General features: G+C 38.3%; 4 protein-coding genes across 4 annotated transcripts in view; all 4 read left to right on the top strand.

Annotated features, from left to right (window-relative positions):
* The first annotated feature begins 4332 nt into the window (after nt 1-4332).
* Nucleotides 4333-8082, top strand: LOC139469267 (hemolymph lipopolysaccharide-binding protein-like). Its single transcript, XM_071251780.1, has 3 exons — nt 4333-4576; nt 5242-5436; nt 7880-8082. Exons 1-3 carry the CDS (start codon nt 4333-4335, stop codon nt 8080-8082), a joined length of 642 nt encoding a protein of 213 aa, XP_071107881.1.
* Nucleotides 8083-26517: 18435 nt separating this feature from the next.
* LOC139466754 (uncharacterized) lies at nt 26518-33650 on the top strand. The gene is made up of 3 exons (XM_071248422.1): nt 26518-26761; nt 30450-30644; nt 33451-33650. The coding sequence occupies exons 1-3, from the start codon at nt 26518-26520 to the stop codon at nt 33648-33650; spliced, it is 639 nt and encodes a 212-aa protein (XP_071104523.1).
* A 16023-nt stretch (nt 33651-49673) lies between these two features.
* LOC139466744 (regenerating islet-derived protein 3-beta-like) lies at nt 49674-61517 on the top strand. The gene is made up of 3 exons (XM_071248410.1): nt 49674-49917; nt 58668-58859; nt 61315-61517. Exons 1-3 carry the CDS (start codon nt 49674-49676, stop codon nt 61515-61517), a joined length of 639 nt encoding a protein of 212 aa, XP_071104511.1.
* Nucleotides 61518-70697: 9180 nt separating this feature from the next.
* Nucleotides 70698-72089, top strand: part of LOC139466736 (uncharacterized) — a 5808-nt gene continuing 4416 nt past the window's right edge. Inside the window, exons 1-2 of the mRNA XM_071248399.1 lie at nt 70698-70763; nt 70990-71044. Coding sequence (XP_071104500.1) covers nt 70737-70763; nt 70990-71044 — 82 coding nt within the window. The 5' untranslated portion in view covers nt 70698-70736. The remainder of the gene's footprint in view (nt 70764-70989; nt 71045-72089) is intronic.

Genomic DNA, 72089 nt, shown 5'->3' with positions numbered 1-72089 from the left:
TATTTATTTATTTATTTACTGTCACGAGTGTGTACTTAACAATCTTTGACAATTACGAATCGTTTCTCTGTGGGTGAGGCACAATCGTTTGTTCAGCACCGCGACAACTCTAAGTTAATGATCGGTTATTGATGAATCCACTCTAATATATCATTAGCAATGGTGGTTTGCCGACTTTTTTTTAACAACTTGTTTTATTGTTGCCATACATGAGGCAGGAGGAATGTAATGAACAATTACGGTCTTGTGGTTAATGAAGGCCTGATACATCCATTTCCAGGTTTTGAACCAAGCATTATAAACCTATTCATTGATCTCTATTAAGTAAGAGCGTTCTTTCTATAGGCATTAAAACCTATTGTGAGGTTTTACTTTCAAAGTAAAACCTATTATGAGGTTTAATTTTCGTTCTGGAGGTTTTACTTTGAATGTAAAACCTCAAATCCCAGGTTTAACCAAGTAACTGAAAAAATGACTACAAGTAGCAATTCATAATTTTAATTCAATTAAAATTGAATGTCATGTGTACAGTGAATGAAGACTGGGTAACAAAATGAAAGTCGTCGGCGCTCATCTTTCCACTTCAGAGTCTCTGTTGAAAGGACAGCGAGGTTTCAAAACATGTGCTTTTAAACAAGTGGTTATCAATGTTACACAATTTGCACGTGAAGTAACTGCTAGCCGTTACGTCACAACTACCTCTGTGTAACAGTTGGATTGTTTAAAGTCGTAAATCTTGTAAAGCAAAAGACACCTTTTAAATTTGCGAATTTTCGTTTTGAAAAGTTTAAAAGAAGTGGAATATTGCAACACAAACATTTAGAGACCGAAGATTTCACTTTCATTTAAAAGTAATTTTAGTTGTGTTTTTGTTGTTGACACATCCAAGTGCTCTTGACCGCCTGGCAAGTCAGCGAATTTCACGTGCATGTTATGATATCACGTCTTCAAGGAAGCGCTATAATGAAGCGCCTCATTTATAGATGCTCGTTATAACATTTAATCAATTCAAACGGTTTATAAGTATGGAAAAACACTTTCCCTCGGTTTTGGTAGACTGAGCATGCCTTGAGCATCCCTCTCCCCAGAGCATGCTCTGTCTACCAAAACCGAGGGAAAGTGTTTTCTTCAATCCTTAATATTTTAACATGCCTTACAGTATTTAATTCTTGTAGAACATATGTTACTGTTCAGCCACTCCTTGGTTCTTACCAAATCATTTCAGTGCTAAACAAGTGCGTTGGAATTGACTATTGATCATTCTGAGAGAAGGTTATATGTATAACCAATTAAATTCTAAAAAAACGTGGAAAACATTGTAATCATTAAAATTAGACACATCATTATTGGCCCGAAGTTACCTGCAAACTAATTAGCATTGACCCGACAATGAAGGTCTATACTATGACTTAACAAACCCATGACGGTTTAATTGCTTTATAAAATTTAAGTGTGATGGATGAACACAACAAAAGAGAGTCTTTCTTATACCTAAACCTGCTTCACCACACATCTGCCGTATCCGAACAGCTACTCTCCGGTTTGTAAGTAATATTATAGATATACACATGGACGTACTTGTACATGACTGACACTTGAACCAGAGTGTACATAACACACTAACTGCAATATGTGTTTACTCATGTAGAGATAGGTATTTGAATTATACAGAGGTTGAACAGAGGTAGTAATCAAACTGTGCATGTTCTACTGTATTTACTATACCCTTCTTGGTAGAAACAGGTAACATGATCAGTTGTACGTACAGAACGTGTCTGTTTCAAGGACTTACGCGTATCTGAATACCATAGACGAGTTCAGCACGAAACATGTCATAGAGCAAGGGTAATATGAAATCTGCTGATTGCTTTTGTTTATGTTATTGAGTTGGAAACATGGATGCATAGAGACTCGATATTTAAATATGGAACTACTTCAATTGTCTATTTTCCGTCTAGGCTACATGAAGCAATGATAGGTTTGCTCTTTCCCGCGCGGACGTTCTTCTTAAAACCTAACCTTTATCATGTCACTGACAGAATATTTAAAAACAGTATATGCTTATGCTTACTACATTTTCATCGCGTTCGTTGGATTCCGGGTGCATTCTGACATATAAAAGAAACAGAACCCATACAAAGTGAAATATAATATAATGTCAGGTGTGGGATTCGTATGACCTATTGAGACCATAACTAAAATGTGGTGAAAAGCAAATAACATATTTTTACTTCTGTTAATAACATGTTGACCAACATGAATACACTCCACATATATAGGATTGTGTTGGTTAGTATGAACGTTAATATGCTAAATCGATTAGAATTATATGTCAACATAATCGGTTCGAAATTGCTAAATTTTTCCAACATGGTTTATTGAGTCTAGCCTTTAGTGTATGATGGAAGAACACTGCTTATATCAACAGCAGGCTGACGTCAGATATCCACAAACAGTTACCCTCAATTTAGTATCTCGTTTTGTATTTACGCATGATAGGCGGTTCAGTATAAAAAGAAATTGAATCCAAATTTTTTGTATGGTAGAGATAATTATACAAAAGATCATCACTTTAATATATTAAATGATCAGCGAAGCTCCAACCTATAGTATGCAGTATTCGAGAAAATAACGTTTCTGAAAACGATATATATTGATATATTGATAACAGCCCAACATATGTCATCTAAAACTCATAATCTGTCACTTTTCTCAATACAGCCTGAGATTTTGAAAATATACTGAACAACAAAAGTTCCTGTAACATTGAATAAGATTTAATGCAAAGTTATGTTTTTTTACCAAACCTGAAACAATTTCGGTTTGCAACAGATGAAAGACACCTGTAAGTGTTCAAATGGTTTAATTTGCCATACTGACTTCAGAAAATGCCCCATTTCATAAAAAAACCATGAACATGCCAAAATGTCAATTTACAAATAAATAGAGGATGTGACCACCTCTGGTTGCGATGCAAGCAACACATCTTCGTCTCATGGAATGGACCAGGCGTCGCACAATGTCCTGTGGGATATCTGTCCATATCTGCTGGGGCATGTTTCGAAGTTCCTGGAGTGTCTGTGGAACACGTGGTTGACGTCGAAAGCGCCGATCCATCTCATCCCACATGTGCTCGAGTGGTGAGAGATCAGGGGAGCGAGCCGGCCAGGGGATGACATTCACGTTGTTTTGTTGAAGAGAATCCTGAACAAGTCGAGCAATATGAGGTCGGGCGTTGTCATGTTGAAAGGTAATGTCTGGGCAATGACGACGCAAAAACGGTAAAACAAAAGGGCCGATGATCTCGTCGCGGTAGCGCTGTCCATTGAGATTTTCCTCTACCACTATCAAACGGGTCCCCTGTCCTGCTGTAATCCCACCCCATACCATAAGGCTGCCGCCCCCCGAACCGATCTTCTTCCATGACACAATGATTGACGCAACGTTCACCTCGACGTCGGTACACTCGAATACGTCCATCGCTGTTGCTGAGGTGAAAACGAGACGTCAGTGAATAGAACCTTCCCCCACTGAATGGCCGTCCAGCGTAGACGCTGTCTGCACCACTGTAGACGTGCTTGACGGTGGTTTCCTGTCAAAATTGGGCGTCTGGTGGGTCTTCTGGCGACAATCCCTGCACATCTGAGGCGACGACGTACGGGTTGTGAAGTTATTCGTAGAAGGCCAGGACTGCTTCTTGCAGTCACTGTTGCTGGCTGGAATCTATTTCGTAGGTGTGTAGTTCGAATTCAGTTGTCTTGTCGATTATTGGTTACACGTGGCCTACCACTCCGAGGATGGTCTCTGACTGCATTCGTCTGTTGCCAACGTTGCCATAAACACCAAATGGTGTTTCTGTGGACGTTAAATTGTCTCCCATTATCACGTTGACTCGATCCTGCTTCAAGCATACCAATGGCTCGCAGACGCTCATTTTCGGACAGGCGTGGCATTTCGTAATGTTGAATAATTGCGTAATTTCGTTGTTTTTCTGAGTGGTTATTGTCAGCACGATGCTAAACAATGCATATGGAATCCCGTAAACGCACATGTCTTTATACCCTATCTTGGGTAGTGAAATGCATGGGGCTTGCATAAAAGTGAACTTTTGCATGGAATGCATGCTTTTCTGTAGCAGTTGCGTTTTTGTGACTTGATTCCATACATGTACTACAATATTGAAAACCAAACTTTACTTGTTTGAAAAATACACTAAAATAGTGGTGTCACAGGAACTGTTGTTGTTGAGTATATAAATACTGTTGTGAGCTAACATATTTCCTCTGAAACTCAAAGCCTGCCACCTTTATCCAAACAGCCTGATATTGCTTCATGGCGCTCGTGAGACTTCAGATACACCTCTCTCTGCTGCACTTCCTCCCCTCGGACATAGACCCGCCAGGAAGTGACGAGAATGTGCTTGACTGCTTCAACTCCTGTCTGAAAAACCAGGAGTGTGTCTCGCTGATTTACGACAGGTACAACAAACAGTGCTACACCTACCCAGGCAGGCTTGAGGTTCCCTTCTGGGGAAGTGACACCAATGCCGACCTCGACATCTACAACACCGACAGAGGTAAGTTGGAAATTGTTTTGTCTTAGAAATTATAAGGTCAAGGACAATCTTACGCTTGACCATCTCATGTTTAAGTAACACACATCCACATGTTAAGATTAACACCACCTAATGGATGGGTTATATCTAATTCTACTATGCCACTAAAGAATGCTCAATAAATAATCAGGTCTCTCATTCCATTAGATATATCAAAATTAACAAGACATTTCACACGAACATTTGTGTGCGGATAGCAGGTTATAACATTATTTTGACCAACCAGCATCGATATCGATAATGTAATGGTAGACTTTTGATTAATCCGGACATTCGATCCTGGAATCGATTTCACTGGAATAGGTATAGGTACTGCCTGGATTAAAAGCCATTCGCACAAAGTGTGTCATTTCCTTTAGTGAAATAAATTTGTTTCGGAAGGTTGTGGCCACTCAATGTTTCCTTATGAAAAAAGATGAGAGTACGATTGGAGAGTCACCATACATGTGACATCTCGCTTATGTAAATATTGTTTCGGAAGATTGTGACACTTAATGTTTCCTTGTGGAAAAAAGATGAGAGTATGACTGGTACATGATATGTTATCACATGTTTCGTTTGAGCAACATTTCCAGTTTGACGTTACCATTTCGAGTTGCCATAGCTGTAGAGAATTTATATTTCAGATGGATATGGCTGTCCAAGTCATCTTGGATATGATTATAATTCCACGGTGAATGTGTGTTTCAAAATACACGGTGACACCTACACGTCTCACAATGAAGCTGCAAGCACCTGTGTCTCCGAGGGAGGTCATCTTATCAGAATCACTTCAAGTGCAAAGGACGAATTTGTGTCTGTCATTTGGCCAAAGTATTCCAGTAAGTAGTCTCACGAAAAGTCTCGCATAAGAAGTTGTCCTTTGCCTTTGTTTTCCTTCTTTGAATGTATAAATCATCACCAATATATTATTATGTCTACACATTTGTCACTGTTGCGAGTGACTGAGCCTGTTTTATCTGTATTACCACATGCTGCATGTGATGAATAATTACCAATTAACTAACTACATTAGATAACATACAATTCAAAAAATGAAACACATGGCCAGATTTGTGTGAGGTAGGAAAATACAAGGTATTGAGCCAAAATGTTATGGAGAGAACACTTAGTTATTATAGTCATCTCAGTTATCGGTACAAAGGAAAAGTCTAAGATGAAGGTCAGCTACCATCAATAACGCGTATGTCCCCCGTTGGAATCGATAGCGGCTTGACATCTTCTGCCCATGGAAGAGACGAGTATGCGAATCACATCCTGGGGAACGGTAGCCCACTCGACCTGCAACGCAAAAGCCAACTGCTGTAACGTCTTCGGTTGTGGTTGACCTCGGCGTAGCCGTCTATCCAATTCATCCCACAGGTGTTCTATCGGGTTTAAATCCGGGGAGCTTGAGGGCCAGGGGAGAACATCAGCGTTGTCGTTGTCTAGACAGGCTATACTGTAGACCATGGTAGACCAGCTCCATGGCCTTTTTGTTAATGCAATGGGTGCGTTTTTCCGAATGGTGCCTGTTTCCCAACTAATGGTCCTTGTTGTGATCATTTTGATGCGGGAAATTTGTCGCTGACACTACAACACATTAATCCTCTTCATTCTGCACCTCTTGGTCAGCTAATTTTGATTTTATGGCCAAAAATATCCGTATTGCGTTTCTTTTCTTGAAGAGAATATTTAATCGAATCCACTCGGCAACACATCCAGCCATGATCTTCTAGCAGCAAGTTATAACCTGACAGCAGATTAGGGCAGATATTATAGTATCAATACGATACAACAAGAAGTGTACATATTGTAGTAATCCTCTCTTTTCCATCTTTCTCTATGACAACTTTCAGATGTTACATTCATTAAACGCGACAAAACACATTTCCATAATCGTAAGAAGTCTTTACTTGAAGCCGAGTCCATTGCACGATTCCGACTATATAATACGCAAGTGTTTATAAATCACGACCCAATAATGGTGGTGCCAGGTGTTCGCGAAGAGATCAGCATATCCTGTCCCGCCAGTAACACCCGTCACAAACAGTTGTTCACCTTACTAGAAAATGTTCAAAATTTTGTCACAGTTGAATGTTTGGAACTAAATCTGTCAACCTTCTTGAATCCAGAATTGTGCAGGAAGCTCAAGTCTGTTTCCAAATAGATTATCAAAACCGAACTCGGCAAGTAGATCAGAAGCAAGTCATGTCGAAAAGGGCCCCGAATTGCCATCTTGGCCTGTCAGCCTTATAGAAACTGTCCAATCCCGACAACGTGTAGAAGCTCCATTCGTTTCTGTTAACTGCTGTTGACTGCTGCTCTAATCTGGTCATGAAAGCACATACCCAAGTAGTTCAATCACCTTTTGTCACTGACGATTACAATGAATATATTTACAACAGTTTCTTCTGCCACTACACATACTTACACATACCAATGTAGAGAATAATTATCAATATAAAATCGCTATTGAGGCATATGGGGCTGATGTAAATATGAAACGCCAACGAATGTAACAGTATCTATCCTCACTTTGTCATCTGTCCCTTTAATACAGTTTCGTATTACTCAATCCTATGATAGAAATACAAAGCGACAAAAACATTTCCATAAAAATAAGAAATCTTTACTAAAAGCAAGGTCAATTTTTGACCTGGGACCTGGGACGCCCTGAACGGGGGAAGATCGTTAACGTTTTGGTTTGTTGGCACCTTTTCGATAGTCTGCTAATAACAGACTGTGAAGCATTCGACGTTTTGGCCATTCCATACCTCCTTCCAGCATGCTAAGAGCAGGTAGTGGCTCAGCGCGTTGCAGACGCAGCATTGCTAGTTCACACACAAACAATGAAGAAAATGAAGTAAATCTCAACTGTATCATAAGCAGAAACAGTAGTATTGACAGAAATAATGGTCAACAGAGACTAATCGACCTTCCTTGAAAGTGTTCAAAATCATGAATGACACCCTACAGACAGCGTTCTTGAGAAGGAGGTTTCTGTGTTCTCATACATAGTCTTAACATTTATATTACATTATCCCCTATTTGTGTAAATATATTCCGTATAGCCTTTTTAGAGTATTATTTTCAGATTCATAACTGTACGGGTACAGCACTACAATGTACGATGGTAAATAATAATTGGAAATGTTTTTTGAGGAAATGTTTTCTTTTTTTTTGCAGAACCCGAAATCTTATAAAAGTAGATGTAAAAATGATATATGTCATATTATATTGGAGAAAGCTAAACTAGATGACCTAACCGACTCATAATTTCAGGTCGCCTCGATGGCGCGTGTAATGTGGAAGGCGGCTGGAAGTACTCGAATGGAGACAATGTAACCTTCTTCAGATGGAGGCCGAATCAACCTAACAGCAACTGTGGGAAACAATGGGGGAAGTGTCTCGCCACAGATGTGTCTGGGATTAACGACATCTCCTGCTGGTATCCCTTTCCCTTCATATGTGAATTCGATATATAAAGGGGCGGTCGGATAGCCTAGTGGTTAAAGCGTTCTCTCGTCACGCCGAAGACCCGGGTTCGATTCCCGACATGGGTACAATGTGTGAAGCCCATTTCTGGTGTCCCCCGCCGTGATATTGCTGGAATATTGCTAAAAGCGGAGTAAAACCATACTGACTATACAAAACGATTTTGTTCATAGTAACTGTTCATACCCAGAAGATGAAAACGTATGTGTTGGAGATCGGAAATCCCATGACACCGTTATAAATAAATTTGGTCAGATACTGCTAGATATGTTGTATACATTTCAGTTGTTCATTGTCAATGGGAGAGTGTATGGGGATACCCTTGGAGAATTTACCTATTGTGGAAACCAAGGTGCGAGCGTTAATGATTATTTTATATGTTCCCCCGATTTCTTCGATTATATTAAGATGTTGAATATTGGCGATCGTCTAGAATCTGATCATTTACCTTTGGAATTGACCTGTAAGTTCCCTCATATGAATCAAACACATACCAAATTAATATATGAGGGTGTCACTAAGAAGAAACTAATATGGAATGAAGAACTTTCGAACAACTTTCTAAGCAAACTACAAGAAAGTATAACATATTCTAAACAGTTACTTCTAGATAAACTTGATAACAATATTGAGGGGGCAATTGATGACTTTGTTGAAATTATGCTAACTTCAGCAGCTTGTATGAGAAAAGAATTAAAACTGAACATGGATAAAACTAAAACTTTTAATACTGGATGTAGAATCGCAAGGCGTAACGCCCGCAAAGCGCTGCGAAGATTTAGAACAACCCGTACTAGTCTTGACAGAAAAAAATATTGCGAAAGCAGGAATAAATATAAAGGTTGTTGTCGGAAATACAAATTCGATATGCGTAGACATAGACAAGACAAACTGAAAAAGTCTATTAACGACCCTTCAGCGTTCTGGAAACAAGTACGATCTATTAAGAATAGATCTTCTGCTACAGATGACATAACAAAGTCGCAGTGGCTTAGTCATTTTAAGAAGGTTTTTTCAAATGATGCAATATTCACTATGGCAACTGATGATATGCAAAATGATTTTAGTGAAAGCTACACGGATGTTGATGAAGTTCTGCTAGATTCACCCATTGTTGAAAACGAAATATTAGATGCGATAAATCACCTCAAGAAGGGAAAAGCAGCTGGTCCTGATGATGTAGTTATCGAAATGTTGAAGTGTTCTAAGTTTGAAGTTATGCCTTTTCTTTGCAAATGTTTTAATAAGCTATTTGAAAATGGTGTTTTCCCAAGCAATTGGTCATGTTCTATAATAATCCCCCTGCATAAAAAAGGAGACAGGAGTGACCCAGATAACTATAGAGGCATTTCATTAATGAGCATTTTAGGAAAAGTATTTACTACAATATTAAACAATAGAATTTCAAAATGGGCGACCATGCGTGATAAGATTCCTGAATTTCAAGCTGGCTTCAGAAAAAGTTATTCCACCGTAGATCATGTATTTACACTATATGCACTTATTCAAAAAAGCTTGTCACGGCGTAAGCATAAACTGTATGTAGCATTTGTAGATTTTAAAAAGGCTTTTGATTCTGTCAATCGCTTTAAGCTATGGACATGTCTACGAAAAACTGGTTTACGTGGGAAAATGTTTACTATTCTAAAATCAATGTATTCTAATGTGAGATCATGTGTTCGTTGTGGGGATAGTTTAACAGATTTCTTTGATTGTCCTTTGGGCCTAAGACAAGGCTGTATTTTGAGTCCGATCTTATTTTCATTTTTCATTAATGAATTATATTACGAAATAGCTGCCAGTGGTAAACATGGTATCCAAATGTTCCCAGATTGGATAGAAATACTAATGCTACTTTTCGCAGATGATGTCATTTTAGTGTCAGATACTGTTGTCGGCCTTCAAAGGCAATTAAATATTTTAAGTACGTACACCAAAGAATGGAAATTATCCGTAAACTTGGAAAAAACTAAAATTGTGATCTTCAGAAAAGGTGGTCCAATAGCGTCGAAAGAGAGATGGTCATTCGATGGTCAGTTAGTCAATATAGTAGATCACTACACTTATTTAGGAATCTGGTTCTCACACACAATGAATTGGAAAAAATGTGCCCTTGACTTGTCCTTGCGTGCAAAGAAAGCTTTAATAAGTGTAATGTCTATTTCTCATAAAGTGGGATCGATGTCACCTAATATCTTCTTTAAGCTTTTCGATACCCAGATACAACCAATTTTATTGTATGGTTCTGAAGTATGGGGATTTCAACGTTATGACTGTTTAGAGAAGGTTCATTTATTAGCATGTAAAAAGTTTCTTTGTGTCGGATCTTCTACACCAAATTGCATGGTTTATGGTGAATGTGGTAGATACCCATTATATATTAATTCTCAGATCAGATGTTTAAAATACTGGTTTAAAATTCTTCATATGCATGAACAACGTCTCCCCAAATTAGCCTATAACATGCTTCTACATTTAGATAACATGGGAAAGAATACTTGGACATCGCATATAAGAAATCTTTTATTTTCGCATGGTTTTGGTTTTATATGGCTATGTCAGTCAGTTGGAAATGTAAATATGTTTCTTAATGAATTTCGGAATCGGTCTATAAATATGTTCTACCAAGAATGGCACTCCACTTTAGAGGATAGTTCGCGTTATGAATATTACAAAACTTTCAAGACTTTACTTCAACCAGAAATATATTTATCAGTACTCACTACGGAAAACTTAAGAAAACAGTTAATTAAATATCGACTTGGTTTGCTAGACCTATTTGTAAATGAAGGAAGAAAACTGTCCATTGAAAAAGTGAAAAGAATTTGTCCATTGTGTAAGCTAGAGATAGAAAATGAAATTCATTTTGTGTTTGTCTGTCCATTTTACAATGATCTCCGAAAGAAATATATAAAAGATTATTTAATAGCAATGTCACCGATAAACGCCTTTGTAGTTATGCTGACGACAAAGAACGAATCAAATATATTAAATCTTTCTCTTTATATTAAGCATGCATTAGCCAAAAGAAATGAATTAATCAAACAACGTGTATATCCCAATGTGTAACAAATGTAATTGTATCTATATGCGTAACTCTTTCTTGTATATGGGCCGGTGGCCTTTTGTACAATAAACTTCTTTGACTTTGACTTGACTTGACTTGACTAACTCGATATATAAAGCCGCCCAAAGTAAAAAATAAAGAACGTTTCTTGGGAGTGGTAAATACCCTGTTTTAGGAATAAACATTGTTTTTCTTATGTTCATTCCTAATACAGGATATTTACCATCCTACATCACACAAGAGTGATGACGTCTTTATGATATAATGTCATTCGTAAATCTGCCGTCGTAAAACCTGTTCTTACAAACAATACCTTAACATTGCAGGTTTTCCTGGAATGTGCGCATTATTATATACTCACTCGCAAAAGAAACGCAAGTGGTTTTAAGCAAATAGGTAACAAACACGGAACCATTAATTGATACGAGTTTTAGCATGTAGTGAAGCCTGATGGTGTTATCAATATTTTTGGTTGCATTTTGGAAGCCCCGAGTTAAAACGCAGCATAAAAAACGAATCGCTAAAACGCACCATTTCAATGAGTATGTGGGTATCATGCACCCATTTCTCGCGAAATCGAAAATGCACGAACTGTCACGAACTGTAGTAGGTATAAAACTGTGGCCGATTCTTGGACCTACCACTCCTTGGTCAGAGAAATCAGGCTATCATGGCTATCGGACGTTTGGAAGCTGGAGAGTCTGTCTAAGATGTTGCCCGTCATTTCAACGTTAACAATTTACCGTCTCCAGCATCGATACAATGCTACACAGACCACAGATGACCTTCCTCGGAGCTGTCGTCCTAGGGTCACCACACCTCAAAAAGATCGGCAGATTACCCGTCAACACCAGCGACATCCCTTCCTAACTGCAAGTAAAAGTGCTCGACAGACCATAGCACACATAATCGACACATTAGCCTGGACATTGGGATCCGACGTCTCCGTTCCAACAACCTCAGATGTCGCCGACCAGGACATCGTCCTGTTCTCCAACCAAGGCATCGACAAGCACGACTTCAGTGGGCACAGGGTCATCACAATTGACGTCATCGTGAGTGGAGGCGTGTCATCTTCTCTGATGAAAGTCGCTTTTGTGTCTCCCATGCAGACGGAAGAAGTCAGAATTTGGCGGTGATCGTTTCGCTGACAGAATCGTTGTGGAAAGGGATCCATGGGGTGGACCAAGCGTCATCATATGGGCAGGGATTGGACTTAATGCGAGACTTGGACCCATGTGCTTTCTGAATTTTGGTCAAGGTCGGGGACACAGCGTCACTGCTCAGGGTATATCGACCAAGTGATCAGACCCCACGTTGTTCCATTTTTTGCACAACATCAACAACACATTTTCCAGCAGGACAACGCTCGTCCCCCATGTTGCCAGAGCTACCATGGCCTTTCTGCAACAACACAACATCCGTGTTCTACCGTGGCCAGCCCTCAGCCCCGATCTGAACCCCATCGAACACAGCTGCTCTGGATGTGTGCAGGAGGATCCCTAGGGCCTTCACAAATCGTCTGATCCACTCAATGTACAGGAGATGTGTGGCAGTGATCAATGCTAATGGTGGTCACACCAGGTATTGTCTGACATTTTGGGTATTGACCAGACACTGTGTAAGCCCTTAACATTTGGAAAAAACAATCATGTCATCTGCCTTTTAATCCATTAAACTGTCTTCAGTCAATTCTTTGTCAATGTTGCCCTATTAGTATTTCTTGTCTTTAGTGTTGAAAATAAATAACATGTATACTGCATACTCGACTTGCATTTCTTTTGTGTGTGAGTATATATTACGTCAGACGATAGGCTATTTGTCAGATGGACACTGACAACAGTCAATATAGTTCTAACTGAAACCTGTTTCCTAGACAGGGGCGCAACTACATATAGGCAAAATAACAATTACCTTCACATTTTGTTTCTACTTGCCTTTCACAACCATCCATCGTTCCTCCCGTTAGAGTAACTGCACTTTATTAAAGTGAAGCTCCTCTAACACAAGTCTATGAAACGTCAAGTTTGCTGAGTGTCTGCCTAATAGTGTTATACCGTTAGGAGTGAGTGAGTGAGTGAGTGAGTGAGTGAGTGAGTTAAGAGTTAACGTCACATCGGCAGTATTTCAGCCATATCGTGACGAGAAGTATATACATTAATAATACATAGATTTAGACTTAATAAAAAGCTGTCAACGAAGGACGGTACAATAACTAGGATATCACAGACTCGATTTAAAACTAGTTGAGAATATATAAAAGCCATAAGTAGCAGTGAACAACACAATATAAAAATAGGCTAGGTATCGTCAGTAACTAAAAGGAGGTCACCATACTAGGGACCATGGGGACTTACAGTGCCTTTGCTTCCTGCATGGACCCCGGCAGGATTTATATCATCCCTTCAGTCACTGGCGATAGTTTACCAGTTAAGCCGAAGATTAAAATGACAAAAATGCTACGTTTTAAAAGTCTGGTATGCAGAAAAATACTTCGAATGATTTGGGACTTACATACTATAACGTTAGGAAGTAAAGAGTACACACAATTCGGCCAAATCCAACTGCTTAAAATAACGGTAAGGGCCCCAAGCCGCAAAAGTGGAACAGATATGGAAACTGATCCCGCTAGGCTGGTGTGTTCACTAAATTGTTTCGCAATTTATATTTCCAAAGTTGTCATAACTTGTAAAATACCTAAGCTTTGTCCCAGTAGAAACAGTTTTTCAGTACCTGAGACTATTGTTTTGATGATAACAATGATCCCAGTAGCTTCTCCATCTCCCCGATGGTTAATTCTGACTCGATCGTCGATTGACAACAACAACACCATGTTTGTTTGTAAACACTGAAAGTAGTATCTACCTGACCTTTCACATTTGCATCTTTATCTATATAGGACCCAAACGCACATCGTTTAAATCCTTTGGCTTTATCATGCCAGGAAAGCTTTACATTATATGATAAGTATATGTTTCTTAATTGTGTGTTATTTACATCATTATGAGCATCGAATATATCACCTTCTGTCATCTGATACAAATGTAATCATACTAGTAAATTCAATGAAACCCACAATAGATTACAAATGCATTTGTTATTTCAAAGAGCAATGAAGTTAGTTGTCCGGATGTTCTCGTCAATAGATTTAAATTGCTTTGGTGTATTTTTCCCATGTCAGATTTTCTTGTACGCAAAGTTTTCTTTAGATTCAATAAAGAATAAAACAAACTGCTCCTTACTTATTTGCAATTCTTCAGGTCGAAGATATCGCATGGTATAAAAAGCCCGGTAAGTGCACTGTGAAATCGAGCTGTAAATGTGTGCCGTAATAGTATACTTTATATTTTTATATAACTTCTTCATGGGTATATATATTAACAGATTCTTATACTAACTCTCATTTATAAACTGTTTACATAATTCCTTTACAGTCCCTTTCTGCATAAAGTGAATATTTCTTACACTAAAATTGTTATATTTGTATTACACATTAATTAAGTGGATCATTTACGTGACGACAAACGTGACGGCGGTGTTGTAGCACTAACCTACCTGCCACGTGGACTACGAACACGATGTGCTATATACAATAATGGTAAAACAAAGGCATTCTCCCCCATATTCAACCCTAACACGTGCACACAGTAGAAAAACATGCTGAAGCTAGGGTCTAAACACACGGAACTGGTATAAGATGAAATAGTACAGGACGTTTGCGACAGAAACAGTTGTCATCAAAGTCCGATTATCATTATCCTTACTAACTTACTTTTAGACATATCCTTTTAGGTGTATACAGGCAGGTATTTACCCAATTCACATGTGGTTATCACGCTGTCAACTTGATGATTAATGTTGGTCGCATAATAGGCATTGATCATGAATGTCCATTACACAGTTGTTTCACTCGATTCACTATTGATTATAATGACAATGAACAATCAACGGAAACATACATTCGAAATAATATTCTATGCTAGCACTGGAATCATTTGTAAGACAGTTGCCAATGTTTTTCGATATTTAATATTTGCATTTAAATAACAGAGACACAAACCATTTCGTTAACTACACAATTACACCCGTCAATGATAATTTCCATAGTTACATAGTGAGAGTCACCAATGATAATGTCCATATGTATGCACAAACTGTAACACATTCAATAGAGTCTTTTTATCATATGTGTCCTTGGCATATTTTACTTAATAAACTATGTATCTAATTAAGTACCTATTTTCCATATCCATATTGAGATTTGCTTTGATAACAATTGAGGCTCAGGGACTATTTTTCTACTCATACAATGTTCAAAGTGGTCAGTGGTCAAAGTTCTTAGTGACCACATATTTGTATTTTTATTACATTTTTCAGTATAATTAAGTTCTGCCATTGTTTCCATATCCACAAATTCTATTTAAAATAAATCAATTTTGCTTGTGAAAATTTAGTTTCACGACTCCGTGGTCTAGTGGTAGAACATCCGCGCGGAGAGCGGAAGGTCCGGGGTTCGATCCCCGGCCGCGTCAAACCAAAAGACGTTAAAACATGGTACTTGTTGTTACCCTGCCTGGCGGTCGACATTAAGGGGCTAAAACAAGGACTGGTCTGCTCTGAGTGGGGAATTCATATTAAACTGCGACATGGTATCAGTCCGGACTAGTACAAGCACACACACATGCATGCAGTAGGAGTTGTAAGTAGTTCACAGGACTTCGCGAGACCTTACGTTATTTAGTACTTTCGGTGACAAACAACGTCTCGCGGCAAACGCGCCAGCTAATTTATTTATTTATTGTCTGGGGTAATGCCATGATAACATGATAACAGATTTTCAGTTTATGGGTCAAAAGTTTCCTAGAAAATAAAACAGATGCTTACCGATGAGAACTTAACTTAACCAATGGCATAGCAGTTGTAGCTTTATGAAATTAATTCTTTGTTGAAATATCAACATGTCTTGCTTTTGCATCCCTGTCTTAGGGTTCAGCATGCAAATACACTGATTCAAAGGACAATAACCAATAAACATATACAACATATATTCATTGGTTTGGAAGATCCGTGGTAGAATAGATCTTCAGCAACCCATGCATGCCGTAAATGGCGTCCATGCTTGTCCTAAGAGGTGACTTCAGGCTCGCTGACTTGGTTGATACAAGTCGTATCCCAAATGCGTGGGTCGATGGGCAAGATATCAGTCACTCGATTGTCTGGTCCAGACTCGATTATTTACAGACTTCCGTCATATAGCTGGAGTGCGGCGTTAAATAACAAATAAACAAACACAATTTTCTTGGAGGCAACATTTCGTGAAATATCTCTTAATCGCTATTGTTAAACCTTTTACCACGCCCGACTGAATAAATATACACACACACATGTTTATACGTAAATACGTAAATCTTGTTTGTAGTATTGTTTCAAATCGTATTAATTTAACTGTTTGCGCACATAAAATTTAACGCCGTTTCATATGTTGACAAATAGCATTGTGACATGCAGTTCATTCCGAAATAATTTTGCAGAAATTATTGTAAATACTTCCTACACGAAGATGTAGTGGAAGAAACATCTGTACACAAGTTGCTCTTCGAGGATATCAGTTTCATTCTTTACAGTGATAGCTGGTGTTACACTACAACCTGATATTGTCTTGGTGTGTATGGTCTTCATTGTCAACATATGTGATGTATCTGCTAGGGCCTGTGTCACCGGGTCCTCAAACTAGTCTAGTGACAACCTGATGACCGTACCGGTCCCCCGCTTTAACTTTCTTGCGATCGTCTTGTACGGTGTCTTTGCACTCTTTGTTAAAGAATCAGTGACCCAACTGTTTCATTTTCTTGTGATTTAATAGCACACTCTTACCATGTATGGGCTTGATGTATATTATCTCATTTATGTTTTCTACCTTAATCATGTATTGAAAATGTTTTTATGATTTTCATTAGACGCCAAAGAGCGAAATTACCAAGTACGTTCAGATATTTGTGATGTATTTTCTATGGCTTTTCCCTCGTCCATAACTGGACATTTAGCTTGTTTTAAATCGTTATTGATACGATTTATTGCTCCTTACTTATTTGCAATTCTTCAGGTCGAAGATATCGCATGGTATAAAAAGCCCGGTAAGTGCACTGTGAAATCGAGCTGTAAATGTGTGCCGTAATAGTATACTTTATATTTTTATATAACTTCTTCATGGGTATATATATTAACAGATTCTTATACTAACTCTCATTTATAAACTGTTTACATAATTCCTTTACAGTCCCTTTCTGCATAAAGTGAATATTTCTTACACTAAAATTGTTATATTTGTATTACACATTAATTAAGTGGATCATTTACGTGACGACAAACGTGACGGCGGTGTTGTAGCACTAACCTACCTGCCACGTGGACTACGAACACGATGTGCTATATACAATAATGGTAAAACAAAGGCATTCTCCCCCATATTCAACCCTAACACGTGCACACAGTAGAAAAACATGCTGAAGCTAGGGTCTAAACACACGGAACTGGTATAAGATGAAATAGTACAGGACGTTTGCGACAGAAACAGTTGTCATCAAAGTCCGATTATCATTATCCTTACTAACTTACTTTTAGACATATCCTTTTAGGTGTATACAGGCAGGTATTTACCCAATTCACATGTGGTTATCACGCTGTCAACTTGATGATTAATGTTGGTCGCATAATAGGCATTGATCATGAATGTCCATTACACAGTTGTTTCACTCGATTCACTATTGATTATAATGACAATGAACAATCAACGGAAACATACATTCGAAATAATATTCTATGCTAGCACTGGAATCATTTGTAAGACAGTTGCCAATGTTTTTCGATATTTAATATTTGCATTTAAATAACAGAGACACAAACCATTTCGTTAACTACACAATTACACCCGTCAATGATAATTTCCATAGTTACATAGTGAGAGTCACCAATGATAATGTCCATATGTATGCACAAACTGTAACACATTCAATAGAGTCTTTTTATCATATGTGTCCTTGGCATATTTTACTTAATAAACTATGTATCTAATTAAGTACCTATTTTCCATATCCATATTGAGATTTGCTTTGATAACAATTGAGGCTCAGGGACTATTTTTCTACTCATACAATGTTCAAAGTGGTCAGTGGTCAAAGTTCTTAGTGACCACATATTTGTATTTTTATTACATTTTTCAGTATAATTAAGTTCTGCCATTGTTTCCATATCCACAAATTCTATTTAAAATAAATCAATTTTGCTTGTGAAAATTTAGTTTCACGACTCCGTGGTCTAGTGGTAGAACATCCGCGCGGAGAGCGGAAGGTCCGGGGTTCGATCCCCGGCCGCGTCAAACCAAAAGACGTTAAAACATGGTACTTGTTGTTACCCTGCCTGGCGGTCGACATTAAGGGGCTAAAACAAGGACTGGTCTGCTCTGAGTGGGGAATTCATATTAAACTGCGACATGGTATCAGTCCGGACTAGTACAAGCACACACACATGCATGCAGTAGGAGTTGTAAGTAGTTCACAGGACTTCGCGAGACCTTACGTTATTTAGTACTTTCGGTGACAAACAACGTCTCGCGGCAAACGCGCCAGCTAATTTATTTATTTATTGTCTGGGGTAATGCCATGATAACATGATAACAGATTTTCAGTTTATGGGTCAAAAGTTTCCTAGAAAATAAAACAGATGCTTACCGATGAGAACTTAACTTAACCAATGGCATAGCAGTTGTAGCTTTATGAAATTAATTCTTTGTTGAAATATCAACATGTCTTGCTTTTGCATCCCTGTCTTAGGGTTCAGCATGCAAATACACTGATTCAAAGGACAATAACCAATAAACATATACAACATATATTCATTGGTTTGGAAGATCCGTGGTAGAATAGATCTTCAGCAACCCATGCATGCCGTAAATGGCGTCCATGCTTGTCCTAAGAGGTGACTTCAGGCTCGCTGACTTGGTTGATACAAGTCGTATCCCAAATGCGTGGGTCGATGGGCAAGATATCAGTCACTCGATTGTCTGGTCCAGACTCGATTATTTACAGACTTCCGTCATATAGCTGGAGTGCGGCGTTAAATAACAAATAAACAAACACAATTTTCTTGGAGGCAACATTTCGTGAAATATCTCTTAATCGCTATTGTGAAACCTTTTACCACGCCCGACTGAATAAATATACACACACACATGTTTATACGTAAATACGTAAATCTTGTTTGTAGTATTGTTTCAAATCGTATTAATTTAACTGTTTGCGCACATAAAATTTAACGCCGTTTCATATGTTGACAAATAGCATTGTGACATGCAGTTCATTCCGAAATAATTTTGCAGAAATTATTGTAAATACTTCCTACACGAAGATGTAGTGGAAGAAACATCTGTACACAAGTTGCTCTTCGAGGATATCAGTTTCATTCTTTACAGTGATAGCTGGTGTTACACTACAACCTGATATTGTCTTGGTGTGTATGGTCTTCATTGTCAACATATGTGATGTATCTGCTAGGGCCTGTGTCACCGGGTCCTCAAACTAGTCTAGTGACAACCTGATGACCGTACCGGTCCCCCGCTTTAACTTTCTTGCGATCGTCTTGTACGGTGTCTTTGCACTCTTTGTTAAAGAATCAGTGACCCAACTGTTTCATTTTCTTGTGATTTAATAGCACACTCTTACCATGTATGGGCTTGATGTATATTATCTCATTTATGTTTTCTACCTTAATCATGTATTGAAAATGTTTTTATGATTTTCATTAGACGCCAAAGAGCGAAATTACCAAGTACGTTCAGATATTTGTGATGTATTTTCTATGGCTTTTCCCTCGTCCATAACTGGACATTTAGCTTGTTTTAAATCGTTATTGATACCGTTGGATAGCTCTGATAGCTCTGATAGCTCTGATTGTATTAAGCTTAACTTAGTAGTTAGGGTTTGCAATCTAGTAATGTTTTCTAGTAATCCGTGGATAACCAACCTTCCCGTGACTGTATAATTTTAGTATTTCATTGCTCAGCCAAAGTGGCTGAGCCTTTATTCTATTAGACTACTTTGATATTCTGACGTTCTTGTCTATTTTACTGTCAAAGGGACTTATTTAAGGTATAGATCCTCTGTGTTTATTTCCCTTTGATGAACCCAGACTGTTTTTTTATCTTTTCTTTCATCTATTGGCACCGTAAACTGCTTGTAATAAACCTGTGAACCTTTTACAACGTTTACGTTATTACTTTATTTTTGTTTAATGACACCCCTGATCATTGGATCACAGTTTCGTGACAGCCTGATTACCTTGTAAATTATAGTGACTTGATCATCCTACTTCATAGGACAAGCATTTAAACAGTACATTCACCGCTAAATGAGATAAAATAGTGACCGATGTTTTTTTCTGGCCATACTGAGGGCAGTGTTTTCACAGCAAGAATATTCCTTCCAGCGCATGTATCACATTGATTTGAAGGTTGTATAATCTACTGACCTCCTTTTGTTGATGTTAGCCTCTCTGCATGACAAAGGCTAATGTTGCAATTTCATCAGAATCAGTGAAACCTGGCCATTAGTGCAACCACAAATAAAGGTCCAACAATATGTCATTATATTTACAATATGTTTTATCAGTTATTCCCAGAACTTAGAGTACATAAAACAACCTTGATAGACCATGTTTTCACAGGAGACACCTAGTGGAACCAGGCTGTTTGTACAAACTTACACAGAAGGAATGAACGATCGCTTTAGTGGCCGTGATAATTTTCTTTTACTTTGAATAGACAATGTTGAGACGAAAACTGTTTGAGCACATACACGATTATCAATATGAAGAACGTGCCTGTCTATTTGACTTGAAAACAGACAAACGTGTATCCATGGTGGTTCGTACTTTTAAACTCCTGACTATGATAACCTATTCAAATTGTCCTTATCATTGCCACTGACAACCTCTACATCAACAATATTTTGAATCAGTTTGAGTTGAAGAAAACCTTGATAAAATTATACCAGTATTGTCAGTCCGAAATAGTTACCAAACCGAGATTGTGTATTCATCTCCAGTAAACGCTGATGACTGGAACAGGAAAATGATTGAAATATCTTAAATGGCACAAATGCGTGAACGCTTTTTGTGTTTTAAATGTCTCAACAGACTATATCTATCGTAGGCACAGAGGTGATCGGACCGCAATATCCTGACTATGTCGATGATTTGTACAATTATTTTTTTGATCTCAAGAGTTATCACAGCTGTGTTAAACTCAACTGTTGAAAGCACAACTGAATACTTCAATATATTCAGGCTGTTAAAATGACAGCAGACAAAATTGGTTCAGAGCTATCCAGAACGATTCGTTCAAGTATGATCATTGCCATCTGGTGTAGTTGCCACTTCTGTTGGCTTCACGGACTGTCGGCTTGGCAAGATACTATTCTTAATGATTGTTAGTGGATGTTCAGGGTGTAAGGAATGCATTGTTGTTTGCCTTGTACCATCGACTTATGATAGCACATTGAAACTAAATTTGTGAAAGTGTTTGCACAGAATATCTATGAAACAGATGACCCTGCTTTATTCATGTTCTGGGAATCAAAGCATTGTGTGTTACTGCATCATTCACATATAAGCGAGAGACAGTACTTGCAAGGCTCTTGTGCGCCAGGCCTATTTGTAATGCATCAAACACGTCTGCCAAGATGAAAATGCCAGACCACATTGTGCCCTTGCGTCACCGATTATCTCCAATGAAAAGGCATACGGAAATTAGACTGGCTTAGTCCTCTGACATGTCCCCAATAGAGCATCTGCGGGATGTTGTCGGGCGGAGAAAGTTCGTGAAAGGCATTATGACGTATCCCAACATCGTCCTTAAGTTTGGAAATGTACCTCGCCTGCTTGTCCTTGGCCCCGGCGATTGTGGCCTGGACTTCTTTGGCGACCTTGGCCTTGCTGTCTCCCTTGGCTTTGAGATCTGCCTTGACTGATGTTGGTTGTTCTTCGTCCTCGGAAGTTTGTTTTTCTTCTGAATGCGCAGTTCTGTGTTCAAGGACCTCTGCTTCAGTATGAACTTGCGCGTGTTATTTTCACAGAATGCGGTTCCCATCAGTTCTCGGATTTTTATAAGTAGGGATTTTCTACTTTTGAGTTGACTTTTAAGGCAGAGTTTGTATGCCATTTCTTGATTCTCAAATCGCTTGTTAGAGATTTCCTCTTCAATCTGGCATACTCTGTCCCATTCAACAAATCAAGATTTTCTCCCTCTGTAGTTTTCACAAGTACTTCAATGATTTCTGCATCCATTTGTTTGAATTATAGCTAATGGGACTCTGCCAACAGTAGTAAATGTTCAATTTCAGTTTTCATGGAGAATCTGATTATTATTATTATAAATGCAAAATGAACAGGCAAACTTTATTGCACCCTTAGTGAACACACCAACGTGGTAAGCTAAACATTGAAGCCTAAATATTATATGAACGTTATGTAATCAACAAGTTCACAAAAAGATTCAAAGGCAGATATTTGAGTTGTTCGTTAAAGTAAGCCTTAAACACGTTCTTGTTCATTTGCATTTGACGCACAGCGTTTCGTTCATAATATTTCTTCGTCACATGATCCACTATCATAATCTTACAAACAAGCAAAGGCTTTATCTTCCCTTTGGCCACTTGCAATTAAATATTCCTTGCTTATGTACTGAGCATCATTTGTCCAACTTAGCGAGCTGTGACGTTATTTGCATACTCTGCAGGGATACCGAACGCCTGACGAGACGGAATTATTTAATTGCCCTTATATTTCCAATGTATTTAATTAGGTTTGATTGAACATAGATGCCTGTACATATGGTCATGAAAGGAAACAAAATGACACATAAATCATTGATTCGGCTTGTATTTCTATCTAAAAAATTCCAAACGTGTGTACCATCTATGAAATTGTACAATTTCATAACAATTTCCGTACCAGTAAATTTCTAACGTCTGAAAAATATATTTGAAGTTGTAAACTGTCCACACATTCCAAAAGTGGGCATACATGTAAATATAGCCAAATGATTTGGAATCCTTGAAAATGTGTGCATTTACATGAATACCAACGCTATTCCAAATGGGAAATGGGCGTTTTCGTGTCGTGAGCCAGGGTGGGAGAACGTGGCTTTTATAAAAACTGACTTTCATGAGAAAGTATACGGATCAGTTTTTCAAAGTTGCAAAAAAACAAACACAAACCACAAACTTTGATGCAAATTTTGTGTTACGTAAGTATAAATAAACTGAAAAACACACCATTGACCACCAAGTGTCAACATCACAGATCCCACTCCAACACGAGGGGTAAAATGGGCGATTTCACAGGTTACAACCAGGACATATGCGTTACCATGATCATTACTGTCAATAATGTGTGTGTCTCCATCTGCAAATATGCACACGACGTCCGACAGCGATCGTTAGGCCTCTGATGACGTCTTCAGAAATCACCCTCCATTCCTCTCTCAGTGCGTGTACCATCTGATTTCTGTTCATTGGAGGATTGGGATTGCGTCGAATGTTTTGATCAGTATGATCCCAAAGATGTACTGTGGGTGACATGGCAAAACATTGACATTGTTCGTAGCCAGAAACTGTACAACACAAGCTGTGTGAGGTATTGCATTGTCCTGTTGAAACAAGATCCGGTGGTTGCCCTGCAAGAACGGTAACATGACCGAACATGATTGAACACGGGGTCAGGTCACCACAGTGCATTACAATACATCACAGTAAACCATAAAACACCACAATACCCTACAGTTCACCATAGTGCATTACAATACGTCACAGTAAACCATAACACACAACAATACCCTACAGTTCACCACAGTGCATTACATCACACCACAGTAAACCATAACACACCACAGTACACTACAGTTCACCACAGTGCATTACAATACATCACAGTAAACCATAACACCACAGTACACTACAGTTCACCACAGTGCATTACAATACTACATGGTAGACCATAACACAAGTCGGTCAAGTTATTTAAGCTGGCTTTAATACCCTTTGTTTATTTAGCATATTAATTTTTTTCAAAATAATTCGCGGACATTTTTTTTTTCGATAAAATCCCAGGCCTCACCCTTCCACAGAATATCAGGTAGTCAGTCCCTCAGTGTTAATAAATTCTTAAACTTCATTTTGGTGTATCGTTGCCAATACCCATCTACGGTGTGTCTGTTTATATATTTTTTCCCTGACACGAGTGTGTACTTGTGCGTAGGCTATTAATCACCTTAATCACCAATTACGAGTCGTTTCTCTTCGAGTGAAGCGTGGCCCGTTTGTTCCCCACGGCGACAACCCTAAGATAATGATGTGTAAATGACGAATCTGCTGTTAATATATCATTAGGATTGTTGGCTTGGCGTCTTCTTTGTTCTGCTTGTGAGGCAGGATGAATTTAATAAACAACCACGGTCTTGTGGTTCATGAAGGTCTGATACACCCTATTCCAAGTTTCGAACTTATTATTCATATGTATATGTAGAATATGTATATAATATTCATAAGTGTTCAACAACCTTGGTTTTGTATTTCTAAATGAAAAACTTCAGTGCTGAACAAGTGCGTTGGAAATGTCTATTGATCTTTCTGGGAGAAGCGTTTATTTCAAACCATTGTAACTATTGGAATAAATTGTAATCATTAAACGCACCTTAAAAAGGCCAAAGTTACCTACAAAATCATTAGCGTTGACAAGACAACGAAGGTATATTATATGGCTCAACAAATCCACGCCGGATAAATTTCTTGATAAAAGTTAAACGTGACGGATAAACGCAACGACAACGTGTTTCGATTCAAATAGAGCGTATCTTTCATACCACAATCTGCTACACCACCATCTGCCGTATCGGGAATTCATCAGTTTGTAAGTAATATTATAGAGATGCACTTTGTACATGATTGCGCATGACTTTCACTTTAAATACAGTTTTTGTACATAAAGCACCAGATGTAATGTATGCTCAATAATATAGAAATAGGTATTGGAATTATACAGAGATTGAACAGAGGTAATAACATGTTCTGTTGTATTAACTATACCCTCCTTGCTAGAAGTAACGTGAGCAGTTATGTTGTAGTATAGAAAGTGTCTGTTTCAATGACTTATCTGAAAACCATGCACGAGTTGTGTACGAAAAATGTCAGGGAGCAAGGTGGATATGGAATCTGCTGATTGCTTTTGTTAATATTGTTGGGTTGGAAGTATGAATTCCAGTATCTATTTTTTAACATGGACTCACATCAATCGGTCGTTTGTCCGTCCTGGCTACATGAAGCAATGATAGTTTTGCTCCTTCTCGCCTGAACATACTCTCGTGTCACTAGATTTCGTGGTTCATTGATGACTTGATTGTCTGGTTTGTTGTCAGACTAACGTCGCACTTCTGTGCTGCGTCAGGCGAAAACCTGGTGTCATCACTGATTTTCAGTGGTCGATTCCATTCATATAATGTCCACAGCTATTTGCCCTTTGCGCGAAGTGGAATCTGTCTCGAAGAAAATCTAGTCCGGTTATTATCTTGCATTGCCAATTCATATATCTAGAAATGTGTCATTGTCATCGACACCATATGCTAAAGCAGTGTATGCTAAATACGTACTTAATTTTAGGGTTGTCCTTTGGCTTCCAAGTGCATTATGACATATGAAAGAAACTGAGACCAAACACAGTGAAATATAATACAATGTCAGGTGTCAAGTGTGGGCTTCATATGACCTCTGGAGACCATAACTAAAATGTGGGGAAAAGCAAATAACTTTTTTAACTTCTATTAATTACAACGCTCCACATATATGGGATTTGTGTTGGTTAGTATGAACGTTAAGCTGCATAATGGATTAGAATACATGTCAATATAATCAGGTGGAAACTGCTCATGTTTGTCAACATGGTTTATTGAGCCTAGCCTTTAGTATATGGTGGAAGAACAGTGCCAACACGGCACAAGGCTGACTTAAGACATACATAAGCAGGCTACCTTAGTTTAGATTCTCGTTTTGTATTAATGGGTAACAGGAGGTTAAAAGAACAGGAAATAGAACATTGGTAATTGAGTCCATTCTTTTTGCATGGAAGATATAATTATATAAAAAGTCATAATTGCTTTTTATATTGAATGATTCGCGAAACCCTAGCCTATAGCGAGCATTTTTCAGAAAGAATGGAATGTGTTTTAAAAAAATACATATCCTGTTATGAGCTAAGATATTTCCTCTGAAACTCAAAGCCTGCCACCTTTGTCCAAACAGCCTGAGATTGCTTCATGGCGCTCGTGAGACTTCAGCTGCATCTGTCTCTGCTGCACTTCCTCCCTTCGGACATAGCCCCGCCAGGAAGTGTGGAGAATGTGCTTGACTGCTTCAACTCTTGTCTGAAAAACCATGAGTGTGTCTCGCTGATTTACGACAGGTACAACAAACAGTGCTACACCTACCCAGGCAGGCTTGAGGTTCCCTTCTGGGGAAGTGACCTCAATACCGACCTCGACATCTACAATACCAACAGAGGTAAGTGAACCTGTCTGGTCTTAGCAATAATACGTTTAAACAGCTTCGTGGCTTGCGTTTGACCAAATCATGTCTCAAATGCCATCAGAAAGCTCAAAATAAACACGCCTTTCACACGAAAACCGTGTGTGTGAATGCATCGATCTACCGATAACCCACATTTCGACGCATAGCACAATGGCTACCGATAACCTATTAGCGTTGTTGATCTCAGCAATTACTGGTTGATTTCGTCATTCACTGGTATACTGCACATGCACTTGGTCGTACCAGATTATCAAACACGATGGAATCTATTTCAGAACAATTCAGTGAAACAAAGAAATAGTCATTCTGAATATGTGAGACTGTAACTGGGGAGCTGGTGCAAACAAACTGGCATATATAGTTTCATAAACTTTGAAATACATCAGTTCAGAGTATTCTTACTATTTCTACAATGGAATATTTCATTTTGAATTTTATAATAAACGACTTTGTTGAATACAGGCAGAACATATATACAAAAAGATGGGTTGTCGAGCTGAATTAAGGAACATCGATACTAACCATTTATCAAAGGTTGTTTCTGTATATGCTCAAACATTGTCTTTTAACATCATCATTGCTTACTCGCATTCACAACCGGCATCGAAAGTGTGTACCTTAGCAACCTCCTAAGTCAAGGTGAAGTGGACACTCCAAACTAAATTTAGCAAACCTCTCCATATTAAGTTTTACAAAGCACAACACTATTGTGACGTCACGTCTCTCCAAATCGCAACGCGGAATATCTGAAGTCACAGTTAGCTTTTGAAAAATGGAAAATTCCAAATTCTCTATCGTCGTGAAAACAATCTCTCACGTGTATTACGCCCGTAATGTATTGCCACGCATTACTGAACACAAATCCTAAGCGCCTGGCCTGTTTTCTACGTTAGCACGTGTTGTGTATATGTGGTCTTATATCATAGACACGATCTGAAGGTAGCAGTGTACAGTGTTGTTTATGTATAATATACAAGATTTGAAGGTGACAGGAATAATTATACATTGAATTTGAAACTGAATGGTATTGTGTTTAAGCGATATAGTCTGTATATTTATTTGCATGTTGGATCACTTATGCAATGACAAAGAGTATTGATACAGGGAATATGTACCTTTCCCTCATATAATGAACTAAACGTATAAACACACTCGGTGGGATAATGTATATTTTAGAATCATTTCCTTTTAGAAGTTGGAAAACAAAGTCTTATACTATGACTATTGTCATAAAAATAAACTATTGCGTATCATATCTGATATTGGTGTAAAAAACTTTCAGCAGTCTGTCCTTAAACATTCGTAAAATGAAGGTGAGGTGAGGTGAAATGGGCTTTAACGTCACGTCCAAGATTTCTTACATAGCGACGTGCATGCACATGTGCGTGCGTGCGTGCGTGCGTGCGTGCGCGCGTGTGGCTGCTTGAACTAGTTCGGACTGATGCCGATTTATAGTGCTTGCCTACTGAGATACCATGCCGCAGTTTGATAGAGAATACCGCTCTCATTCTCACTATATACCATTTTTATGAAACGAGTGGCCTTTCTATGGTATCTGATCGAACGAAAGGCAAGGCCACCATCGCTCGTTAGATACGTTTTGAATAGACACCTATGTGCCAAACAAGTGCTGGTTCATTAATAAGTCTAACAACTGAGTTTTTCCAACAGAGATTTAGATAGTCATCAGCTGTGATCAGCGCAGCGTGTTTTCGATGAAGGAAATACAGTCTCTGTCTGCACAAATCTTTGTTTAATGAAACACACATTGACCAATGTTCAGTGGGATAACTAATTAAGATGATAAACCTTGTGTTTAAACCGGCATTTGCGGTAAGAACTACCGCACTCTCAATGGGCGGAGCTTATACGAGTCATCTGACAGGTCAATATGACGTCATGATAACGCACATGTGTCATTGGTTAATGCGTAAACGGGTGACGCCATCCACCCACGTGGGTCGTTTGACAAGGGCGTAAGTTTCAATGGCAATATATATCCATCAAACGATTCCAAGACTATTCAACAAACCCGGAGGTCTTCGGTTTCCAAACCTACCTGTCATTTCGTCTTCACATCTTCATAAAATGTTATTGTGGAATGTCCACGATTAATGTTTTCATTCCAGTCTAACACACACACAAATTAGACCTGCGCTTGTATTCTCTGGACGAGAACGAAATGCGTTTGTCGTGATGAATAAGAGCAGTGTTCATGAAACATTCGCCATAATATGTATCACGGCACTAAACGTAATCCTGTGGTGTACGGTCGGCATATTTGCAGTTTATGCATAGCATTTTTTAAAATATCCAAGGCTATCGGTGATTTTTAAAGTTTGTCGTGTTCGTCTTGCCTACTTCTGGAGTCTGGATGACAATGTTCGTGAAAACCCTGGTATTTCCAAAGGATGAAAATAGTTTTTGGGTCGTTTCAGTCACATGTTGTCATTGCCCAGTAGCAATGTGTTTTGGCAGAGTTTACATTTGTCCTGAAGTACCCCGTGCCGAAGTCACTCCTTGAAACTTTGCGGATCCCCGTGACCCAGATTTATATTCCTTGCTGTTTCGTTGTGTGGCATGCCAAATATCATTAACATCAGACCATCCCTATCTTTTGTATATGTGTCACATCTCCGACCTCATCTAAGTAATTTTATTATATGACAATATTTTAAATAATTTTTTAGCGACTAGCTACCACTCTGTATATTAATTTATGACGTGTTTCGAGTCGCTTTGCTTCGGAAACGAATTTTGGATGAACAGCTGAAGAAAGATAAAGTTGACCTGTTATTTTATGATGGTGTAATGAAAATAGTAATTTTATATTTGATCGGTGAACAATTTTTGAGATTATTTATAGCGGAACCCTGTGCGCCCACAGTGATTGAGGCAGACGCTCAAACACGAACGATTCGATTTTTCATGATGTAACTACAGAAAATGTATTGACTTATATCAAGGTATGAAGCCATTTGTGGTATCCGAGGTTTCCCTTTCACGTTCATACGAAGTTTGGGGGTCTTTGGTGATCTTGTTGACGTACGGTATTCAAAAGGCTTCTCTCAACACTCGGTTGTGTTTATGTTGTAAGTGACTGTTGGAAACTGAAATACCTCCACTTTGCGGCCTATTTATAGTCAGGGTGGGGCTTAAACAAATACATATGAAGACATAAGCTGCCTTATCTAGATGCATCTTTACTAATAGACTTCGACAAGCTTGATGTATAACGCGTGATGCTTGAGAAAACAGATGCGTGTTCTTAGAACACTTTCTTATGGAATTCAAATGAACCCTAAACATAATAAATTTGTTTGTTCTAAGTATGTATCAATGTCACACACACTGAGAACGTGTACACGTACTTGAATATTTAGAATAATAGTATTACATGAATGTTAGGCAGGCATTAGGAAGTCGCGTCATATCAATTAAGTTTTACATTTTGCCAATGCTTCATAAAACCATACATGTGACATCTCGCTTATGTAAATATTGTTTCGGAAGATTGTGACACTTAATGTTTCCTTTTGGAAAAAAGATGAGAGCATGACTGGTACATGATATGTTATCACATGTTTCGTTTGAGCAACATTTCCAGTTTGACGTTACCATTTCGAGTTGCCATAGCTGTAATAGAGAATTTATATTTCAGATGGATATGGCTGTCCAAGTCATCGTGGATATGATTATAATTCCACGGTGAATGTGTGTTTCAAAATACATGGTGGAACGGAAGTGAGCCACAATAAAGCTACCAGGATCTGTAACTCCGAGGGAGGCCATCTTATCAGAATCACGTCAAGTGCGAAGGATGAATTTGTGTCTGCCGTTTGGCCACAGAACCCCAGTAAGCAGTCACATGAAACGTCAACAACTGTCTCCCTATTATGTTTTCAGAAATGCTAGTCCAGTGCCTAGATTTTCGAATGTTTTTGCATTCTGCTATTTCACATCATCTGATATTGATATCATAATTTCCGATATTATTAGTATGTCACATTATTATTTGTCACATGCTGCACGTCACTGAATTGATGAGTCAAAGTCGATATTTTCTGTGTTACCATATGCTGAATGTGATGAATAATTGTCAATTAACTAAATGCACAAATAAAAGCTTTTATTGAAGTGCACTTTCAGCTCATTCAGCCATGATAAATCCAATTTGTCCTAACACTATACTTTATATGAATACATTTGTACAAGGGAGATTCGTTATTTGTGTTTATGGAGTAAGATACACAACGGATTTGATTATTGTTTTATCGTCTCCTTTCTCTCTCTCCAACGATTCTGTCTGTATCTTACGCGTGTGTTTTTGAATCACTATCCCAAGTAGAAGAAACCAGATAAAGTCTTGCCCCACCGGTGGCGTTAAAATTCTTGGAAGAAAGCGGATGCTCGATTGTACGTTAAAAGATGTGGAACGTAGACACCAAACACTGAAGCTGACCGAATAGTTTAATATTCTGTCATGAAATATGATTTGATAATTTATAATTTCAATGTGTGTATTTTTGTCACTTACTGACCAAGAAAGTAGATAGTAGCTGTATTATCAAATACTGGCTTTTGTTTTGAAGTTGCGAAACCAAGAAATTGGTATGCTAATAACTAAATTGTGAAATCTGTAAATGAACATATCAAATCAATGAATAATGAATGATTTATATTTAAACACAGTTTTAGGTTTAGAATAAATATGTTATACAATGGGGGAAATAAGTAGCAGCAGCAAAAAGTAACATGCCCTAGAATGAATGCGAGTGCACTTAAGAATTGACCTTCACTTTGTGTGAGTTCATTGGAGTATGAAGCTTCATAGAGTGAGGGCCAAACATTGCATGAACGTCAATTCTTATAATTTTTTATCACAATTTCTTACCTCAAAGGATGTAAGCCAAGATCTAAACACAATTTTATTTAGTATTTTGTGACTTCATGTTTACACTGACAGTCAAACAACAACCAGCTATATCGCGGAATAAAATAGTTCCCCAAAAAGAGAGGTGACATGAGCGTATGGATGCAGAACTTGCTCTTCAGAAACATCTTACGCAACACATGTGTTCATATACTATCCCCATTAGATGAGAAAGGTCTGTAATGAACTACCTCAGTAAGTCAGCCACAATGACTGCGCGTCGTAATACATTTACATCAAGTACAAGACGTCAAAATGGCCGACACGATAAACGTGACCGGAGAGATTTCCGAAGTTGTTAATGAACGTGTGGCGGTTACATGTGTTAGTCATCATTTATCAACTGGCCGATCATTGAAAGGTGAAAAAAGATGCGTCAAACAGACACTGAGGTAAATTCATAGATTGCTGGAGACGGTCAATGTCAGCCGTTTTCATCGTTTGTTCATTAGGATAGGCCGCAGCGAGGATATTCGTGAACAATCATGCAGTCACGCTCTCTGACATTTCTCAATGTATACTGAAACGCAGAGACCAAGAATAAAGGTTCTAAATGATCAGAAAGAACGCTTATGTGTGTTTTCGAGCTAGGAATTCCCAGGGCCGGGGTTTCCCAAGGAATGTGGAAGTAGTCCGTCAGTGTTTACGTCATTTCAAGAACACGGTCTCGTGAAAAACGTATGCACGTCAAATTGTGTCGTTCATACACTTAGGAACGTCAATTTCGCGGTCATGTGACCGCTCTCTCGTCCAATGAAAAAGCCGTATATCGTGTAAACTTCAAATTAAAAAATTATTTATGGATGTTCCGAATATTGTCATGTTGCACACTTGGAATACAGAATAGTGTTGGAAGCTGGCAGGTTCTCAATGTTTCGTAATAGATACACAAACAGCACTCTGCAAATGGATTAGAAGCAAGGCAGGTTAAAGAAAGACTCGAATCGCCTTCTGTTGGATCCGAAATAGCACATATATGGAATATTATCCACATGTCTACTAAGAAACAATTTGAAAGCTTTATCAAGACCTTGAGTGAGTGAGTGAGTGAGTTTAACGCCGCTTTTAACAGTATTCCAGTTATATCACGGCGTGTCAGCTAAATGTGGGAGGAGAGACCGAAGTGGTGCAGGTCTCAGACGTTAACCACTTCGGTGAAACCCACGAGCACGGGTATGGTGCTGACAAACCTAGTTTGGTATCTAAATACAAAAATGTATCCAGTTGGCTAAGGAGGCTTCGAATCTCCACATGTTTCTACTGCTCTCGCTCGTTAGTTGTTTTCTTACCAGTATCATGAGGATTGGATTGAAACTCCTATCGTACTAACTCGTACGTTAACCCGGCAAACGACACACCCAGTAAAAATAAACGTCGTGTAAACATTTACCAGGTAGAGTGAAAGAAGGAAAATAACGTTACAGTCTTTAAATTTTCGTCCCGTGTAAAATGACCTGTGAAATCACGAATGTTCCAACTTTGAATCAAGACGTCTATAGTCTTTCAGCGATATTATATATGGCCTTGTTAGAGTGGATTGCCATATATTTCGGTGTATTCGTACATCAATAAAAAATGGAAGCGTTTTGAGAAAAGGTGGCGCATTTTCTTGCTTTTGTGCATCAGCAGAAAACAGATAAAAGATGATGTAAATTGATTGTTAAGTATAAGATGTCACATTATATTGGAGAAAGCTAAAATAAACGACAAAATTGAATCATAATTTCAGTTCTCATCGATGGCAAGTGCACTGTGGACGACGGCTGGAAGTACTCGACTGGAGACGAGTTTACCTACTTCAGATGGAACATAAATGAACCTAGCACTAACTGTTCTACTTGGGGCGAGTGTCTGGAAACAGCTGTATCTGGGTTCAACGACATCTCCTGTTGGTATGACCATCCCTTCATGTGCGAATTCGATATATAAGCCGCGCAAAGCAAAATATATAGAGTATGTTTTTGGATGCTAAATATCCTGTATTAGGAATAAACATTGTATTTAGGATACAACCTTTCGAGCTGAATACATTGTGTTTATTAGTAATACAGAATATTTACCAATTTACCATCCTACAACACACAAGCGTGATAACCTCTTTATGATAATGTCGTTCTTTAATCTGTCGTCGAAAAACCTGTTCTTATCTCTCACAAACAATACCTAAACATTGCAAGTTTACCTGGAATGTAAGCATTAATATATATTACGTCAAAAGATCTGTTATTTGGCAGTCGGTCAGTGACAACAGTCAATATAGTTCCAACTGAAACCTGTTTTCTAGACAGTGGGTTAACTACATATAGGCAAAATAACAGTTACCTTCACATATTGTTTCTACTAGCCTTTCCCGGCAATCCATCTGTCCTCCCGTTAGACTAACTGCACTTCATCAAAGGGAAGCTTCTCTAACACAAGTCTTTGAGAAGTCAGTTTGTTGAGAGTGTACCTATGACTGTTATTACGTTAGGAAGTGAAGAGCCAGATGTACTCACAGCGATGAAACGGTAACACTTCGTACACATTTCGGCCAAATCCAACTGTATAGAATTGGGGAAAAGGTCCCAAGCCGCAAAAGTGGAACAAATATGGAAACAGATCATAGTGTCTCCACTAAATTGTTTCGCAATTTATATCTCCAAAGTTGTCATAAGTTGTGAAATACCTACGCTTCGTCCCAGTTAGAAACAGATTTTCAGTATCTATTCAGAGACTATTGTTTTGATAATGATAACAATGATCCCAGTAGCTTCTCCATATTTCCGATAGTTAATTCTGACTCGATCGTCGATTGACCACATCGACGCCATGTTTGTTTGTAAACACTGAAAGCAGAACCTAACTGACCTTTCACATTTGAATCTGTATCCGTTTTTTATCCTTTGGTTTTATTCCGCCGGGAAAACTATACATTATATGATAATTTTATTCATCTTTATTGTTAATTATTTAGATCATAATGATTAATATTGATATATGATACTCGTCATTAGCTAACAAAATGTTTTGGTGTATTTTCCCATGTTAGATTTTCACATATCGTGTACTCAAAATTCTCTTCAGATTAATAAAGTATAAAACAATATTCTACTTACTTATTTGTGGGGGGCAAGGTTGGCCTAGTCGTCTAAGGCGCCGCGATTCATTGTGCAGAGTTGCGTCCTTAGACACGCCAGAAAACCAATGATTGTGGGTTCGAATTCCAATGCGCCCCGATTATAATTCTCGGTTTCTCAACACCATACCTGTGCTCGTGGGTTTCACCGAAGTGGTTAACGTCAGAGACCTGCATCACTTCGGGCTTTCCTCCCACATTAAGCTGACACGCCGTGATATAACTGGAATAATGTTAAAAGCGGCGTTTAACCCAACTCTCTCACTACTTGTTTGTAATTCTTCAGGTTGAAGATAATACAAGTGCACTGTGAAATCTGTTTGTGAATGTGTTTAAAGTGTTGCAAACTATATCCTATATAGATAAATATTTAGAGAATACTCATCCTCCTTATCATAAGATTATGTGAGATATGGCTGCACATGGCTGCAGGCTGCACTGACTTTGTTTCTGCAGCCAATAAACTGTTCCATAGCGTAAAGGATTAGAAAACAAGGAAGGAGGAAAGAGCAGCTAAACGGCAACTTTGTCGGATAAGGAGAGTGTCCGAGCACAGCTGTGTCTGGGTTCAAAGCCATCAACTGTGACAATCATACGCGAATTCAATATGAAAAGCCGTCCACAGCAAACTTTTTGTATTGTATGTAATTGTTAATTATCTAGATCAGTCTGGTGAGTGTATGCATTGCTACCCGTCATCCGATACCAATATAATCACACAAGCATGGGTTGCTCAAGACCTGTTCTACCCGGATCTTCATAGGTTGTTACATTTTGATTACTGTCCGAGGGAACATTTCTGTATTGGGGCAAACATGCAATAACAGAAGTCTTTGTCCATTAAAATGTATTTTCTATTTCGTTGAAGGGACAGATGTACTCGTCTTTAGCTAACCCTAATTTTGATGTCCGTTTTTCCATGTTAGAGTTCCACATTTCGTGTATTCTTTTGATTCAATAAAGTTTGATAAACTGTTCTACTTATGTATTTGTAATTCTTCAGGTTGAAGATACTCATGGTATCAACAGCGTGGTATATTCCCTGTGAAACCTAGTTTCTGTGTAAAGATTTTAAACTATGCAGTAACAGTATTCTTCACACCTTGAAATGTGAGTTTAATTTCAGTATCTTTACATAAACTCGTCATAGGTATGTGCTTTTTCAGATTGGAAAAATAAATCATTTATAAACACCCATCCATCAACCCATCCTGCATCAATTTATAGTTCATATGTTGAAAATGAAATATTGTTAATACGCCTATTACATTGGTTCAGTGGATCATGTTTTCCAATTATATTTTGTTTAGATAAAGATACCAGTCACGTATTTTGGCAACACTTAGAGTAATTTTACCAACGACCCATATCCCGTCTTTCATACTATTAGAAAGATTTAAAGAATACAATATCTCGTCGTCCGTTTAAAGTTTTATGCACACGACAGCAGCGTGCATTGAATTCCTGTCATCAACCCACTGATCGTTCCTTGATGAAGGTAAAAGAATAAGTATGATGGCAGAAGTGTGTGGGGATCTTCTCATTCCAAAGATGTTACAAGAATGATGTGACATTTACGTGTTTGTTTGCTGCTTGACAAGTATAACTGAAATGGTATTGGGGTGGGAAACGTTTCTTTCAAAGTACACAACATTTATCTTCAAGCTTCATTTATTATTCTCTTTTTAATATTGAAATTTACTTTAGACTTCCTGTTGTGTGTATAGGCAGATGGTTTTTGGTTGTCACAACAGATTGACGTTGGTCAATAGCTATTGATCAAGAATGTAGATTACACAATCCTGGACTCGGTATTGATTATTATGATTATATCATGAAAAGGAGTTTATAAATATTATTCTACACAAGCACTTAAATCCATGGTAATCCATTTTGTCTACATACATGTATGTAATTTTAGCAGTTTAATAAAAACGTGCATATTCATGATGCTTTGATGTTTTTTTACATCCTATTGCTATGCATATAACATATATTCCACTTACCAATACAAGGGTGTAATGTCGCCATGATACGTTATCCACTTTTGTATTACTTTGTCCAAATCCAAAACAATTAAAAATATAATGTTTAGCCATTGCAATCAGGATTAGTAGTTCTGATATATCATATCTTTCAATGTATTAATCTTTTTACCTCCCGGTGTATCTAATGGTTATGACCCCTTTTGATCTGCATGTATAATATTAGCTCGTGTAGGTTAATTGCGTCAACATAAGTCTGAAGAGTTTATACAATTTACAGTTTGATAATACCTTTTGGAAATTGTCAGAAGCCATTCTCAGCCTTTTTAACGAGTCATTATTTCTAAAACTGTCCAAATGTCTTCATGGACGAGTTAACATTTTTGACCCATCATTCGTTTGTATGTCTCCTCTAATTCTCGTTCAGGTGGGCAGTACAGATCAATATCAAATGTGACGTGGAATTATTATGATTTCGAAGTATGGCACGGGCTGTGGAGTGGCTGTCTGGAAACTTTATCGATGATGCGTCGTTCGAATCCATATGTCGTGTGGATGGGTTGTCCCCCGGGGAGAGGTGGAGAGAGTGTGAGGGGGCCCACTACGGGGACGGTCGCTGACGTAAATGTTCTGTTGATAACGTCCCAATTCATGCCATTGGGTGTTGCTGTGAAGGTTGAATTGAAGTGCGACGTCGTGGTGTGACGTAACGGATTCAAAACTTAATATTGCTGTGGCTCTTCATCTGTCATTTTCACTTCAAGGTAAAATCTCACCAAACAGTCAAGGTGGATATTTGGCCTTTTGTAGGGAACATGAAGCATTTCCTCCCGAATATTCGTTATTTTTTGCAAAAGACATGTATATTATATGGTTTGCTGCGTTTCTTTTAGCTTTTTCAAACTATTTTCTCTGTTTCAAATCCGAGCATTCATTTGAAGGTTCTTCACAAACAGTATCCAGCATGGGGAGTTGAGTATGTGCTGTGTGTACATGTAATACATTATGACAATCGACTGATTGTAAAAAAGTGTTCAAGTATAGGAACATGAAAGAATAGAAAACAAAACAAAGGGCAAATAGTTAATATTGAATTGGGACTATTTACTCCATGTATTCGCTTGGTAGATACACAAACCGAATTGACCAGGACTACTTCATTGCATTTAGAGAAGTTTAAATGTTGATTTTTACACCGTTATCAGGGTGGGCAATGCCATAACCCTTCATGTTGCAGAATTTATTGTAAATGCTTTTTACTCGAAGATGTAGTGGTAGAAACATCTGTACACAAGTTGCTCTTCGAGGATATTAGTTTCATTCTTCACAGAGATATCTGGTGTTTCTCTACAACCAAAGATTGTCTTGGTGTGTATGGTCTTCATTGTCAACATATGTGATGTATCTAATAGGGCCTGTGTCACCGGGTCCTTAAACTAGCCTAGTGACAACCTGGTGACCGCACCGGTCCCCCGCTTCAATTATCCGGCGGTCGTCGTTGTACAGTGTCATTACACTCTTGGTGAGAATTAGTGACCCGACTATTTCATTCTTTCACATCTTACCATGTATTTTATCTCATATATGTTTTCTACCTTATTCATGTATTGATAGTGTTTGTGTGACTTCAATGTTACGCTGTAGAGCGACACTTCCAAGTACGTTTAGACATTTTTAATGTATTTATGATCGTTTCTGCCTCCTTAATAATTGTACATAGCTTCTTGTAGATCTTTAATGATACCATTGGATAGGTTATGTTCAGCGCTCTATTTAGATAAATACATCTCCCGTATGGATATAGTAGTAAGTTTGCTATTCATGTTTTCCCCATGTTAAGAAACACACTTTGGCTAAGCACCGAAACTATTGTATTCTCCGGTTGTCCTCGCGCAGTATATATAAACTGTGTCAGGGTCAGGCCGTTTTACGAGTCGGCTCGCTACTGGGTGGTCGCTTGAAACACAGGTATCGTTAGTCAGTGATTACGGGGCACTGACTTACACTGGTTGTATTGAGCTAAATTTAGTAGTTAGGGTTTGCAATTAATACTCCGTGTTTCGATTAATCCGCGGATAAACAACCTTCCCGTGATTGTCTAGCTTTTTGGAATTTTAGTATTTCCTTGCTCAGTCAATTTGGGGATAGACCCACTGTGTTTATTTCTCGGTATTGAACCCAGGCGAGTTCGAGGTTAATGACACCCCTGATCATTGGAGCCCAGCTCCGTGACAGCCTGATTACCTGATCTGGTAAGGATATTCCTTCCAGCACATGTATCACATTGATTAGAAGGTTTCATAATCTATTGACCTCCTTGTAGTGGTGTTAGTTTCTCTGCGGGACAAAGGCTATTGTTCCCATTTGATCACAATCAATGAAACTTTGCCATAAGCGCAGCAACAAACAAATAATCAGCAATCTGGCATTACATTAACGACATGTTTCATAAGTTATTGCCAGAACTTAGAGTACATAAAACAACCCTGATAAACTAACTTTTCACAGCAGACATTGATAATGACAGCCCCCACATCAACAATGTTGAATCAGTTTGTGTTGAAGAAAACCTTGATTAAATTATACTAGTATTGTCAGTCCCAAATAGTCACACAACTGAGATTGTCAGCTCCTGTAAACTTTAATTGCTGGAACAGGAAAATGATGGAAAAATCTTTAATAGCCCAAATGCGTGAATGCTTTAAGGTTTTCTGATGTCTCAAATGAGACAAATTTGGTTCAGAGATATCCAATATGATTCGTTCAAGTATACGCATGGCAAACTGGTGTGGTATTGCCACTTCTGTTGACTTGACGGACGATCGGCTGAGAAGGCTACTATTCGTAAGTGGACGCACAAGGTGTAAAGAAATCATTGTTGTATGCCCGAGTACTCTGTAACTAGCGACTTATGATACCACTTTTGGAACTAAGTTTGTGAAAGTGTTTGCACAGAATATCTATAAAACAGATGACCCTGCTATATTCTGTTCATGCTATGTCTGTTCAGGGAATTAAACATCGTGTTGCTGCATCATTGACATACAAGCGAGAGCCTTGCAAGGCCTCTCGTGCGCCAGGCCTATTTGTAATGAATCTGACACGTCTGTCAAGGCGACAATGCCAGATCACATCGTGCCCAGGTCGTCACCGATTATATCCAACGAGAAGGCATACGAACATTGGACTGGCCCGCTAAGTCCTCTGAAATGTCCCCAATAGAGGATCTTTGGGATGTTCTCGGGCGCAAAATGTTCTTCAAAGGCATTACGACGTCAAAAACATAACGTTGGCTGTAGCCTGTGACTCCGTGTTGCGTCTCCCTCTATCGTCACTAACTGTTACATCATAGGCATTACGACGACACAAATACTGCTGTCGCCTAGGACGACGTGAAACTTTTCATGACACTTTTGAAAGAGATGTTGTGTGCATAAAGGAGTTTTGACAAGGGCAAATAATTGAACTCTTTTTCTTTGTATATTTTTTAAGATTATAACTTGCAGAAATCCCTTATTTTATGTATATATAACATCAAGTACACTGTAACTGTTCTTAATATTGCAAAATGAACAAACTTTGTTGCATCTTTCAGTGAACATACTTTAATGGTGATAAGCTGAAAATAGAGGCCTAAATATTTTATGATCGTTATAGCACAATCAAAACGTTCACAAAAAATGTTCCTAATCGTGAATTATTGAAAAGTAAATTCATTTTTTATGCATATTTGGTTTATATGGTCCCGTGAAAATGTCTCTTTTCAAGTGTTGATTAAGATGTCAAACGCTGAGTGCGCAAAATAAATATCATAACCATTCTCACCCTTATCATCTCAGATTGAACATCGTGTAACTCATATTTTATACAGTGCTACGGATTGCGAAATATGGTGAGATTAATAAAGTGGTTACCGCGCTTCTCGACCTTTTTCTGCCATGTTGAACTTCATGCGAATGACGGCGAACTTCATGCGAATGACGGCGAACTTCATGCGAATGACAGCGAATTTTCATTATGCACCCATGTTACATACTCGGAACTATTTTAGTATCAGACAGCTAATTTGAAAAGGAAATCTGACCAAACTATTCAGAAAGCTTCACTTTTCCCCACTACACAGTTATTGGCGTATGACTACTAGCATTTATTCCGCAACGGGCGTTTTGTGCTCAAGTATTGCATATGTTTATTGACTGTCACAGCGATTTGGCGAAACGACAGTGCAGAGTGTCGTTCTGTTTATAATGCTGATTTACAGGAAATATTCAAATCTAAGATATCGAAAGATAGCTATGATCGGTAATATAAAGGTGGTATAGTGTATATTTAAGGGCAGGAAGATCATGATCAAAACGTAAGCTGATGTGCTGTAAAGTTCGATTTCGATTTGTTTTTCCTTTCTATTGAAATTGTGATAATGGCGCTATGATTGGTTTGCTGAAATAGTATTTTCCCTGAGTGTAATGTACATGGTGCCTGATGTGACAGTGCACAATAATTAATAAACAATTATGTATGTATATATATCATCAAGTACACATTATAAATGTCCTCAGAAAATGGAATATATTATCATAGCACCACAGCTAGCATTTCCAACAGTCTGCCTTGTATATTAGATCTTATTAACATTAGATTTACAAATCATTGATGTAGACTGTTCTCATGATTAACGTATGATAATCTATTGCAAATCTTCAACTCTTATTTAAAATGTTATCTGAAATTTCAGCAATGAGTAAACGCTTTATTTTATTTTTCCTTCAATGGCGTTACAATCTGATTTCCCGTATCTGTGAATTTCTCGTCTGGACAGTGGCGCGTGATTTGACCTCGCGTGTTGTGACGTGGATGACGTCACGTCCAACGGCTGATCTAATGTTGTGGTAGTAATGGATACACGTGGTTTCAGTTTCTGAAAAATAATATTCTCTTTTACTTAACTAGAAAGTAGATCCATGATTCACGATTGCGAAGATTGCCACGGCGACCGACGAGTGAATAAGACCGTTTATCACTTGACTAACACTGTTAGAATATTTCGCGAAGTTTTCTAATTTTTGTATGTTGACATATATTAATATGTGTTTTTCATATCTGTTTGTATCTGTTTGAAAGCTTGACATTGCAAGAAAATATTGTGCATATGGTTGAGTAAGGGAATGGAAAGCTGTCAAAATGGATCCAATATTAAACCTTTTTCAATATTTTAGCCTCATATATTAGAATGTCACATCGTTCAATTTATAACATAAACAGCAAACATAATGAGAGCTAAACACAACATATAGACACTCGATTTCTGAAAGACAAAATGTTTTCAGTGTAAATGTGATTTCGTTTTGATGTTTTTAATAGTTTAAAATTCATTATGTTTTTTTCAGGGTGCATTATCTTAATTATCAAATACTTCGTTCAGTGACATACGTATTTTATAATAATTACTTACCTACTATACGCTTCTTGAGCTTTCAAATTCAAGTATTAAAATTGTCCAATATTACATCTCAAGTTTTTACGATTTAGATATAAACCATTAACAACACGTCATAACACCCGACGTATGATAAGCGGTCTGTGTGATTGCACAAAGAAACATATGGCGCCCAAGATACGTGATTGAAAATAGGTTTGTTGAATAGATTTGCAGCCCATGAAACCTTTTTAACGATTTTGATTGAATCTACGTGCACTTACTCTTTGATGGCTGTACGTATACTTTAGAATAATCGTGTTTATTATCAAGAAATAATAGTGATGTCCGATATTGAGCGATGTCAATTTCAATGTTGTCAGGGCTGTTTAGCGATCTTTCACATTGTGTCCGTTGAAAATGTCCGATGTCAAATACCCCAAAGTTGTTTTATCGTTATTAAAAGAGCACGGTCACTAAAACATAAAACAATGTAACCGGGATTCCTTCAATTTATACATTCAAAACTGTCATTCGTAGTGTGACACAATCTTTGAAACAGTCTGCGTATGAACTAATCACGACCACTTCCGTAAATTTTGTTTTGACGTAAAAAACAAGGACAATTTTCGGGATTTTTTATCGGTAAATATAACTCACGGAAAATTCTCAGTGAATGTGTACACCGTCAGGGTATGTACTTTCCAATGATATAAATTATTGGACATTCAGATTTCAAACAAGGGCGCCATATAACTTTTCTTGCCATATTGGGTTGCTTCCATATTACAATTAATGTAGAAAGGTAGGAGTGAGTTTATGCTTTACGTCACATCGTAGAAAGGTAGGAAACTTACAGTACCTGACTAGGCAGTGCATAGATCTTTTGGATTTGTTGACTGTAGATACTGTTGGAAAGACAAACAACTCTAGTTGCATGTTATACAATTTGGTTACACTGTGTGACGTCATCAGTGGGGCACAGAGCGGTGTACAAAGCCAGCTGACGACCAGGCACCATGAGGGTTAAGTGAGAAATTTAACTTCCGTCTTTGGCATAGAACATAGAACATAGCTTTCGTTAACATGTTAAACTACCATTACAGGGAACACATGATTTGATATTCTGGTACAATTAATAACGCCAAAACAGTTTCCATATCTGTTATTTGTAATAGTTTTTGCCACAGTTCTGACCGCCAAACTGTATCAAATTCTTTTTGAAAATTTATAAACGCCCAAAATAGTTTCTTTTATCCAGCTTTTAATAATTCCATGAGGTTATATAGAGCAAAAATGTGATCACTGGTAGAATAACCCTTTCCAAACCTGCCTGAGCTTCCGACAGTATGGAGTTCGTTTCGATGAATGTTTTCAAACGATTATTTAAAACTGCTGTAGAACGTTTACCAAAACAGCTCAGCCAAAGAGTTGAAATTAGTTATATTTCCTTATATTTCCAATGTATTTGATTGAACATTGATGCCTGTATATGGTCATGAAAGGGCAATAAGTGACACATAAATAATGAGTCGGCTTGCATTTCCCTAAGTATTTCATATTTCAAAAATGCCAAACGTGCTTAAAACATTTGAAATTGTACAGTTTCCTATTAATTTCTGTAAATTTAAGGGAAATGTTTCATTTCTAACGTTTGAAAAAAGGTTCAAAATCGAAAGGTGACAGACAAACACCTAATAAGTATTGAGGAATTACGCAGTTGCGTGTTTTTGTCGTTATATATATACATATATATTGAACAAGAGATTGACATTTCTGTCGGAGGTATATGACAGACTATCTAAATCGCAAGCAGGATTCCGAAAGGGTCACAGCACCACAGACAATAGTTTTACTTTGCACTCTATTATACAGAGGTACTTGTAAAAACACTTGTGATAAAGCATGAATGCCCAGTGGGTACGTTTTATGCCCACTATTGGCCTCAACATTTATTGATGAACGTGCTGATAAAAAAAATAGAATCCTGATGTTATTCAGTTACTTCTGCTGTTGTTTGCTGACAACGTGGCACTTATTTCATTCACAATTAATGGTTTTCAGAAACAGATTGATAATTTGGATAGTTTTTGTTCTGATTACAATTTGTCTGTTAATTTAGATAGAAACTGAAATTCCTGTATTTAAGAATGCTGGCATTTTGTCAAGATAGGAAAAATGGTTTTATCATGACATGTATGTTTCATTTATTTATATTCGTACCTTGATATATTATTTTCTAAATCTTTGTCATGTTAAAAGCATGTCGCAAACGCCACGTTGCAAGCAAAATAGGTTATGTGTGTTTTTTTAAGGATATTGTCGGTACCCAAAACCTATTATATCAGACATATTTCAAACATTTTGATAATAAACATTTGTCCTATTTTGTTGTACGTGTACGTTTCTGACGCGTAAAAGTATCAACTCGAAGTCATATGGTACGGGGAGAATGTGGCAGATATCCCATTTTTTTAATATATATACAAGTATGCTACAAACGTGCTGTAAAATACTGGAGTTAAATTGTAAATTTTCCTGAAAACTATTATGTAAAAAAAGTTATCATATGTTGCTGTCATCTGCAAATAGTGAACAAACCACATGGGTATGTATGATTAAGCACTTGCTTTACTCCAATGGTTTTGGCTATATTTGGGAACATCAATCTGTCGGTAATATTCTTAAACTTATTTCAGAATTTACATTTTGATTAAAGTCTTCCTACGAACAAAACCGGCATGACGCCCTCCAAAACAATTGAAAAAAGGTATAGTTAATCATTGTATAAAATTTGGTCTAGAAATGTATCTAAATGTAATCAATATCACTAAGAAACTGTCTTGCAAAACTGAGATGCAGTTCCCAATAGTGACCGCACCGCCATGGCTTAATAGTCCGTAGTTGGACAAAGTCCGGCGGTCGTTGTTCACTCCTTCGTTGTGCATTCCTTGTTAGTTAATTAGTGACCAGTTTATTTTATTACCTCAATAACTGTAAATATCTGGTTGTAAATCTTTAGTGGTATCGTTGGATAGCTTATGTTCAGCGCTTTCTTTTGGTAATTACATCTCTCGCATTGGTTTAGTATTTAGCTCGCCACTCGGGTTTTCCCTATGTCAAGAAACACACTTTGTTGAACTCGTCAGGCTATTGCTTTTCCCCTGCTGACCAGGAGAGGTTGGCCTCTCCGACGTCCGCGCACACTTATGAAAAACCTTGTCAAAGCCATGTGTCTTTACCTCCTAGAGTTATTAGACCGTTTATGGGTCGTCATTCGAAAGTTGGGTTTCGTTCGTTAGCGATTTCGGGGCAGTGTTAATGTCGTCTGACTTACTTTGGTTGTATTAATACCCCCATTCCACTGACCATCGGAGCCTGATCTGAAGCCCATCTGATCCCAATTTTGCAAAATTTTCAGGGTTTACAGGTTTATTACTAGCAGCTATTTATATCAATAGGCGACATATAAAGGATCAAAAACCTAAATGAATGATAATGACAACTCAGATTAAATACACAAGCGGTTTAGCCAAGCAACTATATTGCAGGGATAAAATGGGAGTAGCTAAAACAAAACAAGATTTTGACAAGATGCATAGACAGCCAATAAGTCGACTGCGACCAATTAACACCTGACTTAATTAACTCAACACTCTAACGAGTGAATAACCTCATAGACCTGTAAACGTCTTTCCTCCCACATTAAGCTGACACGCCGTGATAAAAACTGGAATAATGTTAAAAGCGGCGTTAAATCCAACTCACTCACTCACTCAAGGACAAGAAAACGCATGGTGACAGAAGAGTATGTTGAATCATCTCATTGTCAAGATGTTAAAATATTTTTTTAACATGTACATGTACATAACACTTAATATAGCAAGGACAGCAACTAGCGTGTACTAATCATTGATATGGCTATATTTACTCCATGCATTTACGTGATCGATACACGTGACGAGTTTGGTAAAGAATCTAATTAAAAACAATACATGGTGGTACACCACAGCACCACAATACACACATGTACAAAGCCAAATTATTGCACATTACCAATACAGGTAAATATAAAACGCCAAAGCCAGAGAATAACCAGTCTCGATTACCCACCAAAACAGATTCCATTGAAAGTGAAAGGCACACTAGCCGTGAAAACTATATGAATGGATCATTCAAAATCAGTGATGGCACCAGGTAGCACCCATATATCTTCCACAACTTGCTTAAAATAGTGACTGTAGCCTTGACACCGCACAACAGCACTCCCGCCACGAGACTGCGGCATGTACACAAGCCAGACAATCAAGTGATGGTCGATGGTCCCAGAAATCAAGTCACAAGAAAGCGCATTTATTGATTTTGTTGAAACTGAAAACAATATGTTAATATTGAATTGTCTTCTGAGATTCTACGACTTTTAGGTAAATGAAAGACGTTTAAGACACTACAGTACACGAAAGATTCACAGTACAACCAATCACACAATGCATGACAGTTCATCCCAGCACCAAGATACGCTCAGGTACAAAGACAAATGTTTCAGCACCACATTACGTCACATTTCACGGTTCAATGTTGTAAGGTTGTTGTAAGGCCATAATATGATAAAACTGTAACTACATCATGGTGCCCTACAATACACCACGGTAAACCATAGCACACCACAATGCACTAAAGTTCACCACAGTGCATTTCAATATACCACATGTATAGAATACCCAAATACACCATAATAGTCACTACAATACACCATGGTAACTATCTTAACTACAGTACACAAAAATGTAACACACTACTTCACTAAAGTATACCATGCTTTTAACAGAGTGGTACAGATAGCACTTTAAGAAACACATGATGGGAGCCTGGGAAAAAGATCGAAACAAACTAATGATGCTTTGTTTGCATAGTGATAATGAAGTGTGTATTGACAGATGAACGGAATGCAGACATTTAAAATAAGCTGTTGTGCAAACACTGGGTATTGATTGATAACTAATCACCACCACACAAAACTATTGGCAGTATTGCATCAACAGTCGGTCGGTTTGTAAGTGTGTCGTGTTCATTCTGAAAGGTATACATGTATATTTAAAAAGATATCGCAGTAAATTAGGGTGTATACAATTGTTAAACGTGTTTCTGATAAATTCAATACTGAGGTCTGGTCTATGATAGCATGTTGTATCATATGGGCTCGCTCTCATCCTAGAAAGGTCATCTTTTGCAGAGCAAGAACGTTTCAAATTTTTCTTGCTTGATAACGGTGTTAGAACCTACACCGAAACGTCGCTCTTAATTGTAATACAGAAATTGTTCATCCATAAATTCTTATCCTTACATAACGTTTTAGATGTATCCTGCTCTGTTCTGATTTGAATAACTTTTCAAAGATATTATTTACTTAAAAAACAACAAAATATATTTAAGCCTACGTGCGCTCCTTAAATGTTCGGTTTTATTGCATTTACAGTATTTGAGACAAAGAATTGTTAAATAAATGCTGTTTGTAAAGGCTTCGATATACATTTCATCTAAAACTCATAACCCGCCACTTTGCTCCATGCAGCCTGAGATTGCTTGCTTCATGGCGCTCGTGAGACTTCAGCTGCACCTGAATGAATTCCAGATTACAGTATTTCTTGGCGTCTCGGTAATAACATACTTTCACATGGCATGTTTAAATTCATCGATTTTATAAGCTAGGATGTGGACATTGCAAGGGTCGTTAGAAAGAGTTGAAAATGTTTATGTTTATGAAAATGTTCCCACGTTTGCAGACGTGAAGACAAAAGTTGGTTACGTGATAGTTGGTTAGAGCTGAAGTCAGTTAAGCTATTTAGGCTTACTTCAATACCCTCTGTGTATTTAGCATAATCGTTTTCCCAACAACAAAATTCTGGTACAGTTTATTTTAAAAAATAAAATCCCAGGCCTCCCCCTCCCCCAGAATATCAAATGATCGGTCCCTTAGTGTAAATAAACTCTTAAACTTCACGTTTAGGTGTATCGATGCCAATGCACCTTAATGCAACCGGTCAAGTTATTTCTTTCTTCATTGTCAAGAGTGTGTACTTGAGGGAGCTCTATAAACCACCTTAATCACCAATTACGAGCTGTTTCGCTACGGGCGAAGCTTTACTCGTTGGTTCAGCACCTCCACAATCCTGAGTTAATGGTGTGTAAATGAAAGAATTTACACTGAATATATCATTAGCAATGTTAGTTTCCCGACTTCTTTGTACAACTTGTATTATTGTTTCCATTGTCAAATGAAGCAGGGGGAATTTGATGAACCATTTGTGATTAATGAAAGTCTGATCACCCAATTCCAAGTTTCGAACCAATCAGTAGTATGGCTATGTATTATTTCATATAATATATCAATAACTGTTCAACCACTCATTGTTTTGTTTTTAAAAAAAATGAAAATCTTCAGTGCTGAACAAGTGCGTTATTGATCTTTCTTGGAGAAGCTTTTATGAAAAACCACTATAACTATTGGACTAAATTGTAACCATTAAAGGACCGAAAATGGTTACAAAACCATTAGCGTTGACACGACACGAAGGTCTATATTATGACCTAACAAATTCATACCGATTCAATGGCTTGATAAAAGTTGAATGTGACGGATGAACGCTACGAAAAGCATTTAACATACTTAAACCTGCTTCACCACACATCTGCCGCATCGGAACAGATATTTTTCAGTTTGTAAGTATTATTACAGAGATACACTTTATTCATACATGTAATTATGCTTGACTGTCATGAGATCTGGAGTGTACATTAAGTACCAAATAATATAGGCTAAATTATATAGAGATAGGTATTGGAATTGAGGTTGAACAGAGGTAGTAATTGAACTGAGCATGTTTAACTTTATTAACTATGTTGTTGGTAGAAACAAGTAACATTACCAATTATATATGCTAAATTGACCAACATAAAAACGCTCCACATATATTGAATTGTGTTAGTATGAACGTTAAGATGCTTAATCGATTAGAATATATGTCAATCTACTCAGCTGGAAACAGCTAATTCTTATCAACATGGATGTTTGAGCCAAGTCTTTAGTATTTGGTCGAACATTGCAAACACGGCAGAAGGCTGACTTAAGACAAACATAAGCAGGTTGCCTTTGTTTAGTTTCTTTTTTTTATTTATGCGTGATGGGAGGGAGGATCACTATAAACGGTTAAAAGAACAGGAAATTGAACATTGGAAATCGAGTCCATTCTTTTTGTATGGGAGAGATAATAACATAAAAGATCATCGCTTTAGAGATTAAACAATTCGCGAAACCCTATAGTACGCAGTATTCAGTTGGAAGGGAATGCGTTTTGGAAAACACGTATTATGAGCTGACATATTTCCCCTGAAACTAAAAGCCTGCCACGTTTGTCCAAACAGCCTCATATTGCTTCATGGCGCTCGTGAGACTTCAGCTGCATCTGTCTCTGCTGCACTTCCTCCCCTCGGACATAGCCCCGCCAGGAAGTGTGGAGAATGTGCTTGACTGCTTCAACTCCTGTCTGAAAAACCAGGAGTGTGTCTCCCTGATTTACGACAGGTACAACAAACAGTGCTACGCCTACCCAGGCAGGCTTGAGGTTCCCTTCTGGGGAAGTGACCTCAATACCGACCTCGACATCTACAATACGGACAGGGGTAAGTGAACTTATTTCGTCTTAGCAATCATAAGGTTAAACAATTTCGTGGTTTGCGTTTGACAAAAACAAGCGTTGAAACCATGTCCATAATTATATAAGATACCTCAAAATTAACACGCCTTTTCACACGAAGACCTTGTGTGTGAATGCATGGATTTATCGATAGCTTACATTTCGATGCATAGGAAAATGGCTGCCGATCAATCACAGATGGTTATTGTGATTTGACACATCTGATTGACCAATCATAAAGAGAATCCTAAATTACACATTGATTTGTTGTGTGAAGCTAATTTCCGATGTCCCCGTCCTGATATTGCTTCAAAACAGCGAAACCTCGTTTGTCCCGATCCTGTTAGTTCAGAAACCATCCTTCCGGTCGATATTTGGGGGACAAAACAGAAAATGAACGTGTCATCTGAGGTCCATGTGACCAACGTTTGAAATGTAATTAACATTTGGCCGCCACATTTACATTTATTACGCAGGTCATGAAATGCAAGAGCATCCAGGTGACTATGAACATATATGACAGGGATGTGTAAATATGGTCATCCTTTTCATATATTGTCTAACGTGTGAAATAATCGTAAGTGGTGTTCCAAGAAGACACAGATTTCATTACCCTTGAAATTGTGATGACAAGGTTTAGATATATCCTATGTTTCATATATTCCTAAATGTTCGATCATTGGTAAATGGAAGATTATCCATATTGGCAAAAAATAGCATTCAATTAAATGGTTCGGGTTATACATGTATCACTGCTTTATATTGCCAGCATTGACTCGTTCGGTTGCAGGAAGACCCCCCCCCCCCCCCCCCCCCCCAGTGACGTAATGAGGTGATTAGTATGTGTGTGTATTTGTTGTTTGACGCCGCACTCCATATTCCAGCTATATGACAGCGGTCTGTAAATAATTGAATATGGACTAGACAATCCAGTGATTGACACCATGAGCATCGATCCACGTAATTGGGATAGGATGACATGCATCAACCAAGTCAGCGAGCCTGACCACCCGATCCTGTTAGTCAGATAATTAGTAACATATGGCGAGTGGATCCACTTCAGCGCAGGCCATTCAAGTTTCTTGTGTTAACCCATCCAATAACTGTATTGAACTGCTTTCAGATTTTAACTCAACAATTATGCTCATGATATAGTCGGAATAGTATAATCGTCTCTGAATTTCTTATGAATATGGAAAGGGTTTATGGTATCTCAGTGGGCGAGCATTATAAGACCAACTAATACAAGCACTCTCGCCACCCCCCCACCCCCCCCCCCCCCCCCCACACACACACACACGCACACACACACACACACGACCATAGACATTCAACTCTTGAACCTTACCTCACTTCGTACAATGTAACGAACAGTGGTCAATCCAATTGGTATATTCACACATTGTAGTCAGTCAGCAAAGCATTGAACGTATAGTTGTTATAGTTACTTTCGCTGCTGCTACTGCCACTAAATCGTTCACTATTAGTTAATTAGTCAAAGAAGGATTATGTCTGGAACGCAATATGGCTACATAGCTACAATGTCCTTTAATGCACATACACTACAACGCAAAAGTCTTTTACAATATTTTGCAAAATTTCCTCAGAATGTTTGTAAAACGTTTTCGTAGCTACGCGGGGACTTCGCAGAATGTTTGTAAAACTTGGCTTAGCTGCGCGGGGACTACGCAGAATGTTTGTGAAATGTCTGCGTAGCTACGCATACACCCCGCGGAGCCAGTGCGGAGTATCCCCTTTTATGGGACCAATTAGTTTTATGACCCCAGGGCGTCGACACAAGCGTGGTGTTGGAAGACAAGTTATACATGTACATCCCATATGGTGACTGTTTTTCACAATTTATATTCTAATTTCATTCATAATACCACACCATTACAGTACTCCTTGAAACAAATGACTTCAAATTTTAAGTACAATAGATTGAACTGATAATGCATTGTACACAGAAGAATTGTGTCTGTCGTCTTGAAGATTTTTAATGTGCTCATTAGAATTAGGAACGGGACTAACTGATTATCATGAAAATGCATTATGCAGTTAAGAGTTATCTATGCATACATGTACAAAATGTATTCACTTTAACGTCGTATAGGACCACCGCGATCGAGCTGAATGGCCCATGTCCACTGGAATGAAATGTAGAACGGGCCGGGCTATAAGTATTTGAATTTGGCAAAATACACGTAGGTTTGTTAAATATGATTATAAAACGAATTTCATTTTAATTCCGTTCATTCAAAATGTCTTCGGAAATTAAATAATGCTTGAAAGATAGACCTGACTTGATGGGAGATTTGAGCCAGCTGAGACTGTACATGTTTGACACACAGTACTTTCACCGATTACAGCATACATCTAGGCGCTTTATTCAAGCAGGAATGTACAGGAAATGATATGTAACAATTCTCTGTGCACTAATAACATGTTTTGATGTTATCAGTTCTGCGTTTAGAGATACAGTGATGTAAGTATCTACTACAATTAACAATACATGTATATAATAAAAAAATTAAAAGATAACTCTCTGCTAGAATGTTTGGTACCAATCATTCGATTGGGTAAGAATTGCAAAATGTATGATTAGATGAATCATCTATACTCTTTTATGCATGCTTATGTTGCTTAACCTTATTGCTCATGACAGTGTTCCCAAATCTCGTGTATCATAAAACACATTAATGTTCCCCCTTCCTAATCTAACGTTATAAAATTTCAGATCTTAACTATCATCCAAAACACAACAGATGATGCTAAAACATACTCTATTTGTATTTAGTGTCTGTACGGTCTCAAAAATGATTTTGATAGTCTTTAAATCTTACGTTTAGTGCATATGTTCACAAACAGGACCGCTAGCTGACATGAGGAATGTAACATCCAGTTGATCGTCCAGGTATCTTACTTACTGATTTTTTTTTCAAATAAGAGGACTGAAAACGACATACGTCAGCCTGCAAACGAAGTTTTTACAATTAATATTTTGAAAAAGACAGTTAAACGACAGTGGTGACAGGGATGATTGTATGGTTGTTGAAGCAGACAGATTGACAGCCGTTGTCGACGAGAGTTGCGTGCATTACGAGGATATATGAACAGCAGTGGCCTTCTAGAATGTTACTATACTTTACGGATTTCTGTGGCCAATGATTCAAACAACTTCCACACTGACACCGCATCAAAGTTATTTGTGTACCGATTACATAACTTTTACTGACAGAGTGGGGGAATGTTGTGGTAGTGCACGCGAAACGGATGACACTGCCTATGTCTGCTTGGGTACGCCTTTGATATGGCCTCCAAACATACATGTAATATGATGAACCATTATACAATGATACATATATGGAACGCGGAGAAAAACAAGATTCGTTCTTTTTGTATATCAAGGTACCAATTGATCTTTCATTAACTTGTGTCTTTGTGCCTAATATATCCACAATTAACGAAAATATGTAATACATGTATCTACAAAAATATATATGCAGGCTAGGCATTTGCTGACAGCAACACCTGCATAACTGTTTATGCACGCGTGGTGTAGCAGATTGCAATTGAACGAGAGCACGTATTGTAGACTCACCTGTAAATTAGGCCGACTCTGTAATTAGATACAACTTTCTATTAGGCGAGTGACATTGTGTATTCAAGAGAAACTGACATATTTATGAGAGATTTTTACTGAAGGTATAAATCAATCCGCATATGCAGAGAGACAGTTACAATGAAAATGAAAAAAATTCACCGTGGCCCTACTACGCTTCCGTACAAAGGACAGGGCAGTGTTTGTGCATAAAAAAACATTTTGGACAGTTTGTAGCTTCATAAACCGTTAATAAAAACATGTCAGATAGCTTTGATGACAATGCATGACTCATTCGTGTGAGATGTGTGCGCATTATGGAAAATGAACCCTTGTAAATTTAGAAAAAGAGGGTCTATAATTTCTTACGATGTTGAGTCCATTAGTCCATTTTGGAATTTTGATTAAGGAAGGGGCATTTGCGGTAGGTTTACAAGCGAGCGGACGCGAGATGAAATATGAAATTTAACAAAAACAATGACAATGACATTTAGAAAAATAATTAAAAACACTTGGTACGAGTCAATAAATTAATTTATGACGGTAATCGAGCCGTTTTTCTTCGGAAACGAAACTGTAATAAACAGCTGAAGAAATATAAAGTTGACCGGTTTGGTTTATGACGGTACAATGGTGTTTTAGTAATTTTGTTTATATCAGATCGGTGCATAATTTTCCACAGCGGCCGGAAAAATTGTGATACGAAAACGTTATATTATTTCACGTCGGAATGGAGATGGGAAACTCAGATAAAACACGCACAGTCTTACATACATCGAAACGTACGTCGAAACGTGGTTCAGATATATAAGTGTTCACACGAATTCTGTCATGTACGTGAACATGGATTTCAACATTAGTTTCATCAAGATTATTCAGGTCGCTGGCTACAGGGACCATCCTCTCTTGTAATTACTTCGGCATGAACACATGTTTTGGTCTCGCAGGTCAAAGCAACAAAGTTACTCTCAGATTCAATTTTTTCTCCATCCATGACGCGCATCTTTCATAATGTCAGTGTCTCTACAATCTTCCTGATCAATTAATTTCAACAATGTAATACACACAGCTTCATTCGCCACAAGATTCCTTCGACACACACACTCACACACGTGATCAGGGTTATGAACTCGGGATGAATTAATTAATTTGCATTTTTTAGTAAAGAATTGGTTTCGTGAATACTATTATGAAAACATGCTGTGCGTGGTATTTTTGGATTGTATTGCGGATTTCTTCTAATTACTTCCTAAAACTTTTTGTTTGCCTTCTTTCCGACTACGCGATCTCCGATCTCTCCGAATTGGAGTAAAGCTGACCACAAATGTCGCTTGCTCGCTTGTCTTCAATATGAGCAACAACACATTTTCGTGTGACGCTTAATTTGTTCGAGAAGTTTAACTTAAGCTTCAGGTATATCGATGATCTGATATCGTTAAATAACAATCAAATAGCCAATTCACTTCCACTGATTTACCCACCTGAACTGGAAATAAAGGAAACCAGTGAGACCGCCTCATCTGTTTCATATTTAGATCTCTGCATAAAGATTCAGAGTCACAAAACACACTCCACAAGATTGTATGACAAGGGGGATGACTTCAACTTTCCATTCATGTCGAGCAATATTCCAGCAGCTCCAGCCTTTGGTGTTTACATTTCGCAACTTCTGAGATACAATCGAGCATGCTTTTTCTACCAGGATTTCAAAGAGTGTCATACGACTCTTGCTCCGAAGTTGTTTAATCAAGGTTACAACAGTCAAGGCCTCAGCAAAGCTCTCAAAAAGGTTTATGTTTGACATTTGGAGGACATTTCCAAATTTGACGCATCAGTGACAAAAATGATGTCCGATGCAATTCCCCATTTTGACATGTACCATATGTTCCCATGCTTTTTCTGGTGAACAATTGACTTGCCTTTTCATGGGTGTGTGGCGGGTGCCACCGGTGGGGCAGGATACGCTCACCTTTTCGCGAACACCTGGTATCATCACTATTTGATAGTGATTCTTAAACACATGCTCATGATACAGTCGGAATTGTACAATCGACTCTGCTTTATGCAGAGATTTCTATTGGATATTGGATAGTCAAACCCACCCAGAACATTTCGGAGAATATGAAGACTCCCCAACACTGCAGCCTTCTGTATTACCCAGATTTTCAGAAGGGCTGTATTCCTGGGGTACTCCCCCGATGTCAGTCAACAGATTGGGAGGTACATGTACCAAACCTAAGGCACCGAGAACAATGGGGAATCGGACAACTTGGTACTTGGGATGCAAACGTGACATTTCGAAAGCGAGGTCTGCATATTTGCCATGTTTGTCCTCAATCTTGTCAATCACATTACTGTCAAAAGGGACAGAAAATTTAATGATATAAATGATTTCATTGGACTTATCAAAAAGGACAACATCAGGTTTCTTGGCCTGGATACGTCTGAGGCTGTAAATGGGCCTATTCCAAAGAATTTTGGATTTATCATTTCCCATGACATATTCCGGGTCGTACCATGGGTGGACCTCTGTGTCAAATTCACAAGCATGGCGAAGACGGTAATAAAATGATCGAGTCACTCCATCATGTCGTTTAAGATCCTGTGTTTGTGCCAAAGCTGGGCATCACCTGACAATGTGTTGGACAGTCTCATTAAATTCATTACATAATCTACATTTCATATTTACATTTTGATGCAAAATCACACATTGACTGTTTCGAGTGGGAAATGACTGGTTCTGAGCAGCAAACAGAAAGCCTGCTGTTGCACTTTTCAGGCCAGACGACTTCATCCAAGCGAAGGATTCTGCAGGATTGCTGATCTTCTCAACACACTGCACATAAATTCGATGCAGTGGTCGTTCTGATAGCCTCTCCTTGGAAAACTGAGTCAAGGCCGACTTGATATGGCACTTCACTTGGTTGACACTCATTTTTGTACCGTCCAGCAGTACAGAACCATCAACAAAATCAACACCGACATTGGGGATTATGTCCCACATCCTTGGCTCGTTTTAGAAAACTGTGGAATGCCTTGTTTTCATCATGAGTCTTGGCATGCTTCACAAAAGGATCATGAGACAAATTATTAATATTATTATTATTGAGAGGTCCTAGATATTTAGACTTGAAGAAACGGATATAAAAAAATACATGGGACATAAATCCACAATTAAAATTGTCTTGGAATATGTGTATGGGATTTTCGTTTGTTGTAAGTACAATATTATGTCTAGTTAAGCCTATTGTAGGTCAAAACATCTAGTCAAAATGTCAAAATATCTACTTTTTTATCAGTTGGTTATATGCATTGTTATGTTGATACACGTGATATATTCATAGATTGTTGTCAAGCTAAAATATATTGATGCAACTTCTGGTGTTCCAAATTAGGCCTCTTTCTAAACACTTGAAAAATCTGTGTAAAAATTTAAGTTTTAAAAATATAATCTGATAACTATTGAATGCAAAACTAAATAATTAGGCTACCTGTCATTTTAGGATTGAACTGAAAGAATCTTGTCGCTAAAACGTATGGAACTAACGTCTATGTCGTATTAATGTATCGTTACTGTTACATTTACCGAAATTGTTGTTGTGCTGTTGTTCATCCGTAAATATATACAACACAATACAATATGACCATAAAAAGCAACGAATGTGTCACATGTCCACATGTGCTTCGCTATTTTCAGCGCAACCCTAAATAAGCTCCGCCCACTATGATTGATACAGTCGCTCAAACGCGACCGATTCAATTTTTTATGTTACAGTTAGAGAAAATGTATCGACTCATATCTGGATATTGAGCCCATACAAATGCATCGAATGTGTCACATATCCACACGGCCATGTGCTTTGCTATTTATAAGGAATCCCCATAAAAGCTCCACCCAAAATAAAGGAGGCAGACGCTCAAACACGACCGATTCGATGGTTAATGATAAAACTACAAAACATTAATTGACTTAAATGTATGTATCTATATATGAGGTAAGGTGAAATTGGGTTTAACGTCGCGTCCCAGATTATTGCACTTATATAGCGACGTGCATGTACGTGTGTGTGTTTGTGTGGCTGCTTGTACTAGTCCAGACTGATGCCGATTTATAGTGCTAGCCCACTGAGATACCATGCCACAGTTTAACATGAATACCCCACTCAGACACAGTAAACTGACTCCGAGCCGACCAGTCCTTGTTTTAGCCCCTTAATGCCGAGCGCCAGACAGGGTAACAACAAGTACCATCTTTTAACGTCTTTTGGTATGACGCGGCCGGGGATCGAACCCCGGACCTTCCGCTCTCCGGGCGGACGCTGTACCACTAGACCACGGAGGCGGTCTATCTATATATGAAGCTATCTGTGGTATCCAAGGTTTATCATGTTTGATGGTCTTTGGTGATTTTTTTACGTACGGTTCTTAGAAAAGCCCTTCTCGACACAGTCACTGTTCGAAAATAAAATACCGCCACCTTGCGGGCTATGCATAATCAGGGCGGGGCTTTAACAAGTATATATGAATATATATGCTGTCTTATCTTGAGACATCTTGTATAATAGGCTTCGACAAACTTGATGTATGACATTTGTCTGTTCTAAGTGTGTATCCATGTCACATATACTAAGAACATGTACACGTACTTATATATGCCCGTAGCGTCCGCATGAATTGAGTTTCAGAGCATTGCTCCAAACCGTACGAGTGTCACCTCGTTTGTGTAACTATTTGCTTCAAAAAATTGTAATGTTTCCTTGTGGAAAAAAAGATGAGTTGGTTGGTCGGTTTGTTAGCTGTTTAACGCCGCATTCAGCAATAGTCCAGCTATATGACAGCGGTCTGTAAATAATCGAGTCTGGACCAGACAATCCAGTGATTAATATCATGAGTATCGATCCACGCCATTGGGATCGACGACACGTATCAACCAAGTCCGCGAGCCTGACTACCCGATCTCGTTAGTCGCCTCTTACGACAAGCATAGTCGCCTTTCACGGCAAGCATGGGTTGCTGAAGACTAAAAAAGATGAGAGTATGATTGATACACATGTTTTGTTTTGGCCACAACAATTCCATTTAGACGTACCTATTTCGAGTTGCCATAGCCGTAATAAAGAATTTTCTTTTTTCAGAGGGATATGGTTGTCCAAGTCATCTTGGATATGATTTTAATTCCACGGTGAATGTATGTTTCAAAATACACGGTGGTACTGACACACAGATACAAGCTCACAGAAACTGTAACTCCGATGGAGGTCATCTTATCAGAATCACTTCAAGTGCAAAGGATGAATTTGTGTCTGTGGTTTGGCCACACCAAAAAAGTAAGCAGTCACATAAAACCTAAAAAAACATTTTTCATACTTTGTTTCCGGAAGTACTAGTCCAATACCTAGATTTTCTTTCCAGGAATGTTTTGTATCCTGCTATATAAGATTATCTGATATTGATATCATAATTTTCAATATTATAATTTTGTATTTGTCACTTGCTGAGTCACTGCATTGATGAGTCAAAGATGATATAAAATATGTTACCATATACAAAGAAGAATTTCATGTTGACATAGAATCGTTAAACAAAAACAAATATGACTTTTAACGAGTCAAAGTATGTCATTTATGATATATGTATCCATTCTCTGTCAACTAAAGTTCGTTTCAAAGCGTCAATAGCGGTATTCTGACCGTGGTTGCTGTTAATAACGATGAGTTGTGCGATCTTCCGATCGCTTCACACACGATTTCGCCGAAATTAATAAAAACAATATGTATAAGGAATTTTTTCATGAGTTGCATAATTGAAGGGAAGTAACTCTTCCAGAAAGAAGCTGGTTTCAGTTACACGGAAATTCGTTTATACGGACGAATTGTGAAATGACGCAAGTGTCCGTTTAAACGAGGCATGACTGTACTGCACTGATGAATAATTATCAATTCACTAAAATTTGTGACATTCTTTATTTGTGTAGATTTACGACATCAATACGATACCGTCATCATTGTTTTATCGTCTCGTTTCTCACTCTTCAACGATTCTGACTGTGTCTTACACGTGGGTTTATGAATAACTACCACATATAGAAGATACCAGGTGTTCGTGAAAAGGTCAGCGCATCTTGCCCCACCGGTGGCACTTGTCACAATCATATGCAAAGGCAAGCCAATTGTTCACCTGAAAAACATACGGTAGAAGTGAATATAGGTAATTGCAACTGACATCATTTGGTCAACAATGCGTTAAAATACTTCGATGAAATGCATGCTCGATTGTACGTTAAAAGACGTGGAATGTAGACACCAAACATTGAAGCTGTCCCCAACAGCTTAGGAACCTGTCCTGAAATATGATTTGATAATTGCAATATGTGTATGTTTGTCACTTATTGACCAAGACAGGAGAAGGGTCCAAGATGATAGATGCTGTATTATAACGTACTGGCTATTGTTACGAAGTGATTTCCAAATTGAAACTCAGAGATTAATGTCGGTTTGTATATAAATAAATTGTGAAATCAGTAAATGAACACATGAAATCAATAAATAATCAATAAATTATATTTAAACACAGTTTTAGGTATAGAATAAAAAAGGTAATACAATGGGTGGAATAAGTAGCTGAAATGAGTAACATGCCCTGTCATGAATGTTAGTGCACCTATGGATGTTTCGAATGGTGTCATGTTGCACGCCTTGAATGAGACCTGTCTCCGTTGAGGAATCCAGAATAGTGTTGTAAGCTGGTAGGTTCTCGGTGTTTCGTAATAGATACCAAAACAGCACTCTGCAAATGGATTAGAAGCAAGGCAGGTAAAAGAAGGCCTCGAATCGCCTTCTGTTGGATCTTAAATAGCACGTATTCGTCATATTTGGAAATGTCCTCCATATGTCTTCCATAAAACATTTTGAAAGGCCTTCAATACTGTAACCCTCTTCAAAACTTGTATAATGCTCTTTAAGATCTTCGTTCGTAATACACGTTTGGTATCTAAATACACAAGTGTGTCCAATTGGATGTGGAGGCCGCGAATCATCACATGTATCACTGCTCTGAAATAACTCTCCCGTTCGCAGTAAACTTGTCAGTAATATGAGGATTGAATTGAATATCCTATAGTTCTACCTCGCACCCGAATCCGACAAACGATACACTCAGTTAAAGTATACGTCGTGTAACCATGAAAGTGAAACCAGTGAAAGAGTGAAAATAACGTTACAGTCTTTAAATATTCGTCCTATATGAAATGACCTGTGAAATCACGTCAGTTCCACGTTTAAATCCAGACGTCGTTGATTGGTTGGTTTGTTGTTTAACGCCGCACTCAGCAATATTCCAGCTAGATGATGGCGGTCTGTAAATAATCGAGTCTGGACCAGACAATCCAGTGATTAATATCATGTGCATCGATCCACACAATTGGGATCGATGACATGCATCAACCAAGTCAGCGAGCCTGACCACCCGATCCCGTTAGTCGCCTTTTACGACAAGCATAGTCACCTTTTACGGCAAGCGGAATCTTCACGGGTCGAATCCAGACGTCTATTGTCTTTCAACGATATTCTGTCTTGCCTTGTTAGAGTCCATATGTTTAGGTGTCTTGGCGCATCATTACAGCGTAGGATGTTATTTTATTTAGAAAAAGTGGCATATTTGATTGGTTTTGTGTATAACAAGAAATCAGATAAAAAAGTAAGTAACAAATTATTATTTAGTGTAAGATGTCATATTTTATTGGAGAAAGCTAAAATAAACGACATAATTCACTCATAATTTCAGCTCTCGTCGATGGCATGTGCTATGTGGAAGGCGGCTGGAAGTACTCGAATGGAGACAATGTAACCTACTTCAGATGGATGCCGAATCAACCTAACGCTGAATGTGGGCAAGGATGGGGGAGGTGTCTGGAGAGAAGTGTGTCTGGGTTCAACGACGTCCACTGTTGGCATCCACGTCCCTTTATATGCGAATTCGATATATAAAGCCGTGCAAAGCAAAATATATTTCAGGATGGTAAATACCCTGTATTAGGAATATACGTTGTATTCAGCTAGCCTTGATATAATGTCATTCTTAAATCTGTCGTCGAAAAACCCTCTCACATACAATACCTAAACACGTTTTCCTTGAATGTGCGCATTAATATATATTACGTGAGAAGATCGGTGATTTGTCAGTCGGACAGTGACAAGAGTCAATATAGTTCCAACTGAAACCTTTCGAGGCCTTCACATATTGTTTCTACTTGCCTTTCACGGCATTTACACAGGTCCGCCCGTTAGAGTTTTTGTATGTTGTGAGTGCACTTTATCAACGTAAAGCCACTCTTACCCTAGTCTATGAGACGTCAAGTTTGTTAAGAGCCTGCCTATTACTGTCATAAGTGAGTGAGTGAGTTTGGTTTTACGCCGCTTTTAGCAATATTCCAGCAATATCACGGCGGGGGACACCAGAAATGGGCTTCACACATTGTACCCATGTCGGGATTCCAACCCGGGTCTTCGGAGTGACGAGCGAACGCTTTAACCACTAGGCTACCCGACCGCCCCTACTGTCATAACGCTAGCAAGTGAAGCGTCAGGTGTACACACAGCGACAGAATGAAACAAGCTAACAATTCGGACATCTTTCGGCCAAAACCAACTGTTTAAAATTGGGGAAAAGGTACCAAGCCGAAAAGGTGGAACAGATATGGAAACTGATCCCGCTAGGCTGGTGTGTTCACTAAATTGTTTCGCAATTTATATCTCCAAAGTTGTCATAACTTGTAAAATACCTCAGCTACGTCCCAGTTAGACACTGATTTTCAGTATCTGAGACCAGTACTATTGTTTTGATAATGATAACAATGATCCCAGCAGTTCTTCCAGATTCCCGATAGTTCATTCCCCGATGAATAACAGTAACGCCATGTTTGTTTGTAAACGCTGAATAATAGTACCTACCTTGACCTTTCACTTTCGCATCATTATCCATATATGATCCCAACGGACACAACATTTGTCTTTATCCTGTCGGGAAATCTATACATTATATGATAATTTTATTTATGTTAATTGTTAATTGTTTACACCTTAATGATTATTGAATATATCACCAACTGTCATCTGACACAAATGTAATCATACTAGAAAAATTCAATGGAACCCACGTGAAGAGTGACGCACCAAACCCAGGGCAGCATCGTTCGCTCCTATGTAAAGAAACTTACTTGTGTGTACCATCATCAAAGTGAAGTTTAATGTCAGCCGTTACACCAGAATATCATTTGTATAAGTTCGAAAATGAAACGTTAAAACCCTTTCCATAATTATAAGAAAGGATTGGGAATGTAAATAGTGTGTTCATGGAGACTAATATTTTGATTGATGTCTAAGTGATTATTTCTGTTTGGGCAAGACATGACACTGTGACAAGAAAAGTCACAATGGATGATAAATGCATTTGCCCTCATAGAGCAATGAAGTTAGTTGTCCAGATGTTCTCGTCCATAGCTTACAATTGTTTTTGTGTATTTTTCCCATGTTCGATTTTCCCATTTCTTGTACTCAAAATTAAGTATGAAAAAGTATTCTTCTTACTTATTTGTAATTCTTCAGGTTGAAGGTATTACATGGTATAAAAAGCCCGGAAGTGCACTGTGAAATGTATCGATAAATCATTGTGTAAGTATGTAGTAATGGTATTCTTTAAACATACTTTAGACTTCCTGTTATGCGTATATAGGCAGACGGTTTGAATGTGGTTGTCACCACAGATTGACGTAGGTCAATAGCTATTATATTGGTATATTCGAAATAATGTTCTACGTAAGCACTGGTCGTGGAATCCATGATAAGATGAATACTCACAATCAAGAAACAGTTGTCCATTTGTCTACATATGTAATTTTAGCAGTCTAATTAACACCTACATATTCATGATGCTTTGATGTTTGGTAACATCGTATTCCTATTCGGTACAGAGCATGAATATATATGACGATTGTTCCACTTACCAATAGTGTTTACTGTTGCTATAAACGTTACCCACTTTTGTATACTTTGTCCAAATCAAAAACAATTACAACAGCTGTTGGTGATAACAGGAAGCACGTCCTCCTTACAATTAAAAATATAATTATTCGTAATTGAAATCAGGATGAGTAGTTCTGATATTTAATATATTTCAATGTATTGATCTTTTTACCTCCCCTGTGCATCTAATGGTTACAGGCTCCTTTCTTATCTGCATGTATAATATTAGCACGTGTACGTTAATTTCGTCGGCAAAAGTTCCTTTCGGAAATTCTGTCAGAAGCCATTCTAGGCGTTTCTAACGTGTCATTATTCCTAATACTGTCCAAATGTCTTCATGAACGAGTATATTCTCACGTAAACGTTGTAGCTCAAGCACCGAAAATAAATTCTTCAAAAGTCTTTGATGATATGTTTAGTTTCTAGTAATAGTTTCATTTTCATTTTTATTACTGACCCATCACTCGTTTTTTAGATAAGTCCCAATGGTCAATTGTTTGTTTGTTTGTTTGTTTTGAGAGAGAGAGAGAGAGAGAGAGAGAGAGAGAGAGAGAGAGAGAGAGTGTGTGTGTGTGTGTGTGTGTGTGTGTGTGTGTGAGCCTGTGTACATGTGTGTGTGTGTGTGTGCGCGTGAAATAGTGCCGATGTGACGATATAACTCACTCACTCGTTTGTAGTTTTGTGATTGATTTGTTCAAAAGTATTATTTCAAGAAAGTCAAATAAGCTAATGTCATGGCCTGCTTTTAAGGCGTCCGTCGTTTGCATCGTCTGTAAACATCATCTCCTCAGAGAGTACTGGTCCGATGAAGCTCAATCTAAACACAGTTATTCCCCAGCAATGATGACACCTGAGGTTGCTAAAAAAGACGCATTTAAAGCTATTATGTCCATTTTGCAGTCATTCTCACACCAGTACTTTACACAAAAAGATATTTAGTATGTGTGTGTGTGTATCCAATTTTCTTTTCGATTTAAATCATTTGACTTAGATTTGACCATACTGAAAGCTTATGCTTCCTATTGATCGTTCTCATTTCCTTTTCAAAATGTAATGAAATTTAATGCATGTGTAGTCAGTAGTGGTACTCAACACATACGTTCCGCTTTTCGCGATATTTTGAATTTTGACCTTAATTTGACCATTATTTGACTTTTGCAGTTTGAACATTGAGCAAGCTTAAAAATTCTTTCAAATGCATTTCTTCGCACTAAAACCATCATCAACAATTGGATCAATGAAGATGAAACTTCAAATCATCTCGCCAATGATGGCCCCTGAATTTGTTTAATAGGTTCGAATCCAATTATCAATATAGCCAGCCCAAGTACAGCAGCCATGTAATAAAATCTGTGGTCATTACCCACCTATTTGTGTTTCAAATGTATTGAAATTTGGTATATCTGGAGTAAGTAGTGTGGCTTAACACTTTTTTCCCGTTTTGTGTGATGCTATATATTCTTATATTGTTATATGCTCCTAAACTCTAGGCTCTGTAAACGTCTGCTCCTCAGAAAACATCACACGCTTGTTCCCAAATCCGATTTAAATATGGCCACAAAAGCAGCTATTTAGAAAACACTATTAATGGCGACTGCACAGACTTATCTGCTCTTACGTTCTCTCAAAATGCTTTGTTGGCTCTGTAAACGTCTTCTGCTCGCATCCAGATGAGCTACAGTACCATGGCCCTATTGTCAAAGTTGCAGAGTAATATATTCGTTAAATTTATGATTGCCATAACAATCGGTCATTGATTTTTATTTATTTCCTGACCCGAAATATCTATCTTCATCTAATCCTGACTTGTTTGTATTTATAAAATTTACGCATATATAGTTTCTATCTTTCAACAGTGACTGATTTATTTTCAATTTTCGTTTCTTAATTTCAATGGTCAGAATATATGCTAGGGGTTGTGTCCCAAATACTAAAATAGGACATCAAATGACGGGGTATCAAAATACATTTGGTGTTCCTGTGATGGTTGAATTGAAGTGCAACGTCGCTCTGTGAGGTAGCGGATTCAAATATTATTGTCGCACGTCTACTATATGCGTGTAAAGCACATTGGTGTATAAATCGTGTTTGACTAGATACAATGCATAGCTTGTTGGTGTTCCTTAATTAAGGTCGACATCTTATTCAAAATACTGATTTTAAACCCTGCCACTTCACTCATTATTTTCGCGAACACCAAAGAGTTCGTATTTAATGCTGTTATGGTAGAATAGATGTAAGCATAATATGGCTTCAGTTTAGAGCTATGCTACATGTAGATATTGTATATATTTTAAACCACACGATGCGTATTAGTTGCTTGTTTCAATCAATGGCCATCACATCTACATGAATGTCAATACGAACGAACTCGATCGTCTAAAAATGTGCCTGGTTTCTGGGACAAATTCTGTAATAGTACAGTGTGGAGACGCCGTTTCCCATCTTGTTGGGTTGTACATTATTGTATGTCTGAAATCAATAAATTTAAGAAATTTCTAATGAACCTGAACTTCCCGGTTACGACAGTCCCCATTTTAATCCTTCTATTGTTAAAGAGCAGATTAGCTAAATTACCCTAAACAGTAGCTGCCGGCACAGTGAGAACACACCGTCAGTACTTCCAAAAAATTCAAGGTGTTAAAGGGCTGACTGAGTTTTTAGGATGACTGCATCAGCGACAATTTCCGCTTAACCAATATATTAAACAGAATCAATATCATGCATTTTCAATTTCATAGAACAATGAAGTGTTTTTTCCTTGTTTCCTTCTCAACAGCTAAGCAGACATGCTGAGCTCAGTTCGTGCTGAGTGTACATGTGATATATTATGACAACCAACTGATTGATTGTAAAACAAACATTGTTCAAGTATAGGAACACGAAAACATAAATTGGAAAACAAAGAGCTAATATTGATAATAAATAGGGGTTATTTTCTCGATGCATTCCCTTGATAGATACACAAATCGGTCAGGACTATTATCAATGATTATATCAACTGCGTCTGACTGTTCACAGTATTTAACTGGTTGTTGTATGATTAACATTTGAGAAGCTCGTGAGTAAATACGAAAACGTACAACTTTTTGTTTATTACACTTAGAGATGCAGATTGTTACACCGTTATCAAGGAATATTCTACTCATTTGTTATAATATTTTTTAGTTTCTTTGGATCTTCTTTGGAACAAGGAGTGATATATATGAATAAACATAGTTAAGATCGGATCAAGGCAATATGCTTTAGAATACATCATACAGAACAGCGACCGATAACCGCATACATGTTTGTACGTTTTCCAGAATCACTCATCGAGTGTAAATCCCATGTATGTTTAAAAAAACTAACTAGATACCTAAAATGGAACCACATTTTACGATTGTTATGATCTAATTAATTCAAATGTACTGCATTGTGAACAGTTCACTACACTACAACACACAACAGAACTATACTCTGCGCGAAAAGAAAGCGAACCATAAAAACATATAGAGATGTATGCATGATAAGAAGAGATGTTTCCAATCTGTACCAATTGATGACAAAACTAACAATCAGTCAAGTGTTATCACAGAGTGAATTTATTCTGATCACGATATGCTGCAATTGATTTCTAAACTTTACAAACTACTATTGTAATCCTTGTAAAAGATTTATCTCGAGTCATGGATCTACATGTATGACATCACATGTGATGCGTTCATGAGCATCGGTTCACACAACATAACAGCAGTATGTTCGTTTGTGGTTCGAACCAGTCTAATATCACTTGAATATGAGTAAGTCTTCATATATTAACCAGCATGTGTGGTATTCGCGTTTCCTTTGGCGGTTAGTAGATAATACACCACATGACTACAGGACACACAGCACCACTGTAATCTACCTGACCACAGTAGACCATGCCCCGCCACAGTACAGTCGTACACCATGCCAAATGGTGGTCACTCTATAAATTCAGCTACCACTATTACTCGGCAGAAACAATCATTGTAGATCTACTGCATATACTATGGGTCGATGAGTGAGTGTCCATATTTAAAGGGTGAGTGAGTGAGCGAGTGAGTAGGCTTTACGCCGCTTTTAGCACAATTTCAGCAATATTATGATGGGGGACACCAGAAATGGGCTTCACACATGGCACCCATATGGGAAATCGAACCCAGGTTATCGGCAAGACAAGCGACTAGGTTACCCCAACGCCCCCCCCACACACCCACACACCCACACCCACACCCACACCCCACCCCCCCCCACCCCACCCCCACCCCCCACCCCACACACACACATTTAGAAGAAAACGACACTGATTTAGGTTTGGAAATACCCGACAGATTGTAGATACGGGGTTGAGTACCATGGCGAAGTGCAACATTGAATTCTTTACCCTTGCAACTTGAAGGCAGACATAAACACAGTGATATCCGAACTTATAGTGGCGTCATCAGATGCTGACGATCTGTGGTCACAGCTGCCGACCATATGTTGTTGTCCTTGGGCAGTTTATGGCAGACCTCGGTCTCCCTGCAAATGGTAACTATAACGCTACCGTTATTACAAATTACACAAATACAGGTTCAATGACATCACTAATTGGAATTATGTTCAAATTGTTGAATTTACAAGATTTCCATATGCAATATGCATTGACAATGTTCCCCACTCAGGTCAGTGTATATCTGTCGATTAATGCCACAGTGCCATAATGGGGTATCAACGCAACACTTATGGGCCTTAACGCTGATCCGATTCAGGGTCAATCTTAAACCGTAGCACCTGCAACAGGAAGGTGTTAAGTAAATATCTTAGGCCAAAATATGTTTTTCTTCTGGCGTGGTTGATCACGTGGCTGGTATGTTATATGAAACGGTGCTATAAAAAGTGGCACTGCATACAAAGTCTTACTATATATGCAATGCCGACATATATTGAGCAATGCCATATTTGAAGTTGCAATATGTAAAACGTTTTGTTTGATGCTGTATATGAACTGGCACTATATATCGAATGGTGTTCTACATGGAACTGTACTATTATGGCAGTACTATGAATAAACTGGTACAAGAAGTGGTACTACATGTGGAGCGGTCCTTATATATGGAGTGGTACTACTATTCAGTGGCATGAGGTTATTGGTTTACACGCGAGCACACAATTATGTTTTGTAGCCCCGAGAGTGTTACTAATGTGGCATTTACCATGGCTTAATCGCCGTAGGTAATGAGTCGACGTGTGTTATATGACACATTTACATGTCAGTGTGCTCTGGTGATCTCCAAACAGCGCCAGGGTTCCGCTTCGGCCACAGTGAATGTGGGTTAGCAATAATATAATACAACCTCCAGACAGCATAGAGTCATTTGTGTTAACAGGAAGCACCTCATCAATACAACATACAGCTGAAGGTGACAAAATGGAGTACGCCCTCCATACAGCAGCACACAGACGTGGGTAATAACAGGAAGCACATCCCCAATACAGCATACCGCTGTATGTCATAACAGGAAACACGTCCTCCTTACAGCATGCAGACGTGAGTAATAACAGGAAGCAGATCCCTCATACATCATACAGCTGTTGGTGATAACAGGAAGCACGTCCTCTATACAGCATACAGCTATTGATGATTACAGGAAGCAGGTCCTCCATACAGCATACAGTTTATGATTACAGGAAGCAGGTCCTCCATACAGCATACAGCTGTTGGTGATAACAGGAAGCACGTCCTCTATACAGCATACAGCTATTGATGATTACAGGAAGCAGGTCCTCCATACAGCATACAGTTAATGATAACAGGAAGCAGGACCTCCATACAGCATACAGCTATTGATGATAACATGAAGCACGTCCTCGCTACAGCATAAAGCTGTTGGTGATAACAGGAAGCACGTCCTCTATACAGCATACAGCTATTGATGATTACAGGAAGCAGGTCCTCCATACAGCATACAGCTGTTGGTGATAACAGGAAGCACGTCCTCCACACAACATACAGCTATTGATGATTACAGGAGGCAGGTCCTCCATACAGCATACAGTTAATGATTACAGGAAGCAGGACCTCCATACAGCATACAGCTATTGATGATAACATGAAGCTCGTCCTCCATACAGCATAAGCTGTTGGTGATAACAGGAAGCACGTCCTCTATACAGCATACAGCTGTTGATGATACAAGGAAACATGTCCTCAATACAGCATACGGCTGTAGATGATAACAGGAAGTACACGTCCTCCATACAGAATATAGCTGTTGGCGATAACAGGAAGCATGTCCTCTATACAGCACACAGTCGTTACTGATAAAAGGATGCATGTCCTTAATACAACATAAGCTGTTGGTGATAACAGGAAGCACGCCCTCTATACAGAATACATCTGTTGATGATACATGGAAACATGTCCTCAATACAGCATACAGCTGTCGGTGATAACAGGAAGCACGTCCTCTATACAACATACAGATGTTAGTGATACAAGGATGCATGTCCTTAATACAGCATACAGCTGTTGTTGATAACACGAAGCACGTCCTCTTTACAGCATACAGCTGTTGGTGATAAAGGATGCATGTACTCAATACAGCATACAGCCGTGGGTAATAACAGGAAGAACGTCCTCCATATAGACTACAGCTGTTGTTGATAAAAGGAGGCACGTCATACTTATAGCCTACAGCTTTTTTTTGATAACAGGAAGCACGTCCTCCCTACAACATACAGCTGTTGTTGACAACATGTAGCATGTCCTTCATACAGCATACAGCCGTGGGTGATAACAGGAAGCACGTCCTCCATACAGAATATAGCTGTTGGCGATAACAGGAAGCACGTCCTCCTTCCAGCATACAGGCGTGGGTGATAATAGGAAGCACGTCCTCCTTCCTGCATACAGCCGTTGGTGATAACAGGAAGCACGTCTTCCTTACACCATACAACTGTACGTGATATCAGGAAGCACATACCCCATACAGCATCCAGGTATAGGTTAGAACAGGAACCGTGTCCTCTTTTAATATACAGCTGGATCATGGATTTTACAGACTCACGTGACAAGATGCAGTGCGTCCTCCATATGCTTTACAGATGTATGTGACAACCAGTAGGTCTAACATATGTGACTCTACTGTACGTGACTCTACAGTACATTCTAAACGTTGGTGTTACTGTAAGTGACAAATGGAAGACAGAATGAACACATACGAGGTAAGTGATATCAGTATATGCATCTAAGCCATAAATGACATTACCATGCCAAACGAGACACTCTACCCGTATATACGTTTCATACTTAAGAATGTAGAAGTCTTTAGATTTATCAAAATGAAGCTTGTCTATTTCTTGATATCCTATGAGAATCTTTAGGGTTGCAGCAACATGCTAAAGTATATGGGGATGCATTTGTTTTCTTTTGTGTGTAAACACTTTGCAGGTAGACAAAGCAGAATCAGACCAAGAGGAGTCATTTCGCCTGAATGTGTTAAACAGTAAGTGGTTTTGTCATATGTAGCTACATACTATGTTCTATTACTCACGTGGTGAAGGAACCCGTTGTGAATACAAAATCATGTTCACGTAATTCCCGATCAAGTTACACAGTGATTTCGTCGCTGTGCATGTTATTAAACATCGTGTAGATACATACTTTTATTCCCTTCCTATATCTCCAACAATATTTCGCCGGCCCCATCCATTTGTGTCTGACCCGTGAAGATTCCGGGGTAGAATAGGTCTTCAGCAACCCATGCTGGCTGTAAAAGGTGATTATGCTTGTCGTAAAAGGCGACTAACCGGATCGGGTGGTCAGGCTCGCTGACTTGGTTGATTCATGTCATCGATCCCAATTGCGTGGATCGATGCTCATGACATCACTGGATTGTCTGGTCCAGACTCGATTATTTACAGACCGCCGTCATATAGCTGGAATATTGCTGAGTGCGGCGTTAAACAACAAACCAACCAACAATTTGTGTCTACGTGTTACACATTTTGAAGCACAACTGATGATGCTCCTTCCACGAACATTTCAAAGTGCGTCATTTGACTCTTGCTCAAAGTTGTTTGGTTAGAGTGACAGCTTTAAAAAATATACACATGTGTAGGATATAGTCAGAATCTTTTAGCAGTGATTTCTTATGACAATGGAAAAGGATTTGTCCATTTTACTTAAAATCCCTATTATGTAATGTTATGTAATGTAAAGTCCCAAGTTCAGCTACAAGTGTTATCAGATAATTTTGCCCCAGGACCCCCCTCCCGAAATAAGTGCTTTCCTTACTCCTTCGGGAAATACATGTATTGCGTGAAGCAGTGACATCAAGAATACTCTTTCTCTATTACTTTCTGGTATTATTCTGGCATTAGTCATAGAGATAAATACAAGACATCAGCGGATCCTTGCTTCTAAGCTACACGTCACAGACCATTTCCAATGCAACAACCATTGTCCGACTTAAGCCACAAATGATTGATATCGGTATATAACGAGGATGGGAACAATATGCTACATTGGTTCACTTGTTTTCAGTTTTG

Source organism: Haliotis cracherodii, unplaced genomic scaffold (genome assembly GCF_022045235.1).
Source record: "Haliotis cracherodii isolate W230 unplaced genomic scaffold, xgHalCrac1.p SCAF_1, whole genome shotgun sequence".
NCBI lineage: Eukaryota > Metazoa > Mollusca > Gastropoda > Lepetellida > Haliotidae > Haliotis > Haliotis cracherodii.
This window is presented reverse-complemented; position numbering and strand designations above follow the sequence as displayed.

Bases quoted from the DNA above. Each gene is read 5' to 3' on its own strand.
- LOC139469267 (XM_071251780.1), top strand. From the start codon at position 4,333: ATGGCGCTCGTGAGACTTCAGATACACCTCTCTCTGCTGCACTTCCTC. The intron at 4,577-5,241 runs GTAAGTTGGAAA...TTTATATTTCAG, and splicing joins CATCTACAACACCGACAGAG to ATGGATATGGCTGTCCAAGT. The intron at 5,437-7,879 runs GTAAGTAGTCTC...TCATAATTTCAG, and splicing joins CATTTGGCCAAAGTATTCCA to GTCGCCTCGATGGCGCGTGT.
- LOC139466754 (XM_071248422.1), top strand. From the start codon at position 26,518: ATGGCGCTCGTGAGACTTCAGCTGCATCTGTCTCTGCTGCACTTCCTC. The intron at 26,762-30,449 runs GTAAGTGAACCT...TTTATATTTCAG, and splicing joins CATCTACAATACCAACAGAG to ATGGATATGGCTGTCCAAGT. The intron at 30,645-33,450 runs GTAAGCAGTCAC...TCATAATTTCAG, and splicing joins CGTTTGGCCACAGAACCCCA to TTCTCATCGATGGCAAGTGC.
- LOC139466744 (XM_071248410.1), top strand. From the start codon at position 49,674: ATGGCGCTCGTGAGACTTCAGCTGCATCTGTCTCTGCTGCACTTCCTC. The intron at 49,918-58,667 runs GTAAGTGAACTT...TTCTTTTTTCAG, and splicing joins CATCTACAATACGGACAGGG to AGGGATATGGTTGTCCAAGT. The intron at 58,860-61,314 runs GTAAGCAGTCAC...TCATAATTTCAG, and splicing joins GGTTTGGCCACACCAAAAAA to CTCTCGTCGATGGCATGTGC.